Source organism: Pongo pygmaeus, chromosome 17 (genome assembly GCF_028885625.2).
Source record: "Pongo pygmaeus isolate AG05252 chromosome 17, NHGRI_mPonPyg2-v2.0_pri, whole genome shotgun sequence".
NCBI classification, from domain to species: domain Eukaryota; kingdom Metazoa; phylum Chordata; class Mammalia; order Primates; family Hominidae; genus Pongo; species Pongo pygmaeus.
In genome coordinates, this window is record NC_072390.2 from 66,668,042 (window position 1) to 66,740,130 (window position 72,089).

Below are 72,089 nucleotides of genomic sequence, written 5' to 3' on the forward strand. Positions count from 1 at the left end.
ACGTAACTTTTCTGATTGACTTTTGGTTCTTTTAAACCAGAGCTTTTCAACTTGGGTACCACTAATATTTCAGGCCAGATAATTCTTAATTTTGGAGGCCTGTCCTGTGAATTGTATATAGTAAGCAGCAACCCTGGCCTGGTCTCTATTCACTAGATGCTGGGGGCATTCCTCTAATACCTCACATCCATTTCCAGTTGGGCAATCAAAAACATCTCCAGACATTACAACATGTCCTCTGGAGGGAAGATCCACCCCCACCTCCCACCTTTGCTTGAGGTCTGCTGCTTTACAACTTTAGGATCCCAGGTGTTGCACCCTAGGTCTGACAGTTCTACACATAGGTTGTTCTGAACATTTGTTGGGGGCAACTTCATCTAAGTCAGGTGTACCTAGAGTGACCAACCATTTACTTTGTCCTGACTGAATAGATTCCTGTGATATGGGACTTTTAAATTTTATTTTATTATTATTATTTTTTTGAGATGGAGTCTCACTCTGTCACCAGGCTGGAGTGCAGTGGCACCATCTTGGCTCACTGCAACCTCCACCTCCCAGGTTCAAGCAATTCTCCTGCCTCAGCCTGCCGAGTGGCTGGGACTACAGGTGCACGCCACCATGCCCAGCTAATTTTTTTATTTTCAGTAGAGACGCAGTTTCACCATGTTGGCCAGAATGGTCTTGATCTCTTGACCTCATGATCTGCCTGCCTCGGCCTCCCAGAGTGCTGGGATTACAGGCGTGAGCCACCATGCCCAGTCTGTGATATGGGACTTTCAGTGCTAAAACCAGGAAACTCTTGGGAAAACTTAAATTCTGTTGTTATACAATATAGACTTGACCAAAGAGAACAGTACAGTAAGGTCCACTCAGTCATCAAAGCAGTTCTCATTTTTCACTCTCATTTTCCCCAAGTAACATGTCCTCATCTAAGTATGTTCTGAACTCAGAATTGTGAAATTGTATTAAAAATCTTATATGTATCTGAGAATAATGCTAACATGCCCCTAGACAGCTATAAAGCCTATCCTATACTCTCTTTATGTAATCACATCTATACATTTAACATATTTATTGTTTATTATTGTTTACTCTTATTCTTGAAATTCCTTTCTGGATTATTTGTTGTTGCATTAGTCCTCTTCCCGCCCCCGCCATGGTATTTTTCTTAGGCAGGATGCTTGGGTAAAATACCTTCTGAATTTCTGCTTATCTTTGTATAACTTGATTTTACTCTCACAGGTGAATGGTAATTTAGCTAGGTGGAGAATTCTTGAGTTTCAGTTCTTTTCTCTCATGAGTCTTTTCTTACAAAGACTTCAAGCTTCTCAGGTTGCATATGAACAGAAAGATGCCAGTTTGATTCTTTTTGATTTGTGCTTATGTTTTCTTTATTGTCTTGTTTTATTTTTAAAAACAATAAGCACACATATTCTTCTATAGCTATTACCTCTTTACTGCTACTACAAAGATCTTTTGATGGTGGAGAGACAGAGTATTGGGGAATGAACAGAACTGCCTTCCATCTTCTTTAGCCTCAGGTTAAATATTCATTTTTCTACAAATATTTTGTCTGGTTTTAAGGAATTCTCTATTTATTTAAAACATGCATTTGTCGTTTTTTCTGGGAGCTCTCAGACTTCATTCTGCATTTTAGCCATTTCAGTCTCTCCCCAGAGGAGGCATGCATGAAGGGGTGGGAGGTTAGGGCCACTGGAGGTTTGTGATGTCTTCCTGTCATCCAGCTCCAACTCTGGTAGTTCTGAAGAACACAGGGACCTCTGCCTGTGGTCTCAAGTCCCTTCAGGGCTAACATGCCATCTGGATGGTGTTTTCATGTAAATGTGACACCTGGAAGAACTGTTCAGGAAATTCATTCTAGGTCTGGCATCTGAGCCTCTTTGGCGTATATTCACTAAATGCAGAAGGGATTTCTCCTCTCTGAGCTGAGCTCTTCTTCCTTTCCATCAAAGCATTTTTAAAAAGCATGTTTTATAATAACTGCATCTTCAGAAGAAACTAGAGAGTGGGAAAGAAATCAGGCAAAACCTTGGGAACCTCTGTGACCTCACTGCTAGAAATGGAAGGGAAACAAGTCAATTACAACATTTACTGAATATCAGGAGCCATCAAGCATGTATGGAGGGGTTTTATTTGATGCTCTGGGATTCCTTATTTTTGGATGAGTGGCTTTGAAAGTGAACATATCCTGTAAGTTCCCGTTCCTATGCTACCTTCACCATGAAGCTTCTTAGTAGAAAATGGTTTCTCTCTGCTCTGAATCCTAAGAAAAGGTTAAATCACTCATGATACTCACACTGTCTTGGGTATTGAGTTATTTTTGTTCACATCTTCTTTTTTTGTTCTAGAAGGTCATTGTTACAGACAGGGGCTGTCTTATTCATGTTTGTATTCTCCACAGCCTTTAGCCCTGGCTCTGAAGCATAATAAGTGTTCAACACTGACAAAGAGATAGATGGGTGACTAAAAGAAAGAGACTTGAATCTGCCTGTTTGATTTTTATTTTTTCTTGGGATCGACTCTCCTCATCTATTTGTAAACGTTAGCTTTAGGTCTATGTTCCATTCCACTGCCATACTCCTTCAAGACATCTATAGTTTTTCTTCTACTAATTTAGTTTGGCCCTTATTTAAATCCAGATCAGAAAAATCCTGCATTAAATAAGCCTCCAGGGTGTCAATAAACATCAGGTAGCTATAAAGTACTTTCTAGCCATTAATTTGCTTTCTCCTTTCTCCCTTGCTTATCCTTCCTGTCCCTGCCTCTTCTTAGCCAACCCATCTCGTCGACACTCTGATACACAAATACACACCCTGTTTGTTGTTTATGGACAGATACAAATACTGTATTCAATTTCTGTTGGAAATTTCCTTAGGTATTATTTGTTAACTTTAAAGATATTCTTCCTCTGATCAGAAAAACATCTTAATAGAATATGGATTTTAATGTAGGCACAGAGACTAGGAGAGAATTGGGATTTTCTTTTTATTATTATTATTATTATTATTATTATACTTTAGGTTTTATGGTACATGTGCACAATGTGCAGGTAAGTTACATATGTATACATGTGCCATGCTGGTGCGCTGCACCCACCAACTCGTCATCTAGCATTAGGTATATCTCCCAATGCTATCCCTCCCCCCTTCCCCCAACCCACAACAGTCCCCGAAGTGTGATGTTCCCCTTCCTGTGTCCATGTGTTCTCATTGTTCAATCCCCACCTATGAGTGAGAATATGCAGTGTTTGGTTTTTTGTTCTTGCGATAGTTTACTGAGAATGATGATTTCCAATTTCATCCATGTCCCTACAAAGGACATGAACTCATCATTTTTTATGGCTGCATAGTATTCCATGGTGTATATGTGCCACATTTTCTTAATCCAGTCTATCATTGTTGGACATTTGGGTTGGTTCCAAGTCTTTGCTATTGTGAATAATGCGGCAATAAACATACGTGTGCATGTGTCTTTATAGCAGCATGATTTGTAGTCCTTTGGGTATATACCCAGTAATGGGATGGCTGGGTCAAATGGAATTTCTAGTTCTAGATCCCTGAGGAATCGCCACACTGACTTCCACAAGGGTTGAACTAGTTTACAGTCCCACCAACAGTGTAAAAGTGTTCCTATTTCTCCACATCCTCTCCAGCACCTGTTGTTTCCTGACTTTTTAATGATTGCCATTCTAACTGGTGTGAGATGGTATCTCATTGTGGTTTTGATTTGCATTTCTCTGATGGCCAGTGATGGTGAGCATTTTTTCATGTGTTTTTTGGCTGCATAAATGCCTTCTTTTGAGAAGTGTCTGTGAAAGACCTCTTCAAGGAGAACTACAAACCACTGCTCAAGGAAATAAAAGAGGATACAAACAAATGGAAGAACATTCCATGCTCATGGGTAGGAAGAATCAATATCATGAAAATGGCCATCCTTCCCAAGGTAATTTACAGATTCAATGCCATCCCCATCAAGCTACCAATGACTTTCTTCACAGAATTGGAAAAAACTACTTTAAAGTTCATATGGAACCAAAAAAGAGCCCGCATCGCCAAGTCAATCCTAAGCCAAAAGAACAAAGCTGGAGGCATCACGCTACCTGACTTCAAACTATACTACAAGGCTACAGTAACCAAAACAGCATGGTACTGGTACCAAAACAGAGATATAGATCAATGGAACAGAACAGAGCCATCAGAAATAATGCCACATATCTACAACCATCTGATCTTTGACAAACCTGAGAAAAACAAGAAATGGGGAAAGGATTCCCTATTTAATAAATGGTGCTGGGAAAACTGGCTAGCCGTATGTAGAAAGCTGAAACTGGATCCCTTCCTTACACCTTATACAAAAATCAATTCAAGATGGATTAAAGACTTAAATGTTAGACCTAAAACCATAAAAACCCTAGAAGAAAACCTAGGCAATACCATTCAGGACATAGGCATGGGCAAGGACTTCATGTCTAAAACACCAAAAGCAATGGCAACAAAAGCCAAAATTGACAAATGGGATCTAATTAAACTCAAGAGCTTCTGCACAGCAAAGGAAACTACCATCAGAGTGAACAGGCAACCCACAAAATGGGAGAAAATTTTCGCAACCTACTCATCTGACAAAGGGCTAATATCCAGAATCTGCAATGAACTCCAACAAATTTACAAGAAAAAAACAAACAACCCCATTAAAAAGTGGGAGAATTGGGATTTTCTAAGATTCTACTATATCACAGGGCTTTGAATATACATCTGTGTGATAGAACGGAAAACATTGACTGGAGTATTAGTTTTTAGCCCCTTCTTATTTTTAAAGTATTTCCCCAAATCCTTCATTCTTATCTACATTTAAAAGCAAATAAAAAACATTTTTTGAGTTCTAATGATTTCCACCAAGAATATTCTCTTAGCTGTAGGACTTAGTTTCTGATCTTATATTAGGTAGGATCTAGGTTGTTACAAGGGCTCTCCATCAACTCTCAGAAAAGTGCAACTGAATAGACGAAGAGTTGGGAAAATTATGAGCCTGTGTACAACAGGACTTCAATTACCAGATATGTTTATGTTTCCTGTTAGCACCACTTTTTTGGTGGCAGGAAAGGGAAACTGTTCAAATTAGCTAGATACAGAGAGGAACCTACTGAATTTTTCTGCACCTAATTATATTGTTGGAAGGACAAACATATGCCTTGACAAACAGTCAATCCTCTGTGTGACTGGATAAGCAGCCTAGATACCACCTGCTTATCTTTCTTCTGTCTGTATGTTGGCTTTATTGACACACACTACCTTCTTCCACAGAGCTGGAAACATTGCCACCAGCAGCTTGGATGCCCTACATTTTCTACCCCTGCCTCCACAGAGAGATTGAAAGTCAATTTCTCCATCCAAATTCAAAAATGCTTCAGCAACATCATAGGTTGACCCATCTGGGGTGAGAAACTCAGTCAGCAGTCACTCCTCAACATTGTCGGCAAATCAGGGTGAATCAGGGTGATACCCACATGTTTGAGGCCCATAGTTAATAAAGGAAGAGACCATATCCAAGAAGATGAGAACTGTTCTTTTGGGAAAACCAAATATTAGATCTCTATATTTCCTGTGAAGGAACAGTTTATAGGTAAGGAAGTTTATAAGGTATAAAAATTACTTTTTGCTGATGGGTAAGAAGGTTTCCCAAGGGTGAGAATTCTAGGAGTGAATATCAAGGAACTTCAATTTTTTTCTACTGGTTGATTCAACTTTTTTTTAACCTCTGAAATTACAATGCCAGGTGTAAAGTGGGTACTCTGTAAATACTTATAAAATTGACTTAGGTCCTTAGCATCTAAGGACTCTATAGTTCCACAGATGATTGCACAAGGAGACTTCAACATTCCTGGAGTGTGATTTGTGATTTCTCATGTCTGTTAAGTCACTCCGTGTAAAGATTTATAACCAGAGAAAGAGGGAGGTAAGAATGAAGGAGATGTCAGGCTTGAATTCTGCAGAACTTAGATGAAAAGACCCCATGACTCGATCAGGCTGGGCCTGATTGCCGGTATAGGTAGCCAGGTGCTTCTACAAAGGTCTAGACAAGAGTCAAGTTTGATATCTTCCAGTTCTAAACTTCTGTTTCAAGATCTGAGAGAGCAAATTGGCATTTGCCACAGTGGTGATGCTTGGTGCCTATTGTTTGTAATGGAAGTGGGAATGTGTTCATGTAAGGTTAGAGTATACTAGTTTGTCACAGTCCGTGGAAACCATGTCATGGAAGCTGGCATTAGAGAAAGATCCATGGACTCTTTTATAGAAAGAAGAAAATTCTTCATTAAATACTGGGTTACTATGACCTCAAAGCTTGCAAGTATCCATTCACTTAAAATGTCTTTATAGCACTGAATTAATCATTGTGGGGAAATTCAGAATCTATCCCACTGTTATTTATCATCATCTCTTAGCATCAGAAAGACTTTATATTTATCTAGTTCAATGGGCCTCAAGCTCTAATGTGCATCAGAGTCATCTGAGAAGTTTATTAAAGATGCAGGTTTCTGGGGCCATCCAGATGTTCTGGTGCAGGATGGTGGAATGTTTTGATAAACAAGCTGTGTAATCTGATACAGACAGCCTGCAACTACACTGTAAGAAATACAAGTCTAGCTTCATTATCGTCCCAAAGGGTTGCCTTTTCTCCCAGTGGACACGTACTGTCCTAAGCTGAATGACCACATAGCAGAATGTTTATGGAGAGGATTCAAGGATAAGAAGTAAAGCTGAACTACAACATTTTGATCTTTTCTACAACATCAATGACTAGTGATTATCTAGCCTTTCTTGGAGTATTTCAGATGAAATGATGTTTGCTACATTACAAAATAATATACTGTAAGGTAACTCTAGTTATTCATTATTTACTAAACAGATTTCTCCATCCAAATGCACACTGACCCTCATTCAACTCTCTCTATATCATCAGAGCAAATTGATGGCTCTGTCTATAATGTGGCTTTTCGGATACTGAAAGACATCCATCACATTCCACTAAGTGATTTCCCCACCCTCCACCAAGATGATTTCCACTAAGTATTTTAGTCATTCCTCACAGAACGTGGTTTCCAGATTTGGACCCCTAGGTTCATCCTCTAGATTTTTTCTAATTGCTAAAATATGCATTTGCCTAAACAGAATTGTATTAGTAAATTTTTGCATCACTACCAAGAAATACCCGAGGCTGGGTAATTTATAAAGAAAAGGGGTTTAATTGGGATACAGTTCTATAAGCTGTATAGGAAACATGGTGCCAGCTTCTGTTCCTGGTGAGGCTGCAGGAAGCTTACAGTCACGGTAGAAGGCAAAGGGGGTGCAGGAACCTCATATGGTGAGAAAGGGAGCAAAAGAGGGATGGGGGAGGTCCCAGTCTTTTAAACTAGATTTCATGTGAAGTAATAAGAATGAACTCATTACCAAGGGGATGGTGCTAAACCATTCAATAGAGATCCTTCCCTAAGATCCAATCACTTAACACCTGGCCCCACCTCTGACATTGGGAGTCACATTTCACATGAGATTTGGAGGGGACAAACATCCAAACCATGTCAAGAATAACCTAGATATAGTCTGACTCCTGAGGGAACTGAGGAGGTGGGTTTTGTGGGGTGGAGTGTATGTATGGGCAAGGGGATTGGGACAGATAACGGACATTGCCCCTCTAAAGCTGGGGATGGTGAGGCTATACTTCTGCTGACTCCATATAAAAGGGTATTTGCCTTAAGGAGAAAAAGTCATAGTTTGGTTCATATAAAGTCAAGAGTGAACAAAAATTTCTAGATCACTTTTACTAGGAATTGCCATCAAGGTTTTCTCTCCATTTGACTTGTGTATTTGTTTTTCTGAACAAAACAAAGTAAGACGAATGAAAGAATGGCCATATTGTGACCAGTAGGTATCTTTTAGACTATTCCTTTCTTCCCTGGCAATAATGTTTTTAGTGTGACCCAGTAACAGACTAATCTCTCTAGTCTAATATTTTGAAATTTATTGCTCATATGGGGATTTTCCTATGTGCCTCCAAATTGTGATATACAATTCCTCTAAAATTAATTTTTTTGAAAACGTTTCTTAATTTTCCAATTTTTTTTAACCTTGAAAAGCTGGGAAAACATTTAGATTATTCTTCCTCTAACCCCCGTCTTTTTGTGTCAAAGTGCCACAGGATTTTTATATATACTTTATGATAGCTTAAAAAAAATCTTGTATTTTTTTCCTCATCACTAAGTTTCAGTGACCTTGCTATATATCTGGTGTCAGGTGTAAATGCCATTTCATTAATGTTATTGTTATTCCAAACGGTGGTTGGTGAGTGACTTGCAATTAAATAGTAATTTAGGGAAAGATGAGAATATGATATAAATATTAATTACTATGTATCTTTTTTTTCCCTGCTCAACCTGTTTTTTGCAAATGGTTCTATGATTATTTAAAATTAGTAAGTCTATGTAACACACTTGGATATCATACAACGTTCCCCTATTTGTGCCTATAAATAAATTATATATGTAGTTTATATAGACAATATATAAAATGTCAATCTGTCATGTGCATGTATGTGTGCATGTATATAAATTTGATTTATGTCAATATAATCTGCTTTAGTTTAGAGGAAGAATGTGGTTGAGGGTATTGAGGTCATTATCAATTTCAGTTGTGCTGAGAACTAGAAAATTCACTCTAACCATATAAAGAAAGTTGTGTAACAGATTTAGGCTCCTCTAAAATGAGGGTCCCTCTAAGATATGAGAGAATGAGAAAGCAAACAAGAGAGAATATGTCTTTTCCTCAAACTCCCTGTCCACGTCTCCAAATTTCTACCTGAGAGACTCACCCCCAAAACCCCATTCGGAATGCCTTATACCTTAAATGTATATTTTCCCATTCTAAGAATCCAAACATGACAGTATCAAGAATTCATTTTTGGTTTGAGGCTAGTATACTTCTGACTATTTTGGCAGGTAGAGAGCATTTTGACAACAAAAATGCCTTTCTGAATTTTTCACAGCACTATTCTGAACTTTTTATAATCAGAAAAAGAGAAAAATAATTTCTCATTTCTATTAAATATTCAGTGGGCAAATACTAATATGAAAGAAAATTGAAATTCTATGGCACACTCAATAAGTGGCAGTTTAGATTATATTAGAAATATTGTAATTCTCTTCAGGTCGATTAACAGAGTCAAAAATGGAAATCTAAAATGAAGCTAGAACATTGTATGAAGTGTTACAATGTATGCCTCTGTCCCTAACCTATGTGGGACAGTGATGGAACTGAAGCCTTTGGAGGACCCCAGGGTGAATCTGGCCTCCCACATGTAGAGGTGAGTGGCTATAACTGACAACACTCTCTGTGAGTCAGTTTTTTCATCAGAATCCCTCAGGTCTCTGGACCCTCAAGTCTAACTTGAACAGGCTCTAGATTAGCAAATCCATTCCTTTGCCCATGTCTGTGGTTGTCTTGTTCTACAAAGACAGAGTAAAGTAGTTGCAACAGAGAGTGAACATACCATAGATCCCAAAATATTACTCTCTGGCTCTTTAAGAAAACATTTGCTGATTTCTAAGCAAATCTAAACGAAAAATGTCTGAGATAAAATGACAATGACCATTATATCTACCGGAGCAATTTGTCACAGATAACTTTGTTTTACTTTAGCAGGATTCTTGCTGTTTAAATCCAAAAAAGTAACTTCAGCCAAATAACACAAATAATGGAAGAAATATATGGGGAGCAGTGTTATTCATGATGCCTGCAATTGCTGATAGGTAGTTGCCCACTTCCTTAATACAGTTTTGTGATGATGCATCCCAGACTAGCACATCAGCATCTCCTGGGAATGAGTTAAAGATGCAAGTTATCAGGTCCCACCCCAGACCTACTGAATGAGAGACTCTGGGTAAGGCCAGCAATTTGTACTCTAATAAGACCTCCAGGTGCTTCTGAAGGCTGCAAACATTTGAGAACCAGGGTTATACTTAAAAGGGTTTTGTAGACTCTGTGGAGTTAGAAAAACATAACATTGCACATTCTGTTACATGCTGAATCAGCCTTGATGATATAGGAAAGAAGAAGGAAATTATTGGCTAGAATTTGTATTCCCTTTGGTATCCAAGTAGCTAAATGCAAAGGAATGTCCAACATGCTACTAGGTTTCTGGGCTCTAGATTGCATCTAGAGAAGGGGGAAAAAGACAATGTTAACCTCTGGGGAAGTGGCTCCAGCAAAGAAGATTCCTGTCTATATGCTGTCTTCAGTAATCTTTCAGACATTCTACTTGAGATTAATAGTGACAGAACTGCCAATGGCCTTTGAACAGTAGGTTGAACTATAGATATGATGAGGATGATAATTTCCATTTTATAAAGAAATGAAAATAAAAGATCAACAAAATTGATAGACCGCTAGCAAGACTAATAAAGAACAAGAGAGAGAAGAATCAAATAGACGCAATAGAAAATGACAAGGGATATCACCACCGATCCCACAGAAATACAAACTACCCTCAGAGAATACTATAAACACCTCTACGCAAATAAACTAGAAAATCTAGAAGAAATGGATAAATTCCTCGACACATACACCCTCCCAAGACTAAACCAGGAAGAAGTTGAATCTCTGAATAGACCAATAACAGGCTCTGAAATTGAGGCAATAATTAATAGCTTACCAACCAAAAAAAGTCCAGGACCAGATGGATTCACAGCCGAATTCTACCAGAGGTACAAGGAGGAGCTGGTACTATTCCTTCTGAAACTATTCCAATCAATAGAAAAAGAGGGAATCTGATCTTTGACAAACCTGAGAAAAACAAGCAATGGGGAAAAGATTCCCTATTTAATAAATGGTGCTGGGAAAACTGGCTAGCCATATGTAGAAAGCTGAAACTGGATCCCTTCCTTACACCTTACACAAAAATTAATTCAAGATGGATTAAAGACTTAAACATTAGAACTAAAACCATGAAAACCCTAGAAGAAAACCTAGGCATTACCATTCAGGACATAGACATGGGCAGGGACTTCATGGCTAAAACACCAAAAGCAATGGCAACAAAAGCCAAAATTGACAAATGGGATCCAATTAAACTAAAGAACTTCTGCACAGCAAAAGAAACTACCATCAGAGTGAACAGGCAACCTACAAAATGGGAGAAAATTTTCGCAACCTACTCATCTGACAAAGGGCTAATATCCAGAATCTACAATGAACTCAAACAAATTTACAAGAAAAAACAAACAACCCCATCAAAAAGTGGGCAAAGGATATGAATAGACACTTCTCAAAAGAAGACATTTATGCAGCCAAAAGACACATGAAAAAATGCTCATCATCACTGGCCATCAGAGAAATGCAAATCAAAACCACAATGAGATACCATCTCACACCAGTTAGAATGGCAATCATTAAAAAGTCAGGAAACAACAGGTGCTGGAGAGGATGTGGAGAAATAGGAACACTTTTACACTGTTGGTGGGACTGTAAACTAGTTCAACCCTTGTGGAAGTCAGTGTGGCGATTCCTCCGGGATCTAGAACTAGAAGTACCATTTGACCCAGCCATCCCATTACTGGGTATATACCCAAAGGATTATAAATCATGCTGCTGTAAAGACACATGCACACATATGTTTGTTGCGGCACTATTCACAATAGCAAAGACTTGGAACCAACCCAAATGTCCAACAATGATAGACTGGATTAAGAAAATGTGGCACATATACACCATGGAATACTGTGCAGCCATAAAAAAGGATGAGTTTATTTCCTTTGTAGGGACATGGATGAAGCTGGAAACCATCACTCTCAGCAAACTATCGCAAGGACAAAAAACCAAACACCGCATGTTCTCACTCATAGATGGGAATGGAACAATGAGAACACATGGACACAGGAAGGGGAACATCACACTCTGGGGACTGTTGTGGGGTGGGGGGACGGGGGAGGGATAGCATTAGGAGATATACCTAATGCTAAATGATGAGTCCATGGATGCAGCACACCAACATGACACACGTATACATATGTAACAAACCTGCATGTTGTACACATGTACCCTAAAACTTAAAGTATAATAATAATAAAAAAAAGAGTAACAGTAAAATTAAAAAAAAAAAAAAACAAGAAATGAAAAGATGAGAGTGAAGCTTGGACATTAACTTATCTGAGAAACCTCTGCCAGTAAGTGACAGATTCAGGATGTGACCTCAGATGTCTCACCAGAGCTTGTTCTCTTTCTGCTACAACACATGCTTTCGCAGGATGGGAGCAATAGAAGGTTCCCCAAGATCTAACCAACCGCACCTGTTAAAGCTGGTTCTGCTGAGCAGTTCTGCCTTTGTTGGCTGGGTTTGGACTTCCTGGATCCCTGTTTGAACACAAAGTGATTAGAAAGCCCCATGTTTGGCAATAAGCGTGACGCAGAGTGTGCTGTGCGTAGGTCTATGGGAGCACCATGTGTTCATCATAACCACATGGAGGGAGTTTCCTGCTGGAGTCTCCATCCTGCAGAGGCCACTGAGCATGGCAATCTGGGCTATGGCTTCATTGCACCGTAGCTTTAATGGACACCTTTGGACTGCAGATTCTGCCCAGCTCACCCAGAGAGTGTTTATCAGAATCACAGCAGGGTGAGGAGGGTGAAGCTTGGCAAAACATTTTTTAAAATTTAGTATTACTATTGTTTTTTTTAAAAAAACAAATTACTGAAATTATCCCTTGACAGAATCTCCTTGGGGATATGCAGACAGTCTATATGGAAGTATGCAGCTTGCAGGAGTAGAAAAATTGCAGAAGTCTTGCAGTGGACTGCAAACTCCTAGAGCGTTCTCCAGGCTGTGCCTGGAGACTGTCCATATCCCAGTCAGTGCCTGCCATGTACCTTGGACATAGGAGGTGCTGAGAATCTGTTCATAGAATGAGAAAATGATAAATCTGTCAAGACGCATTAATTATCATAGTAATGCTGGAAAGAGATTTCTAAGCATGAAAGGTCTATTTATAAGACTATTTAAATACATATCAAGGTCCTATACTATTATGATGGACATTAATAAATGCGTATGGTACAGATGTTGACAGGGTTGTATTCTCTTACCTGTAATCCATCACCTGGTAGACAAATGTGTTTTCTCCTGTTACCACTTCACGGTGGCCAAGTCATGGTAACCTTAGAAATGCAGGTTACTGGCCAGATGCAGTGGCTCATGCCTGTAATCCCAGCACTTTGAGAGGCCGAGGCAGGTGGATCACCTGAGGTCAGGAGTTCGAGACCAGCCTGGCCAATATGGTGAAATCCCATCTACTAAAAATACAAAAATGAGCTGGGGGTGGATGCAGGCATCTGTAGTCCCAGCTACTCTTGAGGCTGAGGGAGGAGAATCACTTGAACCTGGGAGGCGGAGGTTGCAGTGAGCTGAGATGGCATCACTGCACTCCAGCCTGGCAACAGAGCAAGACTGCATCTCAAAAAAAAAAAAGAAATGCAGGTTACTTATGTAATTTGATAGGCCTGTTACCTTTGGATACTGTCTCTTGCTCCTGCCCTCCAGGCCTAATGCCCGTATAGTGCAGCAGGGGGAAGACAGTGTGGGGGAGGAGAATTATACTGGGCCAGCTGCTAGTCTAGACCTGGCAGCCCCCAGTCCAGGATCAAAGCAGAGAAATAAGAACATTCTATATTAGGCTTTTATTAATGCTGTATTACTGCTGTGGGTGAGAACTTGAAGGAGAATGATGAAGAAGCTTAAAGGAGGGAGAGAGATGCAATCGTTAACTCTGCTGGGCACAAGAAACTTTGGAAATAATCCAAATCGGTCTGGTGTAGATTGTGCTGCTGCAGCTACTAAAATAATTTCAGTGAAAATCCAGGTCTGTAGAAAACAGATAGAAGTAAAAGTGAATCCAAGGAAGGTATTGATCTTATTTCCCACTCACCTCCTTTCCAGTGACAAATCATCCTCATCTCACCTCCTTTCCAGTGACAAATCATCCTCATCTCAAATCACACCTTCCCCATAACGAAGAGAACTTTATTTCTTGACTATGAAGTCTAATACAAGGAGCTCATCCATTGCGTGAAGGGGAAAGGAATTTCCAGGGATTGGGATGAAGGAGCTGAGGGCAGTGCAGTGACATCTTGCAGAGCCCCATTCAGTGGCAGTGGCGGAGAGCCTCTTTGAGAACTGCTGACTACGGTGAGCAGTCCTGGCACCATCACAGCAGACATGGCCACATGGGCAGGATGAAGAAAACTGCCATTGTTGGGTGCCTACCTAACAGCTCTCAGACCATTCTTCCATGTCTACAAAGTTCTTGTTTTAACCACAGAACAATGCACTCAGGAAAGACTGGCCTCCCTTGGGCCTTAGAGGAAGCACCATGATTTAAGCTAATCATGATTATGTTATTTTCCTTTTCTTGTGACTGTTTTAGCTGTAGGCATGTGACACTATTCTGGCCATTGAGACCTAACCTATGGAAAAACTTACTGGAGGCTGCTGGGAAAGTTTTTCCTCTTTTGTTTAGTTTATTTAAGGAAGAAAGTAATTGATGCATGAGAAGAGGTTCTCTGTCTTCTTCCAGAATCAGCTGTATGAGGAAGTATTACCTGTATTTGTGGCAGCTGTTTTGTGAGTGCTGTTAACAAATTACCACAATCTTGCAGCCCTAAAACAATGGAAACTTACTCTCTCTCAATTTCAGAGATCAGAAGTCCAAAATTAGTATAATTGGGCCAAAATCAAGGTGTCAGCAAGGTCTTGTTTCCTCTGGATGCTCTGGGGGAGAATCTTTGTCTCTTCTAGCTTCTGGTGGCTGTCAGCATTTCTGTGCTTATGACCCTATTACTCAAATTTTTAAGGCCAGCATCTTCAAATCTCTCCTGCTCTGTCTTTTCATCTCCTCCTCTGCGTGTTATCAAATATCCCTTTGCCCTCTTCATACAGGGATATGTGAGATTCCATCTAGGGTCTACCCTAATAATCCAGGATAATTACCCCATCTCAAGCTCCTTAATCCAATCATATCTGCAAACAACGTTTTTTCTTATATAAAGTAATAGTCACAGGTTCTAGAGATTAGGACATGGATAACTTTTGGGGGCAAGTTTTTCAGCTTACTATAGTGATCAAAGAGGAGAGCCACAAACCCCAAAAAACTAGAAAAGTATCTGAAAACCCAACGCCACTGATTTTCTGAGTTAAGCAACCCTGGATATACCTATCTCTAGACTTAGGCAAAATAATTTACTCTATTTCTAAAGCTATATTTGGCCCAGGTATTTTATTATTTGGACTTAAAAGTACTCAACTGGGAAAACCATTTGCGACGACTTCTTGGAGAGTTCTTAAAATATCTAGCATAGGAAAGAGAATGAGGTTGCATTTTTTTGAGTGTATGTGTGTGTGTTTTAATCATCATGTAAACTGGTAAGAGTTAAGAAGGGTTTCCCAACCTTGGCACCACTGACATTTAGGGCCAGATAGTAATTATTATATTTTTTTCTGTGTGGAGGTTTGTCCTCTGCATCGTAAGATGTTTAGAAGCATCCTTGGCTTCTATACATATGAGATTCTGGTAGCAACCCCCAACCCAGTTGTGACAACCAAAATACCTCCATACATTCCCAAATATACCCTGTGTGGTATAATTCCTCCCAGTTGAGAACAATTAGGCTAAGGCTATCATTAAGGATATTTAATATAAATATGACTTTATATTGTAATAAGAGATACCTGACATCAAGATATTCAGGTTTTATTTGTTTGGAGAATGTAACTTCTAATTTTATGTCCTTTGTTAAGGGACTAAGGTAGGTTTTTGTAGACAATATACCTGGACTATGAATGCCACAAAGATAGCCACCCATGGGTACAGATAAGTGGAGTGTATTCAGGTATATGCAATTAAAAGTAACTGCATCTGGTTATATAAAACATAGTTGCTTAAGTGATTTATTACTTGATCTAGTGTTATCTGTGTCTCACATATACTTGGAAGATGGAGAAAGTGTTGCCAGACCAAATTGAGGGTTGGGCTGCTATTTCTTGTGGTCCAATAACCAACTGGGGAGGAAGAGATTTTTTATTTCTGTAACCAGTTACAGGGAGAAGACATGGAAAATATCACCAGACCAACTCAAATGACAAAGTCTTCCAGAGCTTTATATACTTTCTAAGCTATATGTCTATGTGTAAGTGTGCATTCATCTAAAGACATAACTGATTAACTTCTTTTAATCTGTAACTAATGTCTGAGTCCTGAAGACCTTCTGGAGCCTCAGTAAGTTTACTTAATCTAAATGGGTCCAGGTGCTGGGATGATTACCCTTATCTTGTCTCCTACTAAATCACGGAGGTTTGGTGGGTTCCTTCAGACCCTCAATAAACTTGTTTGCAGAGGCCTGGGGAGTTTCTTCAGGCCCCCAATAAAACTTATTTAATCCTAAACAGGTCCTGTTAAGAATTCCTTCATTATTTTGTCATGCTTTAAGGCCCAGGAAATGCCTAGGCAAAACTCTTGGTGGGCTTTTGTTACATTCCAGCCTTTGTATAAAGGCACTGGCTCTTTCGGCTTTTAATATTTAACTTAACCACTTAGTCAGTGCTGAAACAGTTGTTATGGAGGCCTGCATTAGTGAAACCTGGCCTGCCACAAAAGTACCTAAGGGCAATTATATTCATATGATACTTTTTCAGACTTTTACTCCAAGGCTCCCAAGTCCTCTGGCTGAGACGATATTCTTCTGATTGTGGAATGAAGTCCATATTAAATATTTAAGTATCTGTGCCTGTGCTGCTTTGGTGACATATGTGGGCTTCATCATCTACATGTAGCCCACCTAACTCCATCTTTACACGTCTGTGTACCCATCTCTGGAGTTTTGGTCATGTTTACTTTGAACTGTTCTTCTGTGTTACTGAATTCCATGCATCCTTCAGGAACAAACTTATATCCATGTTCACCATAAAATGTCTTCTGATAACTCCAGCCAATACTACAATCCACAACTACTCCCAATATTTTCTGCTTGGCATTTGCAGTACTTCTTGACTTCAATTAAATATTTGAGATTTACCTGTATCTTCAGTTTTTCCTTCATTATTTCATGTGGCCAAGCCTTGTTTCCTCAGGCGAAGCACCAGCTTTTTGAGGAGAGGACTGACTGTCTTTGCTATAAAAAGCTGTAACCCTCACCCCTAAACAACCCAGACTTAAGAGTGCTGAGTTTCATATATGAGATCATGAAGTATTTGTCTTTCTGTGTCTAGACTTCTTTCACTTAGCAGAATGTCCTCAAAGTTTATCCATGTTGTCACAAATGACTAGATTTCCTTTTTTTAAAAGGCTAATTAGTATTCCATTGCATGTATATACCACATTTTCTGTATCCATTCATTCATTGATGGGCACTTTCGTTGTTTCCATATCTTGGCTACTGGGAATAATGCTTCAATGAACAGGGGAGTGCAGATATCTCTTTGACATCCTGATTTCATTCCTTTTGGATATGTACCCAGAAGTCGAATTGTTGGATCATATGGTAGTCAAAGGATATAACATTTCAGTTATGGAGGAGGATTAAGTTTAGGATGTCTGCTATAAAACATGATTATAGTTAATAGTATTGTATTCTTGAAAATTTCTAGGAATAGATTTTAAATGTTCTCACTAAAAAAAAAATGCGTATGAGGTAATAAATATGTTAATTAGCTTGATTTAGTCACTTCTCAATGTATGCATATATCAAAAGGTTATGTTGTATACTATAAACATATATGATTTTTGAAAATTAAAAAAATTTAATTTAAAAAAAGAGTGCTGGGCATATCAAAGTATTTCAGACAAAGTACTTGTTGAACTGATTTGAATAAAAAATATCCTAGCAGTCTGGATGTTTACTCCACCCAGAAAAGGCTGCCTTCCTAGGGACTTTCAGTGTGACTCCCAGCCGGGAGTCCTGTTGGAAGTAAGCAGGGATGTAGTGGTTTTATGACAATCTAGGACAATGCTTAGTTTGTAGTGCTGGCAAAGAGTTTGACATGTAAATATTGCATGGCGCATAAAGAACAATCTGGGGCCAGATATGGTGGATCACACCTATAATCTCAGCACTTTGGAAGGCCAAGATGAAAGAATCACTTGAGCACTGGGGTTCAAGACCAGCCTGGGCAACATAGTGAGACCTGGTAAAAAAAAAATTACACAGGCATGGTGATGTGTGCCTGTAGTTCCAGCTACTTGGGAGGGCCTGGGAGGTGGAGCCTGCAGTGATCCATGATTATGCCACTGCACTCTAGCCTGGGTAACACAGCAAGACCCTACTCAAAAAAGGAATATGATTTGCTAAGCCCTGTGCGCGTCCAAAGAAATTGACTAGAATCATCTGCAGTCGTGTCTACTCTAGAGGCAGCAGTTGAGAAAAGTAGCTCAGAATTTCCTTCAAAAGATGATTTCTTTCAAAAGAAAGGTGTGATTTCCTTCAAAAGAAGACTCCAAGAAAAGGAGATTTAAATCTCATGAGCAGGCCTTGTTATATTAAGGAGGGCACACTTTCATAAAGAGAATATGTGGTCATTGTGAAACTCAGGGCCATTGCTTCTCCATGAGCTCTTAGCAATATTAAATAGAATTTCCATGTTTTATTCACTCTAAGATGTATTTAAGAAATGTTTTCACATTTGTGAACTGAGAGTACATCTTGTAATCATCATAGGCCAGTGATACTGGAATATAGTGATCATTTTTGAGCATGGACATTAAAACTTGCAGAATGGTTGTTGCAGGCCTGAAAGAAAATTCTAGAGACATTAGTTTATCAGTTTTTTTTTAAAGTTGCATCACCATTAATGATGAACTGAGGCATGGTATGGAGTGGAAAAGGACAGGTATCATGAGGAGTCATGAAGCGATAAGTGTCATATGCAGAATAGGAAGTGATGAGATTAGCTTATTTTTTTTAATGGGTGCACTATGAGTGACATATGGAAACTAAGTCTAAGTGAATTTAAAAGAGCTCCTTCTGTAAGCTTAAAGTTCTACTCTAGGTAATAGGAAAGCATGGGCCATATTTTTTTATTGGCAGAATTATTTCTTAGTGATATACCCAGTAATGATATATCTAACATAAATGTTTTCTTAGACTCAGTGAAATCGGCATCAAGGGGGTTTTAATGACACAAAGAATGAGTCAAATAAAATTATTCTTATACAACAAAAAACTAAATAAAATGCAGGCATAGAATCTAAGAACTGGAAAATAATGTGAGTTCTAGTTTCCTTAGTTACTATTTAGCCACAATGTTCACCCTTTCAGGCAATTTTTTTCTCCTTGCTTAAGATATTTATATTTTAATGACTTTTGATAATTGGGATCCCATTGCTATCTTTAATAAAAAGGAAAGGACTAATATTGGGGGCATTTTATGTTTAGCATACTGAGGTGCCACGAATCAGTTCATATTGGAAAAAGCTTTTATCCCCCTAGCCATGTGGATGGCAAGGTTTTTATAGGGCCTGGAGTGTCCAGAGAACCCTGGCAGGCTACTTCTAGCCATTAGGAGCCTCTATTTTTATTCTTGTGTGGTACAAAAATTATCCTTTCCTAGGTATGTCCTAACATGGAAAAGGTTGTGAACACTGCTCTAATAGATTGCCGGTGGTGTCTCTGAAAAAATATGGAATAGACAAAGTTAAAGACCCCATTGCCTCCAAGGCCCTGTCATGATTTGCACAGATTATGTCCAGAAGTTTTTGTGCAAGAGTGACTACTGCACTTGCCCAGAGATATTTCTTTCTACATTTGCAATCCCAGTCAAGCTTGATCAGAACTTATAGTTGTCTTCTTAACAGGTTGGAAAGAGAACTTCGGCTCTAAAGAGTTAAAACATGAAAACAAGCATCAATTCTACAAAAGTGATTTTCAAAACGTGATCTCTGGACCAGCAGCATCAGCACTGTTGGAAATGTTAGAGAGGAAATCTTAGGCCCCAACCTGGACTTATCAAATCAGAAACTGTGGGGTGGGTCTGACGTATCTAGCCTTTAACAAACCTTTCAGATGATTCTGATGCTTGCTTAGGTTCAGGAGCCACAGATTTACAGTGTCCAGAAGACAAAAGGTAACAAAAAAGAATATTTGATCTCTTGTGCAATAGACACTGGAATATGGTCCCTGGGATTGGGGTCATATTTCTCCTATTGTCTTCTTTTGTGCCTTTTGCAAATTATTTAGCTTTGCTAGGCCTCAATTTCTTCCAGTATAAAATGAAGGCAATCAATTAGATATTCTTTGTTCCTTGTATGGTTTCTTTTTTATTGCTCTTCTATGTTTAAATTGCATCATGTGCTGTGTAGCATCTTTTAGTAGAGCATGGAGGCAGGGGAGTACAAGTGGGGGTTGCAACTTCTTCAGGATTCTTTAACCATGCTGAGAAGTGGTGGTGGGGAGGAACTTCTTTCTATCCTGGTAAAGCAGGAATTGCAGGGCTTTTCCTGCCTGGTGAGTAAGAGATTGCTGTGAAAAGAATGAGAGTTTAAGATGTTTTTAGTCTCTGAGTTCTAATCCTGGCCTTAATATTAACTCTCACTGTGATATCACGTCAGTCTTAACTCTCTGGCTCTAAGTTCTTCTGTAATGTAAGAAATCCAATAGGAAAACAGTTTTATGTGTCTAGTACAATGATCAGTAGAGAGCAAGTGTCCAATAAATGCTCCGTTTTTTTTTCCATCTAAAATATTCTGTTCTTTGCAATTTGCCAGTATTAAAAATGCTTTGCTGGCCGGGCATGGTGGCTCAAGCCTGTAATCCCAGCACTTTGCGGGGCCGAGACGGGTGGATCACCTGAGATCAGGAATCGAGACCAGCCTGGCAATTATGGTGAAACCCCATCTCTACTAAAAATACAAAAATTACCTGGGTATGGTGGTGCACACTTGTAATTCCAGCAACTCGGGAGACTGAAGCAGGGGGATTGCTTGAACCTGGAAGGCAGAGGTTGCAGTGAGCCAAGATTGCACTGCTGCACTCCAGCCTGGGCGACACAGTGAGACCCTGTTTCAAAGAAAAAAAAATGCTTTGCCAACATTGATTTGGTTCCCACATTATTATGTAGGTTCCCAAGACCATCTCTGGAAGGGAAGTATTTGCTGACAGCCTGTTAGTGTTCTTGTCAGGTCACATAACCAGTTATCCTTATCCTGTGAAGCCTAACTACCTGCTTTCAAACCAATATTTGAGAGTTCTAAGTACTTTTTAGGATTTGTTGCTTATGTGTACCTGCAGTTTCGGGGTATTCTGTAACTCCAAGTTTCCTCTCCAAAGCTGCTGGACAAATTACATAGCACACTCTTGTTTAAATTGGTGGGGGTGGGGGCAACATGAATCTGAGTATATCAATAACATGTCTTAGTTTAATTAAAAATGACCTACCAAAGAATGATTAGAAGAAACTTAATGTTTATGTATTTTATTTATTCTTGCTATCATTTAATAGAACCTCACCATTCTTGACACTAATAACAATGTACTAGACACTTTGTATCTTATTTGATTATTAGAATAGTCATGTGGGATGGGTTGTATTGCCTCCATTTGAGTAACTTGCCCAAGTTCACTCAGTATGCGACAAAACAAAAAGTGTTTTGAATCTAAGTATTTTTCTTTCCAGGGCCAATTTTTTTTGTTTGTTTGTTTGTTTGTTACAGAAGCAAAGCTCTCCTAAAGCTTATGTTTGCTGGGTAAATGGCTTTAGTGTTTGCATAAGGGGTTCGCTGATTCTCAAAGTTGCTGAGATGGTGTTAAAATTCAAGTTTAATCAATCAACCAATTAGTATTTATTGAATACCTGCTGGGTGCAAGGATTGCACTTGGTGCTATGGGAAATAAACAACAACAACAAAGAATCAAGCTGATCCCCACGCAGTGAAGGAAGAGAAACACATGAAGACTGGCATGAGATCACGAGGAGGCAGCTCTGTGGTAGCCAGGCTAGTTAGGAAATGTTTCATGTTCATGATGGGATTTTCTTACTTTTCCTTTTTTTTTTTTTTTTTTTTTTTGAGACAGAGTCTAGTTTTGTCACCCAGACTGGAGTGTAGTGGGTGCAATCTCAGCTCACTGCAACCTCTGCCTCTGGAGTATAGTGGGTGCAATCTCAGCTCACTGCAACCTCTGCCTCCTGGGTTCAAGGGACTCTCCTGCCTCAGCTTTCCTAGTAGTTGGAGTTACAGGTGCCTGCCACCACAACTGGCTAACTTTTGTACTTTTAGTAGAGATGGGCTTTCACCGTGTTGGTCAGGCTGGTCTTGAACTGTTGACCTGAAGTGATCCTCCTGCTGCAGCCTGCCAAAGTGCTGGGATTACAGGTGTGAGCCACTGTGCCTGGCCCATGATAGGATTTTTGTTCTTGGAATATCTATCAAGTCTTACTATGTTTCTGGCATTACCTTATGTAACTTTTACAACTACACCATCCTCATTTTACTGTTGAGTCAACCAAGATACAGAGGGGTGAAATGAACCTTCCTGATTTATACACTTGGCAAGAAGAAGGGATGAGAATCAGTCCTCAGGCTTTTGAATCCTAGTCTGATGGCACTTCTATAACATTTATTAGAGTGATCTCTAAGAAAGGGTTGTTAACATTTAGTTTCCCTAAAGTAGGCCTGTAATCTTTTAAATGCCAAGAAACAGGAGTCTAAAGACCATGAGACTTTATTTGTTCACAGTTTTCCTGGGGAACACACAGTGTCTCTGAAGAAAAGACTTTAGTTCTTCCTTCTAATGAAAGCAGTTATGCTGGTATTTGTTCAGGTATGTGCTAGGGATTCAAACTCATAGATGTTAAAAAGAGCCATTTAGAATTATATACTGCTCTTCAGAGACCCTCCTGCCTACCCCCAACTACTTAAAGCAATAAACTGTCTCTCTGTGGGAGGGAGGTACAACTTTTTGTGGTTCAGCTGCTGAAGCTGGGGTCTCCTTAGTCAGCAGTTGGTCTGAGCTGAGCTGGGCCAGCCTGGGACGGTGGGCTTCCCAGGGACCAGTGTCCTCAGGCAGCTTGTCCCTTGGGGAAAGCAGGACACTCACTTCTGCCTGGGAATTCACCAGGAAGACCAAGCAGAGGAGCACTGTTAGGCCATTTCAGAAAGTTCAGGCAGCTGCTAAGTAGCCTTCCCTGGTGGTGCCCACAGCCTGGTAGGTGGCATCAGTGTGTTACTCAGCTGCAGTTGTGACTTTGATGGGCATCACCCAGCATGCCTTTGATAGCGAGCAGCAAAACAAGACAGTGAAGACTTTCTTGCTTTGTGAAAAGCATGTCAGTGCAGCCCCAAAGAATGAGGCAAACTCAAAGGGAAGCGTGAACAAAACTGTTTACTTAAGGCGGAGGTGTCCAAGGATAAATTTGAGGTACCTGCTTTTGTTTGGTTTTGTTTATAGAAAACTTTTAAAAATAACTCCTTGTGAAGCAGAAACCTCGTTTGCCTAATATATTATCATAGAGTAATCTAAAGAAATGGTTGTGGTACTTCCTGATAAGAGATTAACATTTAACTTCCCTAGTAGGCATAAGAATGGTCCCAATTAAAAACCTCCAAATATAGTAAAATTTCCTTTCAAGTTCAAATTAGAAAATTGAAATCCTACAACTCCTAGCACAAAGATGTGTATATAATAAACACTCAAAAACATTTATTGCTGAATTAATCTTATTTATTCCATCTTGAAGGCTTTTATCAGAATCCTAATCTTCCTCTACATCCTCATAATGTTTCTATTACATTTAGCCTGGTGTTCAATTTTACTGAATTCTGATTCACAGAGAACTATTAATCCATAGTGTAATTCAATTAATAATAATAATATTCACCAGAGTGCTTCATACCTGCAACATTATGGTTAAGTGGACATAATGCAACCTGCATAATTTACAAATACGAATACTCCAAAATGGGTTAAGCTGAAAACCAGCTTTCCCTGTGTGTCACTTGGATAATGCAAAGCTCTGTTGACTGTTCTCATTGTAAAATATATATGGATTGCTACTCCCTACATTTTTGGTTGTACCCTGCTTTGTTAGCTTAGTTATCATAAACGTTTCTCTACCCATACCCCAAAGCTATTTGGGAATAGTATATAAAAATATTGGATGGGAACTTCGATTTCTTTTGTTTAAATCATCTTAAGGGTGGAGATATTAAAGACCGAAAGAAGGTAAGCAAGTAAGGAATAATTCAAGTAATGAAACTTTGGATCCTGATAGAACCCCAGTAATTATCAAAACTAGGTGACTGTCTTGTGTATAGATGTGGAATCTGAGGCCAGTGAATGTCAGTAGCTTGTTCAAGCTCACCCAGTAAGTGGCAGGTGTGTGGTGACCATCTGGGACATCTCAAGGTCATCACTTCAGTGCTTTATCCACCAGACAACACTTGGCAGCTGGTTTCCCAGATGTCGACTTGTACTGCACTTGCCTTTGGAGCAGCAGTTGTTGCTTTCTCCCTAGGAGACCAAGAGATGAACTAGATGGTTAGTCAAGTCTTTTTCCAGCACAGTGTGCTGAGTCCAGCTGGAAAATCTTGGAGGAGCCTTGTTTTCCTCACCGGTAAATGGGCAGTGCCTCACATGCAAGCATGCACCACAAATTTGTAAGAGAAATAGAACCAATGGGAAATTTCAATCAATGCAGATGACTTCCAGGTTTTCACTACTTGAGCAACACTTGAGTGTTGTTTCAGCATTCATCCTTATAGCTACCAAGCAAGAACATGACTCTCTTCCCAGTTAGCATCATCCTCTTTGCCATATACTGTGACTCTGTTTTGAATTAGGACCTTGTCTCTTATTTTCTTATTGGAGTGTTCTTTTACCTTCTCCCAGTTGGAGTAATTTGTATCTCCACTTGGATATAAGCAGCATCTTATCATATGCTCTCAAGTTTTTCTTAGTGCTCTGGCATTTTCTTGAAGAAAAAAAAATCAAAAAGAAAAACCCTGCCAACATTCAGGGAAATGGTAAAAAATGCTCCTAGCAAAGCATTGTCTCTCTTGTTCACAACTATTTCTGTTTCTTTCTTCCACATTCACTATCCAACCTACTCAATATGGCCTGTACTTCTTATAGGCAAACTCACCCACAGTTTCCACTTGCCCTTATATGTTGGCATGAAATTCTTTCTCTAACCCAATTTTTTTTTTCACAGAACAATAAACACTTTTATTACATGGGCAAAGACAGAAAGGATGAGGATTTGTTTGCTTTTCCAGGCCTTGATTTTCCTAAGATAGAACTCCATCTCCTTGCCCTCTAGCACATAGCCATCTGCTTGGCCACACTGTCCCACCCTTGATGTGATGCATGCAAGAAGCTTTCCTTGCTGGAACTGCTCCTCCAGGAGACTGCTGATTTTGGAATTCTGTTTCCTTTTATCATATTTCTTGTGAATTTTTTTAGATCGCTTTTTGTTTAAAATCTCCTCCTCCTCAGCAGTCAGCTTGGTCCCCTTCTTACGGCCCAGGGGCAGCGCATAGTGGGACTGGTACCACTGTTGGTATGGTGCGCTGTTGATAAGCATGATGCATTTCTTCACCAGGGTCTTGGTATGGACCAGCTCATTATTGAATGCATTGTAGACAACATCAATGATCACTGTTGTGCAAGTACAACACTCTGAGCCCCAGGAGAAATTCCCTGTGTCCAGCCTCAGGGCACAGTATTTCTCATTTCTTCCCTGCACACGAACTGTGTGGATGTGGCAGGGCTAATCTTGGTGTTGGCAACCAGCTGGGCACCCCAGCTCATACTTTCACTTCTTGTGGTAAGGCTTTCTCTTGCCCCCGGTCTTGCAGCGCTTGTGCTAGTTGTCCCAAGAGATGCTCGTTGCTGTTTAAAATTTATTTATTTATTTATTATTTACTTATTTTTCCATAGATTATTGGAGTGCAGGTTGTGTTCGGTTATGTAAGTTCTTTAGTGGTAATTTGTGAGGTTTTAATGCACCCATCGTCTAAGCAGCATATACTGCACCCTATTTGTAGTCTTTGATCACTTGCCCCCTCCCACGCTTACCCCCAACTCCCCAAAGAATTGTATCATTCTTATGCCTTTACATCCTTATAGCTTAACTTCCACATATCAGTGAGAACATGCAATGTCTAGTTTTCCATTCCTGAGTTACTTCACTTAGAATAATAGTCGCCAATTTCATCCAGGTCGTTGTGAATGCTGTTAATTCATTCCTTTTTTATGGCTGAGCAGTGTTCCATCGTTTATATATACCACAATTTCTTTATCTACTTGTTGATTGGTGGGCATTTGGGTTGGTTCCACGATTTTACAATTGCAAATTGTGCTGCAATGAACATATATGTGCAAGTATCTTTTTCATATAATGACTTCTTTTCCTCTGGGTAGATACCCAGTAGTGGGATTGTTGGATCAAATGATAGTTCTACTTTCAGCTCTTTGAGGAATCTCCACACTATTTTCCATAGCAGCTGTACTAGTTCACATTCCCACCAGCAGTGTAGAAGTGTTCCCTGATCACTGCATCCGTGCCAACATCTACTGTTTTTTGATTTTTTTGATTATGGCCATTCATGCAGGAGTAAGGTGGTATTGCATTCTGGTTTTGATGTGCATTCTTCTGATCATTAGTGATGTTGAGCATTTTTTTCATGTTTGTTGTTTATTTGTATATCTTCTTTTGAGAATTGTCTATGTCCTTAGCCCACTGTTTGATGGGATTGTTTGTTTTTTTCTTGCTGATTTGTTTGTATTCATTGTAGATTCTGGATATTAGTCCTTTGTCAGATGTATGGATTGTGAAGATTTTCTCCCACTCTTTGGATTATATGTTTACTCTGCTGAGAATTCCTTTTGCCATGCAAAAGCTCTTTAGTTTAATTAAGTCCCAGCTATTTATCTTTGTTTTTATTGCACTTGCTTTTGGGTTCTTGGTCATAAAATCCTTGCCTACACCAGTGTCTAGAAGGGGTTTTCCAATGTTATCTTTTAGAATTTTTATAGTTTTAGGTCTTAGATTTAAGTCCTTAATCCATCCTGAGTTGATTTTTGTATAAGGCGAGAGATGAGGATCCAGTTTTCATTCTCTTACATGTGGCTAGCCAATAATTCCAGCACCATTTGTTGAAAAGTGTGTCCTTTTCCCACTTTAAGTTTTTGTTTGCTTTGTCAAAGATCAGTTGGCTGTAAGTTTTTGGGTTTATTTCTGGGTTTTCTATTCTGTTCCATTGGTCTATGCGCCTATTTTTATGCCAGTACCATACTGTTTTGGTGAGTATGGCCTTATGGTATAGTTTGCAGCCAGATAGTGTGATGCTTCCAGATTTGCTCTTTTTGCTTAGGTTTGCTTTGGCTATGTGGGCTTTTTTTTTGGTTCCATATGAATTTTGGAATTGTTTTTCCTAATTCTGTGAAGAATGATGGGGGTATTTTGATGGGGATTGCATTGAATTTGTCGATTGCTTTTGGTAGTGTGGTCATTTTCACAATATTGATTATACCCATCCATGAGCATGAGATGTATTTCCATTTTTTTGTGTCATCTGTGATTTCTTTCAGCAGTCTTTTGTAGTTTTCCTTCTCCAGGTCTTTCGCCTCCTTGGTTAGGTACATTCCTAAGTATTTGTGTGTGTGTGTTTCTGTGTGTGTGCAGCTACTGTAAAAGTGGTTGATTCTCCACTGGGTCACTGTTGGTGTATAGGGGAGCTACTTATTTGTGTACATTATTCTTGTATCCAGAAACTTTGCTGAATTCTTTTATCAGTTCTAGGAGCTTTCTGGAATAGTCTTTAGGGTTTTTGAGGTAAACAATCATATCGTCAGCAAACAGTGACAGTTTACCTTCCTCTTTACCGATTTGTATGCCTTTTATTTCTTTCTCTTGTCTGATTGCTCTGGCTAGGACTTCCAGTACTATGTTGAAGAGGAGTGGAGAGAGTGGGTATCCTTGTCTTGTTCCAGTTCCTAAAGGGAATGCTTTTAACTTTTCCCCATTCAGTATTACGTTGGCTGTGGGTTTGTCATAGATGACTTTTATAACATTGAGGTATATCCCTTATATGCCAATTTTGTTGAGAGTTTTAATCATAAAGGATGCTGGATTTTGTCGAATGCTTTTTCTGCATCTATTGAGATAATCATGTGATTTTGTTTTAATTCTGTTTATGTGGTGTATCACATTTATTGACTTCCATATGTTAAACCATCCCTGCATCCCCAGTATGAAACCCACCTGACCATGATGAATTATCTTATTGATATGTTGTTGGATTTGATTAGCTAGCATTTTGTTAAGGATTTTAGCATCCATGTTTATCAGGGATATCAGTCTGTAGTTTTCATTTTTGATTATGTCCTTTCCTGGTTTTGATATTAGGGTGATGTTGGCTTCATAGAATAAATTATGGAGGGTTCCCTCTTTCTCTATCTTGTGAAATAGTGTCAATAGGATGAGTACCAATTCTTCTTTGAATATCTGGTAGAATTGTTATCTATCTTCTGTATCTAGCCACCCAGCAAGTCTACCAAGCTCAGGGCTGGTACGGGGGGTTGTCTACGCAGATTCCTATGATGTGAACCGTCTATGGGTCTCTCACCTGTGGATACCAGCACAGTAGTTAGGGTGTCTCCCGGGTCCTGCAGGAGCAGTCTGCTTTCTTCAGAGGGCCTGTGGGCCCTCTTGGGATTCCTGATTCATTCCTGCAGTCGTTCTGGAGCTAAAATTTGTGATGCAAGCCTCCACACACTGCTCTCTCTGTCTGAGTTGGTGCTGCAATCTAGTCCTGTCTGGTCTGCCATGATGATCTCTTATTTTTCTCTAACCCAGTATTTTTAACTGAAGTCCTGATCATAGCTACCTGTCTACCAGAAATCTCCAGCTGTATCAAACTCAGAGTCTGAAAAAGAAATTCCTTATATCTCCAATCCCTACTTGTCTTTTATTGGGTATCTATGAAGTTACCCTAGCCAGACACACAGTTTTCATCATCTCTGTCTTTTGCTATCCCCTATTGACTCTATCTTCCAAATAATACTGCAATAAATCTCTCCCTTTCTCTACTTGTTTTGACTGCCTTTGCTCATCTTTTGTTTTCTGGTGTTGCATAATAGTATCCTAACTGCTCTCCTGGCTTCTAGTGTTGCCCCTGAAGTTCATCTTTCATACTACTTAAAGTGTGAACATTCCTAAGATACAAATGTCATTCCGCCATCCTCATGTTTATAATTCTTCGGTGGTTTTCATCATTTTTTTTTTTTACTAAGTCAAAGTTTCTGCCTATGATGAGTCTCTTTCATATCTCTCTACAATGTGTCTTGGTTATAGGTGTTGACATTGCCTAGAAATTCAGAGTCGTATTGACAGATGTTTGGTCAGAGGGTTGGTCTGAATCCACTGTTAGAAATATAAAGCCCTTGATAAGCATTCCCTGTCCCTCTGTCATAGGCTGCCCTCTGAAATATGCTAAGCAGGATTAAGTTTATAGACCTGTAAACAGGGACAGAATGCCATCAGGTGATTTAAATGCCATCAGGCCTTTTTATGCCTGGCTTTACTACAACCTGTTTGAAGAAGTTATTTCTGAATAAATAGTGATGTTCTTTTGTTTTGTCTTGTTTTGTTTTTGTAGTCTACTTGAAGACTTTGACTTTAATATTTTGGCTACTCAGAGGATCAGTCCTGCCCCTCTATTTTAAGCAACCTCACACTCTGCCCATATATGATGTGCTTTTAATGATGAAAGCAGCATTCAAAGCTTACATAAAATAAGCAATTAGTAAATGCAATAGTAGTATAGTATTTATATACAACTTATATTATTGGCTTTACTGAAATTTCTCCAGGGCCTTCTCACTAGAGCATGCACTGTGAACAGGATCAAAGGGACCTTTCCTGTTTGCTGATAGCTTCTTTGTCACTCTGTCCTTTTTTTTTTGAGACAGACTCTCGCTCTGTCGCCCAGGCTGGAGCTCAGTGGCATGATCTCTGCTCACTGCAAGCTCCACCTCCCAGGTTCACACCATTCTCTTGCCTCAGCCTCCCTAGTAGCTGGGACTACAGGCGCCTGCCACCATGCCCGGCTGATTTTTTGTATTTTTTCGTAGAGACGGGGTTTCACCGTGTTAGCCAGGACGGTCTCGATCTCCTGACCTCGTGACCCGCCCGCCTCGGCCTTCCAAAGTGCTGGGATTATAGGCATGAGCCACGGCGCCCAGCTTGTCCATTTATTTTTTAAAGTCAGGTTTACTGAGGTATAATTTGTATACTGTATAGTAAAATTCACCTTTTTGGGCTTTATGAATCTTGAATGATGCATACAATTGTATAACTACCCGTCATAATGAAGATATAGAACGCTTCCATTACTCAGAAAAGTTCCCTCATGCCTCTTTGCAGTCAATTCGATTGGTGCCTGCACGCTGAGCCCTTGACAACCACAAATCTTTGACTGTCCTTGTAGTATTACCTTTTTTCTAAGATAATAAACATGGGATAATTCTGTATGCAACCTTTTGATTTTGGCTATTTTCATTTAGCATAATTCACTTAAGAACTATTTATGTTTTATGTGTGTTAGTAGTTCATTCTTTTTTTATTGCTGACTAGAGTTTCATTGTGTGCATTTTATACTTCATTGCTTTATGTATGCATATACCACAGTGTGCTTATCCATTTCCTAGCTGATATACCCATGGCGTGGTGGACAGACTCTAAGGTGACTCCTGTAATTCCTGCCTCCTGGTGTTTATGTATTTGATTCATCTTCCCCTCATAAATGTGGATGGGATCTATGATTTCTTTCTAACTAGTAGAATATAGCAAAAGTAATGCTACTCTCATGATTACATTACCTTATATGAGACTGTTTTACCAGCAGACTCATTTAACACAGTCTTTGCTGTGCTGATAAAGTAGAGGAAGTCCATTTGGTAAAGAGCTAAGGGTGGTCTCTAGAAGCTAAAGGCAGTCTTCAGCTAACAGGCAGAGAAAAACTAGTGTCCTCAGTCATACAGAAGCAAGACAATAAATTCTGTCAATAGTCTAAGTAAGCCTGGAATTAAATTCTTCCCCAGTCAAGCCTCCAAATGAAATTGCAGCCTAGCTAACACTTTGAGAACTGAAGCAGCTAAGCCATGACCAAACATAATAAATGTGCATTTTTTAAAGCCATGATATTTGTTAACTTGTTGTATAGCAATAGAAAACAAGTACATTCTGGTAGTTTGCAGTTTTTAGTGATTAAAAATAAAGCTGCCATAAACATTTATATACAATAAGTAACAATAAGTATTGATCTATATTTTTATTTCTTTTGGGTAAATACCTAAGAGTGCAGTTGCTGTATCATATGGTCAGTTTATGTTTAAGTGGATGCCAAACTGTTTTCCAAAGTGGCTGTTCCATTTTGTCTATTTTACATCCTCCTATCCCCCAGATATGTATGCATATTCTAGTTGTTTTATCACATCTATTGTACATTATTTTAACACTTGAGCTGGATGGATTCTGAGCTCCAGGGTTTTGGTGTTTTTTTTTCTTTTCTTCATTTTTTTTTTTTTTTTTTTTGGAGTGCAGTGGCACAGTCATGGCTCACTGCAGCCTCGATCTCCTAGGCTCAGTCTTCCCACCTCAGCCTGCCGCATAGCTGGAGCCACAGGCATGTGCCACCACACTCAGCTATTTTTTATTTTTTGTAGAAACAGAGTCTCCTTATGTTGCTCACGCTAGTCTTGATCTCCTGGGCTCAAGTGATCCTCTTGCTTTGACCTCACAAAATGTTGGAATTACAGGCATGAACCACCATGCCTGGCTTGTTTTGTTCTTTTGTATTTTCTATCTTCTGGGCCTGGTGTTTGACTCATGCTCATAGGCTGTTAAAAGTTGGGAATGAATAAATTCAGTGAATTAATCTAAATACTTTACTTTTATAAGCACTCCAAGGGCCTTTTATCTTTAAAATTCCAGATGCAAGGGTCAGAGACACAGCACTTCTGACTTTTCTTTATGTCTCTATTCTCTATAGGAGTCATTTTTAAATGTGATTGCACATTCGAATCACCTGGAGAGCTTTTAGAAATTCCTGATGCTTAGTTTGCTACCTGTACCAATTAAGTAAGAATCTATAGGGAGAAGACCCAGAAAAAGATTTTCTTGTTCTTTTAAAGTCACCTGGTTGGGGGGATTAAACAACATAAACAGTCAGTGATGCCTGGGTCACACTCCTGTAAATGCTGAGGCAATTGATCTGGGTGTGGCCTGGGTAGCCAGGCTTTCCAAAAGCTCCTCAGGAAATTCTAATGGGCAGCCAAGTTTTCGATCCGCAGCCCTAGTAGTGGCCTCATTATCTGGTTCACAGAACAGCTCTTTAGCAACGGGAAAATCTATGGCAGTAGCAGAGTCACACCTTCAAGGCTGCACTGGAAGCAGGTGGGGAAATCTGCAATTCAGATAATATGACCTTATTTTGCAGGCTGTGGAACGTGGTACTAATTACATTTGTTTGATGCAAAAATGTCAGTTATACACCTGCCCTCAGTTTTTTCCTCCCACAGCGTGTATCATAACCCTGGTTATGGTTCTCAGGGATCCATAGGTTGGCAAATATGAAGTGGGCCCCAGATGCTAAAAGATTGGAGCTAGGAAGCTGCTGACAGAAGCACCCCACACCTTTCATCGCTCTTGTCCTTGGCTCTGACTTCGGTAAGGAAGGCAGCGACTCTACTGCTTGTTGCTCCCCTCTGTTTTGACTTTAGGAATTAATGGTGTTTCTTTGCTTAACTTACAGCAATTAATAATGTTTACGCTGGTGGGGAAAATTAATGCTGTTGCATTGTTATGAAACACAGAGTAAGGATAAAAAATATTAGGTTAGTAATCCAGAACGTATCTTCTGATGAGTTTGACTTGGCCCCTTTTAGCTGATTTTATGCATGGTTGCTTCCCAAGACTGCTCAGTGGGCTAAAGCTGACAGAAACAAACCAAAAATTATGACCACATTACTAAGGCATGGCACAGCTGCAAAACAGACAGAATGTAATAGTGAAGCAAACCCATGGGGGGACTTTTTGCCCTGAGCATTCAGACTGGGCATCCCTCTGTAATTTGCCTCTTGAGCATCTTAGCATCAATTTCTTTGTACCTAAGCCCACTCCTATGACTCAGCGACTGTGGTTTTATTACTTGGTTTCTCTGCAATTGTTGTTCTTTCTTGAATCAACCCAGAGTCTCTGATCTGTCTCTGATACTTCATTTTGCAACACCCAAAGGTCTTGTCGATGTTACTATTGTGCAAACACTTATAAAACAATTTTATAAGAGAATCCCTTAACAACCCAGGATTTCTGTTGTAAACAGGTGGACTATACACTTCTTGCCTATACCTTACTCTACTTCTTCTAACAGCCCACCCAAGTGATAGTCTTTTTGAAGTGGAGTTGCATCAATCAAATCTCAATGGCCTCATCAAACACACGTTTGCTTAACACTCATGCTCCCTGTTGGTTGGCTGGGGGCTCTGCTATGATGTATCTGCCCCTACACCCAGGGAAATGGAGCAGCCACAGTCTATAATATTGTCAGTAGCAGTGGCAGAGGAAGAAAGTGCAAAAAATGATGGGCCAGCTCTGTTGTCACTTCGCACATTTCACTGGGTAAAGCATGCCATAAGAGCATGCCTAATTCCAAGAGGGTAGAGACATGTAAACCTATCTATGCCCAAAAGGAGAAATGGAGATATTCAAGGAACACAGGTAATCCTCTATGGGGTATTATAATAGTTTACCAAGAAAAACACTAAGAATTACACAGAAAAATGGCTATAAGGAGAAATATGCACATTTCCGAAGGCAGCACTCTAAAATGAGAGACCATCAAAGATGACTTTGCGGTTAACTAGGTAAGTGTGTGTGTGTAACTTTAGGACTAGAGTCCTAAATACTTAGGGTCCATATTAGAAGTCTGTCTACATAATTAACACTCATTTAGAGTCAAAAAGTATTACTGCTGGATGCCATCAAAAACCTTCGCATGATAGAAGAAGTAATTAGAGTCCTGAGAGGGGAAGGAGTTTTTTTCCCAGGGTCACACAGTGAGCAAGAGATAGAACTGAAAATAGACCCTGGTTCTGATTCAGGGTCTAGTGGTCTTTGTGTTGTATAGTATTGTTTGTCTTAATCTATTGATTCCTAAGAAAGTTTGAAAAATCAGATTCTCTTCCTGATAGCAGCTGTGGATTCAGAATAGGTGAACTTTGAACAGGTTTGCTTCCAAGGATTCAGAATCTGCTGTTAGGGCAAAGATACTACGCAGCTCCTAATAGGATTTAGATTTCATTGCTTATGGCTCTTAAATACTAATTTATGGCACAGAACTTTTTCAAAGTTTTGGTTTAGTGGATTGGTTGGTTTTGATCAATATTGTAGTAATGCCTTGTAACAACATAGGTTCGGAGTATATTATATGCCAGCTTGTGGGGAAATTAATTATGTTTTTCAGGGGAAATGAATTCACCTCAATTTGAAGATAGGATTAGTCAGGCTTGGCCGACTAAATTGAATCAGACAGTTATATAGCATCAGATGTTCCTGGCATTGACCTTTTTAATGAGAAATGGATCTATTAGATCTGTTTTACTCTGTTGTAAAATATTTTATGAATTTGAACAGGGCTTTCCATCATTTAGATACATATCAGGATCTGGGGATGGGTTAGGCTGAGACCATGTAAAATTAGCTTTTGCTGGCCTGGCCAGGTGGAATATGTTTAATTTGTTAACTTGCTGACCCTCTTTCTTTTCTAAGCCAAAAGACTCAAAAGACCTGACACTAGTGAATACCTTTTATAAAGAGAAGAATAAAACCAAAGCAATGTAGCAGAAGTTCTTTGGGAAAATCTCATAAAGTATACAGCCTCTCCTGCTAGGGGAGGATGAAGCATCTAGGTCTCTTTGCTTTCCCATCACATCCACAACTCCTGTCCTTAAATGCAGCTTCGGGGCCCTGACAACTGGAGTTGACTAGTTAAGTGGACCTTAAGTTCCATCTTTAAAATCACCCAGCTGTTCTCTCTTCTCCAAAATAAAATCAACCCAGCTGGTGGGTGGGAGTTTCCCTGCTGTGACCCAGGAAGCTGAGGCCTAAAGACAGGTGTGGATGGGAGAAGTGGAGGGGAAGAGGGGATCAGGGATGGGAAGGCAGACGATGCATCTCCCAGAATCAACTTTCTCTTGGTCCACTGAAGCACCGGGGGTCAGGCTGCTCATGGACGGAGGGAGCTGAGTGCTTATGTGGAAAGGAGGCTTATTACTGGCTGTGCTCTGCAGACAGGTGGGAGTGGAGGGCCAAGGAACAATGAGATCATCTAATGTTAAAGCTGGAAGGGGGTCTTTGAAATTGAGTCTAATCATTTTAGAGATGATAAAGCTGGAGTCCACAGGCTGACATGCTAGGCCCATGGTCACATAACTAGTGGAAGTCCACTTACTCTGACTCCAGTGAGAGCTCTTTGTCCCATAACTCCCGAAGCAACAGGGTACGGATAGATATGGCCTAGAGCCTGGTGTTAAATTCCTTTTGGTGTCATTGGGAAGACTGTATAAGAAACATAGTATAGTGTCTGTAAGAACAAAAATTCATGTCTGCAATACCACTGAATATGCTGAATGCACCTGAGCATGTCATTTAAACTGTTTCTTTGGTGCCACTTCTGTAGGATATTTAATATTCACACACGGATGTGAGTAGTAAAGAATATAATTAAATATAAAAGTTTAATATTCAGTGAATGTATGCCTAAGGCCCTGGGGATGGGAGAGGGGGAAAAACTAGAATGTGCCCTGATCCTGTCTTCAATACAGCTGCTCACAGATCAGAAGCAGAACACCGAGGTTCTACTGAGGCATTTACCCTCCTTCTAGACAGGATCCCTCCCCGGCCTCCCATACTTGCGATTTTTTATTTTAGATGTCGCCTCAACATATCCATTTGGAATAGCCTCATCCTACCTTGACCCAAGACCTTGACAAAGAAATGTACTTTTCTAGGCTGTTTGAATAATCCAAGGCACCAGTATAGCTTCACTAATATAGCCATCAGTGTCAGAAGGTGAGGGTGAGAGAAGAGATGGCTGCTATACTTTGTCTTCCCCTTTCCAAGGTGACAAGTGATTTAGCAGGTACCTTCGTGGTCTAAGCCAAATAGATAAATGACAGCAATGGATTACTACGTCTCGAGTACTCGAATAATCTCTGGAGGATTCCTGCACAGATTCAAATGGGCTCCCATCTCTCTCTATAAACATCATGCAGACTGGTCCAAGTTGGTCCAGGAAACCTGGTTTTATTACTCACTCTGCCACTACTATGTGATCTTGGAGGAGAACATACATCTCTGAATTCCAGTTTCTCTATCTTTACAATGGAGACGCTTGTTCTATATGTTCCGCAAGATGGTTGTGAGGATGCAATGATGTAAAGCATGTGGAAGTGCTATGATAGAGAACAGCACATCTGAAGTATCTATCATGAATACTGGTCAGAGAATGTGGCTCACCCATGGGTTGACGCAGATGTTTAATGATGGGAGTTAACATCATAACTCCCATAACATAAGTATGTTCCCCTTATGGTAAATTGGTAGTTATTTCCTCAGGGGCATTTCTAGGTGGGGAATGCCCTTAGAATCTGTAATGCAGGTGAGGGAAAGGACCAGAAAAGCAGGTTGAACAGTGTTGAGAATTCCTTTTCTTTTTCTCTCTGCTCCTCATTCCCTCACTTCCCTCTTCTACTCACCCATTTCTACTTCTGTCATGGTTTTCCCCTTTCTCTCTCCCTCCAGAGGCTTTTTCAATGTCAGTTATTGCCTCTGTCAAGTTGCCCAGGAGGGCTGGCCTGTGAACCTCAGGTGATTGTCAGGTATTCCAAATGGATATGTTGAGGCTATATCTAAATAGAGAATCACCTGTGAGCCTCAGGTGATTGTCTGCTTGTCTAATGGTCTTGCCCACACACGTGCTAGGAGCGAGCTGCATACCACTGGGTGGGGGTCAGAACGTAATTAACCTGCTGCCCCATGCTGAAGAGTCGAAACTCCTCTGTGTCTCATATGAACTGCCCTGTTCTGATCCTGGCAAACAAACTGGGGCCACCAGCCATCTGTGCATTTGGAGAAGCAGCTGGCCCAAGTCTGCATTCATCTGGATCCTGTGCCCGTGCACACGTGCCAGAGAGTCCCTTTCTCATAGAGGGGCTTGACCTATTCAAGATTTCTCTGGCCAGAGAACCTTCTGACTGAAGTTACTAAAAAATGCCAAAGTCTAATAAAGGCTATTATGGGGGACATTGCCAGTAACTCCCAGGCTGGGGCCACGTAGGTGGTGATGCAGGAAACTCTGAAGTTGAGGTTAGAGGAGTATATTCCCCTGGCATTTGAAGAAGGGGTGTAGAAATGAGCCTTGCTTCATGTGAAGAAGCGTCATGGCTGGCCATGGTGTTTTGATGAAGTACAGCTGCAAGGGCCTCTGGGGCACTGCGGGACCCTCACAGAGGAACTATTTTTGGATGTCTTCTCAGGAGGAGGGCAGAGCAGGGGAGCAGCTTTGATTCCGCTTCTGGCAGGCAAATTCTGGCTGTAGTCAGACAGGCCTCAGTTCTACAGGCTTTTTTTCCTCCCAAACTTAAAGAACTTCCAATTTGGTGAAGTTTTGCCGTAGAATCCCATATTGAAACAAAACAAAAACAGAAACAAAACTGGAAAACAAGCAAACAGCAGCCAAACTCTGTATTTCAACCTAGGGTTATGAGACCGTTACTTTATTCTGTAATGCATTTATTCTTTATCCATCACATATTTGAATGCTAAGATGTATTAGGCATAGTATCATATAAATAAACCAGTACGTCTTGTCCTTGATCTCACAAAGAATATAGCACAGGGGGAAGCTCACATGTAGTCCAGGAGACACTCAAGTGAGAACCAACATGTCAATACCTTGGGCAAAGGCACTCTGATTTAAGAACAGGGGTCAGGTATAAGATGCACATTTGAAACACTGTATTCTGCTCAACTTTTATAACTTAAAGTACACCCTCCCCACCTCCTGCCAGGAGGATCACTGAATTTGATTTAGTAAACAGATACACTACTTGTAACTAACTCATCACAGTGTGGTGAAGATGTACAGGAATAAAAATTTTTCAGTCTTGACAAGCCATCCTTACTTTTCTGAGCTCAAGGGGTGGGACTGAAGTGACTTGAAGGGAGATGGTTTCTGTTACAGAGCTCTGTGAGAGGGAGAGAAATGTGTCATTCTATCCCAGCCATGGCAAAGCAGGAGGCAAGTGTGTGGATGTGAGTTTGCACATCCAGCAGAAAGCAGATGGTCCTGAGGTAGTCCTGTGGAAGGGTGCTCTGAGCTGGTTACAAACTTGACTCACAAAGAGTAAATCTGTCTGCTTACAAGGATGGCTCTGCAGCTTCAGATCCCCCAGCCTCGGTGTTGGCCCAGGCAGAAGTGCTGTTGAATCATCAAGCACTCCAAAGAAGTTTGCTCTAGCCATCTGTCTAGGAGGGAGGTCTGGTCATAATCTTACTCTGAATTCTTGGGTACCCAGAAATCTGAAGGCAAATCAAATCTTCCAACTTTTAGGAAATGGCCAGGTAAGATAAGGAAGCCACGAAAGCTGTTGAGGCAGTGGACATCAGCCACTCCCTACCATGTGAGGGACATCCACCACTCCCTATCTTGTGAGGGAAGTTCTTTTCTCTCCCTTCTGCTCCTGCTCTATCCTGGGAGTAGCATCTCCAGATTCTGCATGGTACATTGGGCGATCCATGGAGAAAATCAGCTTCCCAGGTCCTGCTCTGTACAAGACTGAAGGGATATGATGCCCTGATAGTGTCCATCTTCCTATAGATTCTCAGATCCTCACATCCACAAGTGGCTCTGACAGCAGGATGAAAGGCTCCTTACCATGTATTTCTTGGCCCAGAATTTCATGCAGTGAACTAAGACCCAAGTGACCACCAGGGCAGCTTTATACCTGAAATATAGTTGCAGCGTAAAGAAAAGAGGGGAAACACCTGTCTTTCCCACTGAAGGGCAGAGAGAGGCTGATTATCAGTATATGCATGGGCTTCGTGTGGTTAAGCTTACTGAGTAAAGAACTATCCATGCTGCCAGGCCCAGGGCCATCCCCCAGTTGGCTGAGTCCTGGAAACGAAGGTTTCTGATAGCTACAGACATCCCATCTGGACTCTGGAGCAATTTCAACAGCATCACTTATAAGTTATGCCTAACAGGGTATGGCACAAAGGGATTTCTGCTAGTCAGAGCCCTGGCTGGAGTCAGGCACTATTCCCTGAGCCTGTGCCTCTCACTACACTCGATTCTGCAGAACTGTTACTCTGAAAAGTGACAGCAGGAGCCCAAACAACTGCTCAGTGTGATCTCAAGTGTGGGAACTGGGAGCAGGAGATAGCTTTAAAGACCTATGAGCCAGCAATGGGACTTGTGCCATCCTGCTACCAAACTCCAGCAGCAGCCAGCCTACCCTCAGTCTAGAATAAGCAGATATGAAAAGTTCCTTTTGAACAAAGTGGTGAGGCGTTGGTTACAGTCAACCTCATTACATCCCATGTCTGTGTCTCACTTTGCTGTCCACGTTTAAAGGTACTTATCATTTCAACTCAAGGAACATTTATATAGGACCAACTATGTCCTAAGAACTGCCTGAGTGAACAAGACATACTTTGTGAAAACAGGACCCTGTAGTCCATCTCTTTCCTGATTCTTTTTTTTTTTTTTTTTTGAGATGGAATCTCACTGTCACCCAGGCTGGAGTGCAGTGGCACGATCTGAGCTGACTGCAACCTCCACCTCCCAGGTTCAAGTGATTCTCGTGCCTCTGCCTCCCTAGTAGCTGGGATTACAGGTGCGTGCCACCATGCCCAGCTAATTTTTTTTTTTTTTTTTTTTTTGTATTTTTAGTAGAGACAGGGTTTCACCATGTTGGACAGGCTGGTCTTGAACTCCTGACCTCTGGTTATCCACCTGCCTCAGCCTCCCAAAGTGCTGGGATTACAGGCATGAGCCACGGCACCCAGCTGATTCTATCTTTAAAAGGCCCCATTCTATGAGTAATCTTCATTCAAGAAAGGTGTTCATGGCAATTTTTTCACTGGGAAATCTAAGGTGGTCTCGGCACTGATAGAGGCTCTTTTATTCTCTTGTCTAATTCTTTCTGCCCAGCCTGTTTCCATGTTCTGTTTTCTTACTGCCTAACTGGAACTTTGACCTTAAAGTTCGTCATGACTCTTAGTATTTATATCCTGATTCATGTTGGTTCACGTGTTTTCATTGTTGTTTTTGAAATTTCACTTAGATCATTATTTCAAGTAATTATGCACAAAATACTTCTGACAGACAGGAATATATAACAGGCACATGTTCTATTAAGTATTAACACTTACGTTTGCTTCACTTATTTTTTAATAGATTAATCGTCACAGAGTTGAAACTCTCTGTATCCACCTGAATTTTGAACTACTGCTTGCGTTGTAAACTAACGTGTAATGTAATAGACAAACAGCAGGGTGGCCCAAGCCTCCCTCGTGGAAACGGAGGCAAAAGGCCTTACTTAGCTAGTCTGGAGTTTCTGGATTCGGCTCTCAGGAAATTTCTCCCTTGTTCATTTTCCTTTAGTGGTCATGCTTTGAAGGGAACACAGAGTATGATTCTACTTTGTAATTTCAAGACAAAAGGATACATATCTAATAAACAGTGTGTCATTTCAAACAAGATGATTCTAGAGATCAAAATTAGTAATTGGAGTAATTGGAAAGGTCAGCGCCTGGCTTTTTTTTTTCTTTTTTTTTTTTTTTTGAGATGGAGTCTTGCTCTGTCGCCCAGGCTGGAGTATAGTGGCACGATCTTGGCTCACTGTAAACTCCGCCTCCCGGGTTCAAGCAATTCTCCTGCCTCAGCCTCCCGAGTAGCTGAGATAACAGGTGTGCACAACCATGCCCAGTGAATTTTTGTATTTTTAGCAGAGACGGGGTTTCTCTATGTTGGCTAGGCTGGTCTCAAACTCCTGACCTCAGGTGATCTATCTCCCTCAGCCTCGCAAAGTGCTGAGATTATAGGCATGAGCCACCACACCTGTCTATGGCCTCTTTTAATTTAAAAAAAATATATATCTGATTGAGTGCTATGTGCCAGTCATTGCTCTGAGTTCAACGTGCAATCTCTCATTTAATTACCACAATGTCTCTTTAAGGGAGGTATGGTATTAATGCCATTTTACAGATGAAGAAACTAGAGAATACAGATGTTACTTGCCAAAGCCCCACATTTGGGAAGTGGTGGGCTAGGATTCAGTCCAGGCATTCTGCTGCCAACAGAGACTGTACCATTAACCAGAACTGTGTGTCTTTGAATATAGGCATCTGAGTCATTCTCCACACCCTGGTGTGATTTGATAGGTTCAGTGAAGTTCGCCTGCCCGTATCTTTCTTTCTTCTGCAAGTGCCATCATGCTTCAAATCCCTCTGTATTTATGTTATAGGCCTCCATAACAAATTACTATAGTCTTATTGACTTAAAACTACAAACATGTATTCTTTCACAGTTCTGGAAGGTAGAAGTTCCAAATCAAGGTGCTGATATGGCTATACTCCCTCTGAAGGCTCTAGTGAAGAATCATTCCTTGCCTTTTCCAGCGTCTGATGTCTCCAGGTGTAGCTTGGTTTGTGGCAGCATCACTCCAATTTCTGACCCTTTTCAGATGGCTTTATTCTGTCTCCTCTTGCCTTCTTGTAAGGATACCAGTAATTGGATTTAAGGACTACTTATAATTCAGGATGAATTTATCTCGAGATCCTTAACTGATTACACCCGCAAAGACCTTATTTACAAATATGGCCACTTTCTGAAGTTTCAAGTGGATGTGAATTTTGGAGCACACTATTCAACCCACGTATCCACCACTTAAGATTTATTCTTTAGGGTTCAGGATTAATTTTTCTAGACTCCTCTTTTAACAATCCAATGTACCTAGGGAAGACATTTTATGCATGTGTTTTGGGGCTGTTTCCTGGAATAATGGCAACCTAGAAATCCCAAAAGAATGCTATAAATGAAGATGAGACACAGAAAAGGCAGATGGGAAGAAGAAATAGCGCACAAATTTTAATTAATTTGTAGTTTGGAGAAGGATATTACTGAATATATTCTACTGAGAAGCTTTCACAGAAGGGATAGAAGCAGTTAACCACCCAGTGAAAAAATCTACCTTCCAGTTTGCTAACATGAGCTCTAAATTGCATTCAGGCCTGCATAATTTTTTGAAACTGTATTCAGAAGTACATATTGTAAATCTCACTTGCAACAATAAAAACAATTTCTAATTGCATAGAAAGCAAATGGCACCAGCAAAGCATTTCATGATTGTCAAGTCCAATGCCCCCTCATTTTCTAGAATGTGTAAACTGTCTCTGTTACTTTTAAACCCAAAAATGTCAGTTTTGATGAATCCATCTGGCCCTCTCCATGAATATTTTTGTGGAGCATTTTAGGAAAAGAGCTGCTGGGTGACTAAGGATAGTATTGAACATGAAACTAAAACCATTTTCCACCGAAATCTCTGTGACCGTAGGCCAGCCTTTCATGTCTCATTGCCTCAGTCTTTCTGTGAGTCAGTTACCTCCCAGGGATCCTGTGAGTATTTCAGATACATATTTAGACAAAAGCAGGAAACCTCAATGCTGAGAGCATGTGGTGAGCTCTGTGTGTAATTGTGTGCCTCTAACTGCTATGTGAGTGGTGGTGTGATGTGTTACCATCTCTCTAAACAGGCGGGGCTTCATAAATCTCAAAGGAACAGCTCCTGTGTACAAAACAAACCCAGCGTTTTCATCCCCATGTCACAGAAGAAGAGCATCCATAGTAGCACCTAAAAATGTGTTAAACTTAAAAAGTACCACATTAAGTTTGCAAGTGTCATGAACTTCCCAATTGAAACGTGAAGATGCACACAGAGTGGAATGACTTGCTCAAAGTCAATGCTTTAGGATGTCATGTTACTGATTAAAACTGAAAGACTTGTGTTAAAATGTTTATTCAGCCAGCATCCAGTTAAGTGTTCTGCCTGCAAAATCAATCCAGAATCTAACCCACCTCCCACTGCCTCCACCACTACTGGCCTATTCTAGGCCATCATAAGCTTCTGTGCTTACAGTCCTGCAATGGCTTTTCACCTCACCTAGAACAAAGCCAAAGTCCACGGAGAAGTCTGCAATGTCCCATGTAATCTCATCTCCTCCCCTACCTTTTCCTGTCCTTTTCACTCCAGTCTAGCCATGCTTGCCTAATTTCCATTATTTGAAAGCACAAAAATGCTTTCATCTCATAGCCTTTGTGCTTTCCATTCCCTCTGTCTATTATACCCTTTTCCTCCCCACTCTATATAAAATAGTACCTTCTACATCATTAACCTTCATCCTCTTACCCTAGGTCATTTTTATCAGTAGCATTTAGCCCCTCAGAACAGAATACATACTTTTTTTTTTTTTCAACACCTGTCTCCACAAGAATGTAAGCTTCATGAAGCGAGTCTAGAACTTCTTTTCACCATCCTATCTCCAGTACCTAGAAAAGTGCCTATGATCTTGTGTCCGGAATTGGTGGGTTCCTGGTCTCACTGACTTCAAGAATGAAGCCACGGACCCTCGCAGTGAGTGTTACAGTTCTTAAAGATGGTGTGTCCGGAGTTTGTTCCTTCTGATGTTCGGATGTGTTCAGAGTTTATTCCTTCTGGTGGGTTCATGGTCTCGCTGGCTTCGGGAGTGAAGCTGCAGACCTTCGCGGTGAGTGTTACCGCTCTTAAGGCAGTGCGTCTGGAGTTGTTCATTCCTCCTGGTGAGTTTGTGGTCTCATTGGCCTCGAGTGAAGCTGCAGACCTTTGCAGTGAGTGTTACAGCTCATAAAGGCAGTGCAGACCCAAAAAGTGAGCGGCAGCAAGATTTATTGCAAAGAGCAAAAGAACAAAGCTTCTAGGGTGTAGAAGGTGACTGCGGGTTGCCACTGCTGGCTCCCACCGCCTGCTTTTATTCCCTTATCTGGCCTCACCCACATCCTGCTAATTGGTTCATTTTACAGAGAGCTGATTGGTCTGTTTTGACAGGGTGCTGATTTGTGTGTTTATAATCCCTGAGCTAGACACAAAAGTTCTCCAAGTCCACGCTAGATTAGCTAGACACAGAGCACCGATTGGTGCATTTACAAACCTTGAGCTAGACACAGAGTGCTGATTGGTGTATTTATAATCCCTTAGCTAGACATAAAGGTTTTCCAAGTCCCCACTAGACTCAGGAGCCCAGGTGGCTTCACCTAATGGACCGTGCACTGGGGCCACAGGCGGAGCTACCCGCCAGGCCAGCACCCTGCACCGCACTCCTCAGCCCTTGGGCGGTGGGTGGGACCAGGTGCCGTGGAGCAGGGAGCAGAGCTTGTTGGGGAGGCTCGGGCAGTGCAGGAGCCCACCGCGTGGCGGGGAGGCTCGGACATGGCGGGCTGCAGGTCCCCAGCCCTGCCCCGCAGGGAGGCAGCTGAGGCCCCGCCAGAATTTGAGCGTAGTGCTGGTGGGCCGGCACTGCTGGGGGACCCGGTGCACCCTCCGCTGCTGCTGGCCCAGGTGCTGAGCCCCTCACTGCCCGGGTGCTCTGAGTGTGGGGCCCGTCGAGCCCACACCCACCTGGAACTTGCACTGGCCCATGAGCGCCTCACGCAGCCTGGGTTCCTGCCCGCGCCTCTTCCTCCACACCTCCCTGCAAGCAGAGGGAGCTGGCTCTGGCCTCGGCTGGCCCAGAGAGGTGCTCCCACAGTGCAGCGGTGGGCTGAAGGGCTCCTCAAGTGTGGCCAGAGTGGGCGCCAAGGCCGAGGAGGCCCTGAGAGTGAGTGAGGGCTGTGAGGGCTGCCAGCACAGTGTCACCTCTCAATCTCATGGGAGGTTCATAACCATTAGCTAAATTAAGGACATCATTTCTTTGTATGTAATGGGAAATAATGCCTCTGCCTTGCTGTCCTCAGGGTTTTGTGGGAATCATATTAGATCCTAGGAGGAAAAAATGCTGCATAGACTATCAAGTACTATATCGAAATGTGAAGTATTGGTACCTTTAGCCTATGGTCTAGGGTGACTCCAGATTAGAGCTTTGCTTCGGATTCAAGACAGCGAGGTAGAATTCCTCTGTTTAACTTTGAAATACACTTTGTAATATAAGCTAATTTATAATTTTAGAATCTGTGAATTTGAAAAGAGTTTAAAAATTATATAGTCCAACAACTTATTTGATATTGAAATTTTCTTCACCACATTCCTGACATTCAGCCTCTGCTTAAATGCTTTAAGTGACTGGGAGGTCATTCTGCTCTTCTTCAAAGCAACTCCTGGTAATGCACATTTTACCTGTTAGAACATTCTTGTCTGTGATGAGCTGATACCTATTTTCCTGTGACATCCACACAGTGGTTTTTATGCCCATTTGGAATCTATGTCAGAATGTATTCTGTTCCTTCAAAGCTCTTCTCTCAGCTGTCTTCATTGATTCAACTTTGCTTGGGACGTACTCCACCCCCCCTCAGGGCAGTAGAAATCTGAGGATTGCTGCTGTCCAAATACACCAGACCATCTGACAAGAATGGCAATGGTCATTTAAGCTACAATTCAGGAAAGAACATGTGCCAGCTGCCTCCCACCAGGGCTCCCATTAGTTTGTCATTTCCTTGTGTTACTTTACTGCTTCCATGACAGGGGCATGCCAGTTACCAAACATTTCCTCCAGGTCCCTGATTTTGTCTCTCCTCAATTACTCCCAGTTGCAAACACTTACTTACTTGCACTACATTGCTCCGATGTCCTTTCAACCCTCCTCTCATTATCTGCAGGAAGAGAAATTGCTCACCTCTTGCCAAAGGAGCCTGATCCTCCAGTGATTTTCTTGGCTTTATACTAACTGGCTGTGTGACCTTGAACAAGTTATCTCTTCTTTCTGTGATTAGTTATTCTGTCAGGTTTTTCCAAAATCAAAAATTTTGAATTTAAGGTTCTTAGTGATTCCCAGTTTTAAAAATTAGAATTTAAAAACATGCTTACCTTCAAAGTTTGTTAATAATTTAATTAAATAAAAATTTGTCAAGTACCCATCAGGGCCATAGATGGTTCTAGATATCAATGGGGTATATAATAATTCTGGATCAGTTTTCAAACCAGTTAATCTTCACAGAAAGATAATATGTGTTTAAAACAGGGTAATTAATAAGTTTTGGAATTAAATTCTACTTAGATGAATCAAAAAGGGAAAATAAGTAGACAACTGTTGGTTGCTGTATTGGAGACTTGAATTTTGTATTGCTGCTTATGGGTAGGCTTACTAGTGAAGGGAAGATGATTTAGAATTAGATAACCTGGTTCTAAAACTTGACTCCTTTTCACTAGATAGGTGAAAGGGGGGCAAGTTTTTAACTTCTCTACTTTTCAATTTCTTTATTTGAAGATGGATTTATTAACAAAACTAACTTGCAGATTTCATGTGAGGATAAATGAAGTAATACCTACAGAGCCCTGGAAAAAGAGTCTGCTACACAGTAATTATTCATTAATTCACATCTTTCAGAGTCTGTGCTGTATTTCCATTGGTAGTCTCTTCTACTTGTTTTTCTAGTGTTTCTTACAATCCTTACTATCTCATTGTACGAAAATTTCAAGATACTTCAGCAAAGGGAAAGGTCAACACTTATTTTGGAAGACTTGTGGTGAAGTTGATGAAGTCATAAGCTTGGGAATGGAGTTGTAAATTCCTATGATGATAGCTTAGGGTGGTATAAATAGGAAAACAAGCAAGTCCCAATAAAAGATATATGATTTATTTGTTGTTTCAATGTCTTTGCATTAAGCAGTAATAGCAGGAACCCCCTTTACATTTCAGGCAAAGGAATTGAGTTGGGTAAATAAGAACATGACTCTTCAGTATGGAATCAAGGATTTTTTCCCCTTATTATTTAAAACATACTTCCAAAAATGTAAAGAAAATGCTTTAATATTAGATACATATTATTCATGTTCCTGAGTATGATATCATGGTAATTTCTCTAAAGAAGGGAAAAGATAACCACAAAATTGAGACTTAGACATACCTAATGGTCTTCTCATTCATGGCACATACACTAGAAATGAAATATTCTCTTTGGTGGTTACTGGTACTTCCTGTTTGAAGATTATAGTGCCTTCAACCAGCTTTCAGTCTCTGTGTGTCTCCTAGGTAAGAGAAAAAGATGTCACCTATTTAGTCAGCCTTCCTCCCTTATATATTCACAGTGGCATTAGGTTAGGCGGCTTGGCAAAATTACAAAGCTTCTCTGCAATAAGAGCCCCACATTCCCACCCATGTGTAGTGGGGTGGAACCCTCCTCTTCCACGTATCCCTAAGTCAGAGCTAAGTACTCACTGACTCCTTTTTCTTTAATCTTGTGGGCAGTTAAAATGCCTGGTCAAGAGGACAGAACAAGTGTCCAGATTCCTCCTTGCTTTCTTTGTCTCAGGAATAGGACAGCATAGGTAGTACCACATTCTCCTTCCATGTTCCAAAATTCAATTGAAAAATGCCTATTTAAGGGTGTTAAACTTTGTCAAGTGATTTCTATACACAGAGCCAAAGAGTCCCTCATAGTTAAGTTTAGTGATATTGTTAGCTAGTGGCCAGATATAGCAATATGAGGATAGTTGGAATTAAGTGGAAAGATAGAACACTACACTTGAGTAGAATGTACTGGATTTGAGTTCTAATCTCACCCCTACTATTATGTGGCCTTGTAAAATAAACTTACATTTTAGAGAAATAATGTAGCAGTTTCTAAATGGGCATATAATTCCTCAGAATATCATTGAAATGACTGACCGCAAAAACTATAAATTATTAATATAAAAATTAGAATAATAATGATCCATACTTCAGGCAAGATGTAGGTTTCAGCACCAAGGAGAGCTCCCAGTGAGTGAGTTAACTGAAATAGTCTGTATTTTATTTTTTTATCTTTTCAAATTTTATTTTAGATTCAGGGGTCACATATTCAGGTTTGTTACCTTGCGATATTGTATGATTGTGAGGTTTGGGGTATGAATGATCTTGTCACCCAGGAACTGAGCATAGTATCCAAAAGTTTTTCAACTCTTTTCACCTCCTCCCTCAGTAGCCCTGAGTGCCTGTTACTGCCATCTTTATATTCATGAGTATCCCATATTTAGCTCCCACTTATAAGTGAAAATGTGCAGTATTTTGTTTTCTGTTCCTGAATTAATTTGCTTAGGATAATGGCCTCTAGTTGCATCCACGTTGCTGCAAAGGACATGATATCATTTTGTTATGGCTGCATACTCTTCCATGGTGTATATTTACCAAAATTTTCCTTCCATAATCCACCATTGATGGGCACCTAGGTTTATTCTATGTCTTTGCTAGTGTGAGTAGCACAGCAATGAACATACAAGTGCATATGTCTTTTGATTTATTTTCCTTTGGGTTTATATTCAGTTAACAGGACTGCTGGATCAAATGGCAGTTCTGTCTTAAGTTCTTTGAGAAATCTACAAACTGTTTTCCACAGTGGCTGAACTAACTTACATTCATACCAACAGTGTATAAGCATTCCCTTTCCTTTGCAGCCTCACCAACATCTGTTATTTTTTGACTTTTTAATAATAGCTGTCCTGACTGATGTGAGATGGTATCTCACTGAGGTTTTTATTTGCATTTTTCTGATGATTAGTGATGTAGAGCATTTTTTTTCATATGCTTGGCTGCTTGTATGTCTTCTTTTGAGAAGTGTTCATGTCTTATGCCCATTTTAAATTATTTGTTTTTTTTTTTTTTTGCTTGTTCAATTGTACTTTATTATAGACTATTTGGATATTAGACCTTTGTTGGATGCAGAGCTTATGAATCTATTCTCCTATTATGTAGGTTGTCTGTTTAGTCTGTTGGTAGTTTCTTTTGCTGCACAGAAGGTCTTTAGTTTAACTAGGTCTCACTTGAAAATTTTTGTTTTTGTTTCCAATTGCTTTTGAGGACTTAGTAATAAAATTTTTCCTAAGGCTGATGTCCAGAATGGTGTTTCCTAGGTTTTCTTCTAGGATTCTCATAGTTTGAGGTCTTATATTGAAATCTTTACTCCACCTTAAGTTAATTTTTGCATATAGTGAAAGGTAGTGTCCAGTTTCACTCATTTTCATGTGATCACCAGCTATTCTAACACCATTTATTGAACAGGGAGTCTTTTCCCTTTTACTTATTTTTGTTGACTTTGTCAAAGATCAGATGGCTGTGGGTGTGTGGCTTTATTTCTGGGTTCTCTATTCTATTTCACTGGTCTATATTTCTGTTTTTGTACCAGTGCCATGCTGATTTGGTTACTGTAGCCTTATAGAATAGTTGAAGTTGGGTAATGTGATGCCTTCATCTTTGTTCTTTTTGTTTAGGATTCCTTTGGCTATTTGGGCTCTTTTTTTGATCCATATACTTTTAGCATAGTTTTTCTAATTATGTGAAAAATGATGTTGGAAGTTTGATAGGAATATCATTGAATCTGTATATTGCTTTGGGCAATATGACTGTTTTAATGACATTGATCCTTCAAATCCATTAGCTTGGAATTTTTTTCTATTTGTTTGTGTCATCTATGATTTCTTTTAGTACTGTTTTGTAGTGTTCCTTGCAGAGATCTTTCACCTCCTTGTTTAGATGTATTCCTGGGTATTTAATTTTTTTGTGGCTTTTGAAAATGGGACTGTGTTCTTTCTTTGGCTCTCAACAATGTTATTGGTATATAAAAAGGCTACTGATTTTTATACATTGATTTTTGTATCCTGAAATATTGCTAAAATCATTTATCAGTTCTAATAGCCTTTTGGTGAAGTCTCTAGGGTTTTGTAAGTATAAAATAATTTTATCAATGAATTGAAATAATTTGACTTCTCTTCCAATTTGGCTGCTTTTCTATTTATTTATCTTACCTGATTGCTCTGGCTAGTGCTTACAGTTATATTTCGATTAAGTGTAGTAAGAGTGGGCATCCTTGTTTTGTTCTAATTCTCAAGGGGAATGCTTCCAGTTTTTGCCTGTTCAGTATGATGTTGGCTGTGCATTTGTCATAAATGGTTCTTATTTTGAGTTAGGTTCCTTTGATGCCTTATTTCTTGAGGGTTTTTATTGTTAAGGGATGTTAGATTTTATCAAAAGCTTTTTCCCATGTCTATTGAGATGACCATATGGTTTTAAATTCTGTTTATATGATAAATCATATTTATTGATTTGCTCATGTTGAAACAACTTGTCATCCCAGGAATGAAACCTGTTTGTGGTGAATCATCTTGTTGATGTACTGTTGAATTTGGTTTGCTAATAGTTTTTAGGGATATTTGTGTCTACGTTCATAAGGGATATTGGCCTCTAGTTTTCTTTTTTTGTTGTATCTTTGTCAGGTTTTGTTATCAGGGTGATGCTGGTTTCATAGAGTGAGTTAGGAAGCCGTCCCTTATCCTTGATTTTTTTGGAATAGTTTCAGTAAATTTGGTACCAGTTTTTTTTTTTTTTTTTTTTTGTATGTCTGGAAGAATTCAGTTTTGAATCCATCTGGCCCAGGGCTTTTCTTGGTTGGTAGATTTTTTATTACTGATTCAATTTCAGAATCAATATTGGTCTGTTCATTGTTTCAATTTCTTCTTTATTCAATCTTAGGAGATTGTGTTTCTAGGAATTTACTTATTTCCTCTAGATTTCCTAGTTTGTTTGCATAGAAGTGTTTTTGTAATTATAAATGTGCTGTCTAATAATCTCTGAGGATCTTTTGAATTTCTGTGGGATCAGTTATAATGTTATCTTAGTAGTTTCTGATTGTGTTTACTTGAATCCTCTCTTTTCTTTTGTTAGTCTAGTTAGCAGTCTAGCAATCTTATTTATCCTTTCAAAAAACCAACTTTTGGTTTCACTGATTATTTGAATGGATTTTTGAGTCTCATTTTTGTTCAGTTTAGCTCTGTTTTCAGTTATTTCTTCTGCTAGCTTTAGGGCTAGTGCTTGTTTTTCTAGTTCTTCTAAGTATGAAGTTACATCATTAATTTGAGATTTTTCTGACTTTTGGGGGTAGGTGTTTAGCACTGTAAACTTTCCTCTTAACATTGCTTTTGCAGCATCCCAGATAGTTTGGTATACTGTATTTCTGTTGGTATTTTTTTCAAAATTTTTAAAATTTCTGCCTTGATTTCATTGTTTACACAAAAGTCATTCAGGGGGAAGTTGTTAAATTTCCATGTAATTGTGTGATTTTTGAGAAATCTTCTTGATATTGATTTTCTATTTTTATTCCACTGTGGTCCAAGAGTATGGTTAGCATGATTTTTAAAAATTCATTGAGAATTGTTTTATGGCTGAGCATGGGGACAATCTTGAAGTATGTTTTGTGTGCAGATGAGAGGAACATGTATTTGTAGTTGATGGGTGGAGTATTCTGTACATCTCTGTTCTGTACCTGTACGTGATCTTCCCACCATACTCCATTGGCCCATACTCTATTCGCTAAGTGTCAAGTTTCAGTTCAGAATTTCTTTATTAGATTCTTGCCTGAATGACCTATCTAATGCTGTCAGTGGGGTGTTGAAGTTCCCCACTATTACTGTGTAGTTCTTGAAGTCTTTTTTTTGTAGGTCTAGAAGTACTTGTTTTATGAATCTGGATGCTTCAATGTTGGGTGCATTTTATATTTGGGATAGTTATGTCTCCTTGGTGAATGAAACACTTTATCATCATATAATGCCCTTCTTTGTCCTTTTGTTTTACTGTAGTTGATTTAAAATCTCTTTTATCTGACATAAAAATAGTGACCTCTGATATTTTCTGTTTTCTGTTTGCATGGTAGATCTTTCTCCAACCCTTTACTTTGAGCCTATGGGTGTCATTACATGTGAGATGAGTCTCTTGAAAACAATGAATGGATGGGAGTTGTGCTTTTTATTCAACTTGTCACTCTGTGTCTTTTAAGTGGGGTGTTTAGGTCATTTACAGTCAAGGTTAATACTTATATGTTAGGTTTTGATCCTGTCATGAAGTTGTTAGCTGGTTACTTTGTAGTTTTTATCATGTGGTTGCTTTATAGGGTAGGCTATTTACTTATGTGTGTGTTTTAGTGGTAGCAGGTATCATTATTTTGTTTCCATCTTTAGAACTCCCTTAAAGATCCTTTGTAAGGCTCATCTAGTTGTAATACATTCCCTTGATGCTTGCTTGTCTGGAAAACAATTTACTTTTTCTTCACTTATAACACTTAGTTTGGCAGGATACAAAATTCTTAGTTGGAATTTCTTTTTTAAAGAATGCTGAAAACAGGCCACCAGTCTCTCCTGATGATATGGTTTTGCTGTGTCCCCACCCAAATCTCATCTTGAATTGTAATTCTCATAATCTCCACATGTGGTGGGAGGGACCCAGTGGGACAGAAAATCATGGGGCAGTTTCCTCCATGCTATTCTCATGATAGTGAGTAAGTTCTCACAAGACCTGATGATTTTATAAGGGGCTTCCCTCTTCACTTGGCTCTCATTCTTCTTCCTGCCACCCTGCGAAGATAGATGTATTTGCTTCCCCTTCTGCCATGATCATAAATTTCCTGAGGCCTCCACAGACATGCTGAACTGCGAGTCAATTAAACCTCTTTCCTTTATAAATTACCCAGTCTCAGGTATGTCTTTATTAGCAGTGTGAGAACAGACTAATATACCTGACTTGTCAGGTTTCTGCTGACAAATCTACTGTTAGCCTGGTGGGGTTTCCATTGTACATAATCTGTTCTTTTTGTCTAGTTTCCTTTAAGGTTTTTTTCTTCAGTGTTGGCTGTGGACAGTCTGGTGAGTAGAGATGCCTTGGTGATGTTCATTTTGTATACTGTTTTGCAAGTATTCTCTGGATTTCTAATATATGGGTGTCTACCTCTCTAACAAGATTAGAGAATTTTTCTTGGATTATTCTCTCAAATATATTTTAGAGGTTGTTTACTACTCTCCTTCTCTCTCAGGAATGCCAATAATCCATAGGTTTGGTTGTTTTACATATCCCATATTCCTCAAAGACTTTGCTTGTTTTCTAAAATTTTGTGTTTTTTAAAATTTTTGTCTGACTGGGTTAGTTCAAAAGAACAGTCTTCAAGCTCTGAAATTCTTTCTTCTGCTTGATCCAGTCTACTAATAAAGCTTTCAGTTATATTTTGAAATTCCTTAAGTGAGTTTTTAAATTCCAGAGGCTCTGGCTGATTTCTTTTAAAGATGTTTATCTCTTCCCTCATTTCCTAGATTGCTTTAAAAGCTCTTTGTTTTGATTTTCAACCTTGTCTTACATCTCATTGACCGTCCTTGAATCCATGCTGTTAATCCTTTATTCTGTCATTTCTGAGTTTCCATTTTGGTAAGGATCATTGCTGGAGATCCAGTGCAATTATTTGGCGGTGGTACTACATTCAGATTTTTCATGATGCCAGAATTATTGCACTCATTCTTTCACATCTGGAGACACTGGTAATTCTAGTTTTAGAATTATTTTCCTGTGTGTAGAATTTTAAATTTTTATTTTTTTCCTTATAAATTTATTATTATTTTTTTCCCCGTTCCCCTCTCCTTAGGGTGTGTGACTATAGAGAATGCTGGGTAGAGTGTTTTGGATTTGCTTCTATAGCCATATGCATTTCTTTTTGCAGGTTTTATATGGGGCTATAGAGTTCAACCTACAAGCCCATAGATGGTGCTTACAGGTAAAAGCCAGCTGTGGCAAACGTGGCTGGGTATATACTTAACCCTTGTTTACTGGCAGAAGTTCTCTGTTACCTCAGGCAGTGGGATGATCATGTAATTTATAGTGGCCTGAGCTCCCTGCTCAGACCCAAGGGGAGTGGGGGCAATGAAGGGCAGGGCCATACAAGACAGGTCTGCCTGGGGGTCCTCCAATGGCAGGCACAGGCACCAACACTGAGAAAGAATCCAGTGAGCAGCCACCAAGCACTGAGAAGTGTGCCTAGTTGTGAGGCTGGGAAACTACCTCAGCTCCAAGTTCTCTGAACAGGAATGGAAGATGATCTAAACTTCTAATCTAGAAGAGTAGGTGCTCCAGATGCCTAAAGATCTGCTTGAGCATGGAGCAGAGATCCCACCCTCTGACATCAGGATCTATGCACAGGAAGGGTGGGGTATCTCAGGCTCCTTATCCAAGTGATCTGGTGCCCTGAGTGCCTGGAAATCTGCCTTCATGTGGAGCAGAGAGAGTCTCACTGCATCATGATTTATGTGTAGGAAGGGTGGGGCAGCTCAGGCTACTGTTCCAGAAAAGTAGGTGCCCCAAATGCCTGGATTTCTGCCTAGGGGTGGAACAGAGGGGGCCTCACGCTGTACCACGATCTCAGGAAAGCAGGGTGGAGTACCCACCAATGGTACACATAGATCAGTTCCAGGTCATCAAGCTAGTTCTAACTGTAGATGTAGCAGCTCTCCTCCTGCTCCAGGCTTGCAACAGGGTAAAGCACAGTTTTAGCCCTACTGCTGAGGTGATTTCCACAGTTCTGGCTGTGGAGGGCCCCACCGCATTCCAGAGGAGGTGCTCCAATCTCTGGCCTGACTAAGATGCCTGTGTAGCCACACTGCTGGGTTGCCAAGTAATAGCTGAATTTGGATGTGCCCAGATTAAAAAATGGCATCCTGTTCTTTGTCCTTGGTCTGGGAAAATGTCTGCAGCTTTCCAAGTGTCTTTCCCTCACAGTGTCTCCAGGGCTGTCCACAAGTTAGCTCCAGGACTTGGGAGAAACAAAATGTTCTTCCTCAGCCTGGGTTGCTCAGATCCCCAGTGGGAAGTTAAGTTACAGAGAGAGGCTCTCTGCCTCTCTCACATACTGGGACTTCACTCACTTCTGTCAACTAGGTGCTGTCATGGGGGCTGCTTGCCACCATTCTCCTTTCCTCAATCTGGGGTGTCTTTTACAATTCTGGTTGATGCCTGTTTTTCTTCTTGACTTAAAGCTCCCAGAGTTGATCTTTATGTACTGTCTCACAATTTCCAAGTGGCTGAGCCATGCTGAAAACCCCTAATCCACCATCTTGGAGGAAAAAAAGAGACAATTATTCTTGTGTAGGCCTCTATCTTATTGAAATGTGCTTCTTGGGTCAATGTATTCACTCATTTATTCACCAAATATACTTTAAATGCCCACTAACTGCCAGATGTAATGCTAAACCCTAGGGATACAGTGGTGAACATGGAATGTACCATCTTATTCTTATGAAGCTCTATGACTCAAAGGACATGTACTCTAAAACTGTGTCAGAAATTTCCTTGAGAGTGGAATCATTTCAATACTTACTGAAAAACTAATCATTCAATGTCTTATAGATGGGATTTCCATATCTTTTGTTACTTATCAATATAACAATTAAAGTCTCCCATGATGACGAATATAAGGAAAGGAATAAAAACCCAGTCAGAGGCTGGAGTGGAGTGTTACTTCCACCATACTCTATTGGCCTAAGCAGCTCACAGAGTCTGCTCAGAATGAAAGGGAGAGTACAAAGACCCTACATATTGATAATGTGATCTTGAGGGGGAAGGTCACATTGTAGACAAGCATGTAGCAAGGGACATATTATATTACATTTTGAAAATGTGTACTTGTATTATCTGTTCTCACATTGCAATAAAGAACTACCTGAGACTGGGTAGTTCATAAAAAAAAAAAGGTGTTTAATTGACTCGCAGTTATGCAGGCTGTACAGAAGACACGGCTGGGGAGGCCTCAGGAAATGTACAATCATGGCAGGGGGAAGAGGGAAAGGGGAAGCAAGCACATCTTTACATGGCTGGCAAGAGAGACAGAGCAAGAGTGAAGAGGGAAGTGCTACACACTTTCAAACAACCAGGTCTTGTGATAACTCACTATCATGAGAACAGCAAGGGGGAAATCCACCTGCATGATCCAATCACTTCCCATCAAATCCCTCATCCAACATTGAGGATTACAATTCAACATGAGATTTGGGTGGGTACACAAAGCCAAATCATATCAGTATTCTTCAAGTCTATTTTTATCTTTCTGTAATTACATCTATTATCTACAGGATAGATAGGTTGTTGCTATATACCCATTTCATTTTATAGATGATAAAACTGAAAAATAAGCTATTTGAATATTGAATTTTCATACATGGAAATTGACAGGGGAGAAAAAAATCCCATGTCTGATAGATTTTCTCATGATTCACAGAGTTACGTGTTGGTTACAAATGCTGATTATGTTGGAACCAAAACGCTCTATTTGTTGAGTGAATGAGTTAGTGAATGGAAATGAATTGATGGTAGTTTCTTTTGCTACCATCAGAGTGAACAGGCAACCTACAGAATGGGAGAAAAGTTTTGCAATCTACTTATCTGACAAAGGGCTAATATCCAGAATCTACAAAGAACTCAAAAAAATTTACAAGAAAAAAAATAAACAACCCCATCAAAAAGTGGGTGAAGGATATGAACAGAACACTTCTCAAAAGAAGATATTTATGCAGCCAAAAGACACATGAAAAAATGCTCATCATCACTGGCCATCAGAGAAATGCAAATCAAAACCACAATGAGATACCATCTCACACCAGTTAGAATGGCAATCATTAAAAAGTCAGGAAACAACAGGTGCTGGAGAGGATGTGGAGAAATAGGAACACTTTTACACTGTTGGTGGGATTGTAAACTAGTTCAACCATTGTGGAAGTCAGTATGGCGATTCCTCAAGGATCTAGAACTAGAAATACCATTTGACCCAGCCATCCCATTACTGGGTATGTACCCAAAGGATTATAAATTATGCTGCTATAAAGACACATGTACATGTATGTTTATTGTGGCACTATTCACAATACCAAAGACTTGGAACCAACCCAAATGTCCATCAATGATAGACTGGATTAAGAAAATGTGGCACATATACACCATGGAATACTATGCAACAATAAAAAAGGATGAGTTCATGTCCTTTGTAGGGACATGGATGAAGCTGGAAACCATCCTTCTCAGCAAACTATCACAGGGACAAAAAAACCAAACACTGCATGTTCTCAGTCATAGGTGGGAATTGAACAGTGAGAACACTTGGACACAGGGTGGGGAATATCACACACCAGGGCCTGTCATGGGGTAAGGGGAGAGGGGAGGGATAGCATTAGGAGATATACCTAATGTAAATGACGAGTTAATGGGTGCAGCACACAAACATGGCACATATATACATATGTAACAAACCTGCACATTGTGCACATGTACCCTAGAACTTAAAGTATAATAATAAAAAAAACTAAGAAAAAAAGAAAATGAATTGAGATACCTGGGTCTTGCTTGGTGTTATAGACAGATCTAAAATATGGCTTTGATATTTAATAAGAGTTACTAACTTATATGGTTTGGTTCTGTACTGATAAGTCAGAAGAAGTAGGCTCAGGACTGGTGGGGTGCTAGAGGTGGTGTGTATCAGCTTGGGAAAGGTAATTATTCAGGAATTTTGTGAGCAGGTGGCTGAACTCTTGGTAATTTGAAACTAGCCGTAATGGAGATTTGTGCATCACAAAAATGAATAAATATTACAAATAGAAGTGATATGTGTGTACACTAGTTTACCAGGACACTACTGAACCGTGGTAGGTAAGTTTCCTTGCCTCATTGAGAAGATATGACTACTGAAACTCTGCAGAAGGAATCTACATAAATGATGAAATATAACTGTATATACAGAAAAACTATGAATGGGGACAGTTATAAATCGCTAGTTTACCAGAACACTACTGAACCATAGTGGGTAAGTTTCCTTGCCTCATTGGGAAGATATGATTACTGCAACTCTGCAGAAGGAATCTACATAAATGATGAAGTATAGCTGTATATACAGAAAAACTATGAATGGGGACAGTTATAAATTGGCCTTAAAGTATCTGAAGATCTTTTATATTTTTGATCAATGATATGCTTAGGTTTTTATATACAAGTTAGTGATTGTAGTAGTTAAGTTAGAAGAATACATAATAAAGCAGTATTTTTGCCTGGAAAATCTTAGGAAGGATTAAGTGTCCTTAGAGGGAACTAGAAGGTTATCAACTCAAGGTGGTGGTGGCATTTTGTGAATCCATCTAGACATCTTGAAGGAAGATGATGTGTCTCAGTTTTCTATCTGAGTTAAGTCAACTATATATTTCTTAAACTTGGTGTAGAGTTAGCATTCTTGGGGGCAGGCCAATAACAAATGAACATTAGCAATATTTTGTTCAGGGTCTTAGAATACATCAAAATGTCTTCTAGATCCACAATTATGTAGTAGTTTAAAAGGTCAAAGAATGAATCATTCATGACATGCTAAAATACCTATATTGTATTACTGAAGCTGAACATGTTGCAGTGTAGTTGGAGAGAATATAATGTATACAAATTTTAGTCTTGCTCTCAGTTCTCTCTCTTGTGTCAACCAGATCAGACATGTTAAAAAATCTAGTTAGGTGTAAATGGTGGCTATTTTTCTACTAAGGTGGGTGTTAGGCTGCTAATAGACTGAATATCCAGAAGTTGTTAGAAAGGTTGAAGCTCTGTACCATTTTACCAAATAAATTTGGATCTCTATGAAGAGGAATTGAGTCCATGTTTAACATTTTGCCTATGAAGTCTCAACATGCCCTGTTCTTTCATTTTAGCAGTGATATTTTAGTATAGTTCTTTAGGATACACATTTTTGGGGTACAAGGTCAAGACTGCAATGTACAGGCTGTCAATGGTAGCCTCTTAACCTAACAGAGCTGAACGTAATCTTGAGGTCATGACAGTTCCTGGGTAGGATTAGTATAGCTCTTCATAATTATTACCTGTAAAGCCTACTAGAGTAGTTTCAACAATTGCTAACATCAGCAATTGTTAACGTTTTGTCATTCTTCATTCTTTCTCTTTCTCCCTTCCTCTCCCCACCTACCAACTATTTATTTTTTTGCTGAACTATTTACAAGGATGTTGTAAACATTGTTACTTTTTTCCTAAACATGTTTGATAAATGTTCTAAAAATATAAACTTTACCCCGACTAATTATATTACCATTATTACATCTTAGGAGAAATTAACAGTACCATTCCAACATCATCTAATATTCTGTCCACACTCAAATTTCTCCAATTATCTGCAAAATGTCTTACTTAAGGAACAATAGCTTCATCACAGGCCTGTGATATTTAACACTGTAATCTTAAATCCTGGCACTACCCTTAATCCCCATGTTTGGATGAAGATTCAGAAATCCCTTTGTCTGAAGTGTTTTGGGGAAAACAAGACTGGGTATTCTCTCTCCTTCGTGAAGTGAAAATTACCCTCTTCATTGTCAGGGTAATGCTGTGGTAGTCTGCCATACTTCCAAATATTGTAGATATAAGTAAGAAAAAATACTTAACAGTTGTATCATAACAAGTAGTGCTTCATTTTGGTCTTCCTAAAACAATATATCAGTCTCCCAAGAAAATGCAGAAGTGAAATCATGCCATACTTACTAAGTAATAGATTTCTAAGTTGGTAGCTTCTTACCCTAGAAACGGAAACATTGGGCTTATTATAATTGAGTTCCTGGTAATTTTGACCCTTATAAGGGTATATACATCCCTAATTTTTTGTACTCTCATTGGTTTGTGTTGCAAAGATCCATCAGCATTCAGATAATTGCAGTGATGAAGGAGTTAACTGAACCGGAAGCTGACAAAGTAAGGTGCTAGGAGCAGATGGTGTTGTCAAATAGAGGTATAATTGCATTAAAAAAAATCTCTTCAAAATAGTTTCTCAAGCTTCAGGTAACTTAGATGACATTTAGCAGGCTCTGAAAATCACTTAAATGGGTACAGAAATAAAATAATTATGGAAGAAAATGTCACCATCTGAATTTGTCTTGAGACTTTTTGAATGGAGACACCTGAGCTTTTGTTAATATTAGCAACTATTTACAGCCCATAGAATAGAACGTGTCATTGCTGTGTTAAGTTTAGCTCATTAGGTGGGGAAGGTCTTTTGTGGCAGTCTGGAGACTAATGGATTTAGTGCTCTAAGATATAAAGTATATGGGAAAAGAAAAAAGTATAAATTATCTTAAGTACAAATATGGGAAAACTCACTGGAGCTTTTAAAGAAAGGTGATTAATGCAATTGAAAACTGCAGGAAAAATAGTCCTTTTTTATTTTATAGTTTGTCACTGTTATTGAATATGGCACAGCAAGAATTAAATGTAAAGTGCTCATAACATTTGGAAGCATTGCAAATATTGATGAAGAATCTAGGATTTTGGGGGGGTATAGATACATAGTATACATGAAAGACCTAAGAAGTATTCTCATAAAAATTTAGAGCTAGGATAAAGTTGTAATATCAAATCAAGCTTCTTGTTTTACAGGTAAGAAAAATGAAGCTAAAAGATAAGCCAGAGCTAAAATTCTTATTTGGACTCAAGGATGTACATCCTTTGAAATTATACAAAATCTAAAATATTTCATTGTCAAATATATCATAGAGAAGCAGTGATAGGCCAGTTATCTTACTATAACCACAAATATAAGCCAAGCCTGACATGCAGTATCTTAGAGAGGCAGGAAATGGTACTCATGAGATGATAGATTTGAAATCTAACCATTTGGGAATTAAGCCCTGGCTTTACTCCTTATTAACATAAATAAAATTACTTAACTTTTCTAGGCTCGTTACTTCCTTTGATCAAGTGTACAGTCTCTACGAGGGCCCATGAGCTTTCTCACAATGGTGGAATTACTAAATGCCAAAAAGGGCTTGTCTTTGTCTCCAAATTCTTGGGGCCACCTCTTTGATTTTTCCAGTTGTGGCTTGCCACAGGTTCTATATGGAATTCTACCTTGACACAAATACTTTAGCATCACTTGATCTGCTAGATCGTAAGTAGTAAAGTTATGCATTAGGGCCCAAAGAAGCTGAATAACTTTCTTTTATTCTAGGACAATGGTTCCCAAATTGTGGTCCCTGGACCAGCAGCATCAGTATCATATAAAAACTTATTTGAAATGTAAATTATTGAGCACAATTCTACTGAATTAAACTCCAGAGATAAGAAGCATCTGAAATTTTTAAACCAGAAATCTGCCTCAACAAACTCTCTAGGTGATTTTTATATATGCTAAAGTTTAAAAGTTTCTAGTTGTTTAGAGTGGGAAGTTGTCAGTTTTTTGTATCATCTGATTAGTGGGTCAGAAAATCATGTTCAGATGCATACTTTGCCACCATAATCCAAAGAGATATTAAGTTTGTATTGTGTGCAAGATGCAGCTACTTGTCCTTCTCTTCCAGGTGTATTGACATACGCCAGGTCATTCCCCCAGAGAGTCTGCTAAAATGGCAGGCCCCTATATTTTCATGTGATCATCGTCTCCAACCTGGTATCATGTCTTATCAAGAAATTTAGGGGACTGTTAGTTTATGTTTCTTTAGCATCTGTTAGCATTAAGTTATCACCTTATTGCACAACCATGATGTCCTGTGTGGTAAGATGATCAGGACTCTGGCAAACTAAATTATGGCATAAAAACCAGATCACTGACATAACCTTCAAGGATGATGAAAGTGGTGCAGCATCTGTCTTTTCCATGGGAAATCACCTATGATTATTTCTCAGGTCCTGTCACCCATTACATTATCTTGCCTCTAGATGATAAGTGATGAACCTGGCCTTGGCCCCATGGGGATGCCAGCATTTCCTTTGAAATAAGGAAGGCAATGTCAACTGTGGTGACTTTCATTACCATCCCTGGCATATAGGATATAATTTCCAAATTCTTTCCAAGATCCTGGTGTTCTCCACAACAGAATATTTTTCAACGCATTGTTGGGAAAAACAGTCATCTGAGTTTTCTTAAATGAGTAGCTCACAAGACATGATAAGTTTACTCCAACATTCCTGTCTCTTTGGATTCTGCATTCCTTCCTGCATATTACATGTCAAGGTATTTATGGCATCTCAACTTCATAAATGCTGGGCCACTGTTGAATACAGGTTTAGATTGACCAACTGACCACCAAGATAGTATCTCTAGGAGTCTACAAGAACTACAGTGTTACTGGGCTTGGAGTGTCCCCTAATGCACATAATACAATAATTACAATCATTCCCCACTGCTGATGCCAAGATGTTGCAATAGTATTCACATTATATGTTCACCCCAATTTTGCATCAACTTTCTTCTTTTGTGGTCTGGTGTTCTCAAAATTCATTCCTGCACATGTTCTACAGGTTTTTAAATTATTAATATTCTACAAGTTTCTTTCTGTAACTAAGCCTTTTCTTCCAGGGTCTGAGTTTTCATTTTATTCCCTGTGGCATCTTAATTATATGTTTGAACTTGGGTAGAACATGATGAGAATGAGAACTGTATCCCTTTTTTAAAGCACGCTACAACCTGAGTCATTACAGAGTCTTCAAGCAAGGAAGAAATGGCTTCAATGTCGGGGAAGAAAATTTGCCTCTTCTGCCAGGGAAGTCGTGGTAGATGTGTAGTGTCAGGGTATTGTGTGGGTCATAGCTTCCAATATTTCCCTATTCCAATGCCATTATTCCCTACCAATACTTTAACTTCTCTAAAGAGACCAGGTGAATTCACTGGACATTGGACAACAGACCAGGTGAATTCATTGGACATTATAACTATTTCAGAAAACTGCAGGGTGAAATGCTGAGTTTGATTTGTTTTAAAACTATCTTAGCCCTGCAGCTGTAACAGATAAAAGATTATTTTAGTACAGCTTTAGAGAGTTCCTGATTTTTTTTTTTTTGCCTGTGCCTTGAATCAAGATTCTAATATTTTGAGCTTGACATACTATTTCTTTAAGTTTCCAACACTCTTAAAAGCATGCTCTCTACCCCCACCCCCAAATCAACAGTCCTTTAGTTTCTCAAGCTCTGGGGTAAAAGGGTGGAGCAAGATGGCCAAATAGAACCCTCCACCAGTCATCCTCCCTGCAGGAACATCAAATTTAACAACTATCTACATGACAAACACCTTCATAAGAATGCAAAATTAAGCGAGCAATCACAGTACCTGGTTTTAAATTCATATAACTGAGAGAGGTACTGAAGAGGGTAGAAAAGACAGTCTTGAATTGCTGAAGCCAACCCTCCCTTATTCCCTAGCAGCAGCCACGTGGTATGGTGTGGTGCTTCAGGGAGGGAGAGTGTAGTGATTGTGAGACTTTGCATTGGAACTCAGTCCTGCCCTGTCACAGTGGAAAGCAATGCTGGGCAGAGCTCAGCTGGTACCCAAAGAAAAGGCATTTAGACCAGCCTTCAGCAGTCAGAACTTGAGTTTTGGCAAGCCTCACCACCACAGGCTGAAGGGCTCTGGGGTCCTAAATAAACTTGAAAGACAATGGAGGCCATAAAGACTGTAACTCCTAGAACGGTCCCAATGCTGTGCTGGGCTTGGAGCCAGTGGACTTGGGGGGCACACAACCTAGTGAGACACTGGCCAAGTTGGACAAGTGCCCCTTGCCCAGCCCCTCACAGTGCAGCTCGCAGCTCCAAAAGAGACCCCTTCCTTCCACTTGAGAGGTGAAGGAAGAGTAAAGAGGACTTTCTTCTGCAAGTTGGATACCAGCTTAGACATAGTAGGATAGGGCACTGGGTAGAGTCATAAGGCCTCTATTCCAGGTCCGAGCTTCTGGATGACATTTCTAGATACAACCTGGGTCAGAAGGGAACATTTTTCCTTGAAGGGAAGGACACAGTCGTGACAGGATTCATTACCTGGCAACTAAAGAGCCCTTGGGCCATCACTAATCAGCAGCAATAGCCAAGTAGAACACACCATGGGCTTTGAGTGAGACTCTGAGATGTGCTGGCTTCAGGTGAAACCCAGCACATTTACAGCTGTGGTGGCTATGAAGAGAGACAACTTCTGCTTGAGAAAACCAGGAGGAGAGTAAAGGGAACTTTGTCTTGCAGCTTAGGTACCAGCTCGTTCACAGTGAGGTAGATCACCATGTGGGCTCTTAGAGTCTCTGATTTTAGGCCTTGGCTTTTAGATGGCATTTCTGGACCTGCTGTGGGCCAGAGGGGATACCACTGCCTTGAAGGGTGAGTCCCAGGCCAGGCAGCATTCACCACAGCTAAATGAAGAGCCCTTAGGCCTTAAGCAAACATTGGTAGTAGCCTGGCAGTACTCGCTGTTGACCTGTGGTGCTGGTGGCCATGGGGAGAGACTCCTCTGCCTGTGGAAAGGGGAGGAAACAATGGGAAGGACTTTGTCTTGTGGTTCAGGTATACAAGCATAGCTGCAGTAGAATAGAGCACTAGGTAGACTTCTAAGGTTTTTGACTCTAGTCCCTGGCTCCTAGTCAATATCTCTGGACCTTCTCAGGGCCTGGGGGAACTCCTTACTCTAAAGGACACTAGCCTGATTTGCTTCACCACCTGCTGATTGTAGAGATCTAAGGCCTTGAGTGAACATAGGTGGTAGCCAGGAAGTAGCAATAGCAGGCCTTGGGTGAGACCCAATTCTATGCTGGCTTCAAGTCTGAGCCAGTGTAGTCCTAGTGGTGGTGGCCACAGGAGTGGCCTTCTGTCACCTTTCTCCCAGCTCCAGGCAGCTCAGGACATAGAGAGACTCTGTGTGTTTGAGAGAAAGTAAGGGAAGACTACAACAGTCTCTGCCTGATAATACAGGGTATTTGTCCGGATCTTATCCAAGACCACCAAGGTGGTATCTCTAGGAGTCTACAAGAATTAGTGTTACTGGGCTTGGGGTGCCCCCTAAGGCAGATATGGCTGTAGTGACCAAAAATTTAGATCACAATACCCAAGTTCTTTCAAGTACCTGGACAGCCTTCCCAAGAAGGACATACACAGATAAGCCCAGACTGCGAAGACTACATACAATAAATAACCCTTCAATGCCCAGACACCAACAAACATCTATAAGCATCAAGATCATCCAGGAAAACATGACTACACAAAATGAATTAAATAAAGCACCAGGGACTAATCCCAGAGAGACAGAGCTATGCGACCTTCCAGATAGTGAATTCAATAGCTGTTTTGAGGAAACTCAATGAAATTCAAGAAACACAGAAAAGGAATTTAGAATCCTATCAGATACATTCAACAAAGAGATTCAAATAACTAAAAAAGTCAAGCAGAAATTCTGGAGTTGAAAAATAAAATTGGCATACTGAAGAATGTAGCAGTCTCTTAACAGCAGAACTTATCAAGCAGAAGAAAGAATTAGTGAGCTTGAAGACAAGCTAATTGAAAATATACAGTCAGAGGAGACAAAAGAAAAAAAGAATAAAAAAGAATGAAGCATGCCTACAAGATCTAGAAAACAGCCTTGAAAGGGAAAATCTAAGAGTTATTGGCCTTAAAGAGGAAGAAGAGAAAGAGATAGGGATAGAAAGTTTATTCAAAAGGATAATAACAGAGGACTTCCCAAACCTTGAGAAAGATATCAATATTAACTTATGAGAAGTTTATAGGACACCAAGCAGATTTAACCCAAAGAAGACTACCTCAAGAAATTTCATAATCAAACTCCCAAAGGTCAAGGATAAAGGATCCTAAAAGCAGCAAGAGAAAAGAAACAGATAACATATAATTGAGCTCCAATAGCCTGGCAGCAGACATTTCAGTGGAAACCTTACGGGCCAGGAGAGAGTAGCATGACATATGACCTTACCCTAGAATAGTATATCTGGTGGAAATATCCTTCAAACATGAAGGAGAAATAAAAAGTTTCCTAGACAAACAAAAGCTGAGGGATTTAATCAACACTAGACCTGTCCTAGAAGAAATGCTAAGAGGAGTTCTTCAGTCTGAAAAAAAGGACATTAATGAGCAATAATAAATTATCCGAAGGTACAAAACTTACTGGTAATAGTAAGCATACAGAAAACCACAGAATATTATAACACTGTAATGGTGATATATAAACTACTCATGCCTTCAGTAGAAAGACTAAAAGATGAACGATTCAAAACTAACTACAACAACTTTTGCAGACATAGACAGTACAATAAGACATAAATAGAAACAATAAAAAGTTAAAAAGCAGGGTGATAAAGTATGTAGCTTTTATTAGTTCTTAGTTACTTTATTAGTTACTTGTATGTTAGTTTCTTTATGCAATCAGTGTTAAGTTGTCATCAGTTTAAAATAATGAGTTATAAGATACCATTTGCAAGCCTCATGGTAACCTCAAATCAATAAACATACAATGGATAAGCAAAAAACATTTCTTAATCTCTTCATTTGGTTTCTATAATAGAAGCCATGTGGTTCTCTCCAGCTTTGCCTTCAATGGACACATCATTTCAAGTGACCACATGGGATAATTTATCTTTCTTTACTGCAGGCCATATTTATAAGTCATCTTTTCTACAGGGCCCCATTTTCTTTTTTCCCTGAGGCCTTATTGCATTTATCCATTAAGTTTCTTAATTTTAAGCACTATAAATCAATAAAAGCTAATTTAAGTCCTCAAAGAATTAACTAAAAAAATACTAGGAAGCTCACAGAATTCTTAGAAGGTTCAGGAAACCAGGCTTAGTAGTCACAGTTAGAAACAAGATGAAAGTCAGGTTATTGCTCTTATAGGCCACTTGCCCCACTGATATGGGAACACTTGCTGGAAGCACCCTCTGTGCTGTCTTGGGAGAGTTGTTTCTGCTGTCACCAATTTCTTTGACAGCATTTCATGCTTTGTCATTTGTTCCCCATTGAAGTTCAACACAGGTGCCTATGGCTGATACAACCTTGCTTACCTATCCATGCTGTAAATGGGGTGGGGGCAGAGAAAATTCATATTTGGCATTTCTGCCTTTCAAGTGGGAGGTGATCTCAGATTTGTTCAGAAATGCTGTGTAAAGTAATGTCTGTAAAGCACTTACACAATATCTAGACATACAGAAAGCTCTCAAAAATAGAATATATAATATGTATTATTGTTATATAATGAGTGAAGTGGTTTTATGATCATCGGGTAGTAGACAAGGATGTAAAATATTGTCTTTCTCAAAGTTTCTAATGTGACTGCCTTGTGCTTTGGGAGCTTAATTAGGATTGCTGTCTTTGGTAGATGAAAGGTAAGTTTGCTGTAGTTCATTGCACAGTGTTATTTATGCATTCAACATATGTTTGTTATTTCCTGTTTTTCTTCTTTTTTTCTTTTTATTATTTTATTTTAATTATACTTTAAGTTCTAGGGTACATGTGCACAATGTGCAGGTTTGTTACATATGTATACATGTGCCATGTTGGTGTGCTGCACCCATTAACTTGTCATTTACATTAGGTATATCTCCTAATGCTATCCCTCCCCCCTCCCCCCACCCCACGACAGGCCCCAGTGTGTGATGTTCTCCTTCCTGTGTCCAAGTGTTCTCATTGTTAAATTCCCACCTATGAGTGAGAACATACGGTGTTTTTTTGTCCTTGCCATAGTTTACTGAGAATGATGGTTTCCAGCTTCATCCATGTCCCTACAAAGGACATGAACTCAACATTTTTTATGGCTGCAGAGTATTCCATGGTGTATATGTGCCACATTTTCTTAATCCAGTCTATCATTGATGGACATTTGGGTTAGCTCCAAGTCTTTGCTATTGTGAATGGTACTGCAATAAACATACGTGTGCATGTGTCTTTATAGCAGCATGATTTATAATCCTTTGGGTATATACCCAGTAATAGGATGGCTGGGTCAAATGGTATTTCTAGTTCTAGATCCTTGAGGAATTGCCACAGTCTTCCACAATGGTTGAACTAGTTTACAGTCCCACCAACAGTGTAAAAGTGTTCCTGTTTCTCCACATCCTCTCCAGCATCTGTTGTTTCCTGACTTTTTAATGATTGCCATTCTAACTGGTGTGAGATGGTATCTCATTGTGGTTTTGATTTGCATTTCTCTGATGGCCAGTGATGATGGGCATTTTTTCATGTGTCTGTTGGCTGCATAAATGTCTTCTTTTGAGTGGGGGCCAATTTCCTGTTTTTCTTCTTTAGACTATCATGAAGTATTGTGGGAAAATCAAAGGTGAATTCTCACTGCTTGTCCTCAAATTGTGTATAATCCAAAGAGAGCAGAGAAAGAGACACCAGAATTTATGGAATATGTGTTAGGCACTATTGGGATGTTACACACATTATCTTTTGTACGCCCCTCAATAGCTTTATTGGAAAGTTGTTACCTCCATTTTATAAGAAGTGGAGCCTCAAAGGGTTTAATAAACTTGCCCAAGGTCATGCAAGAAGGAAAGAGAAAGCCCAGTTTATGCCCAGAACTGGATCATGCTTAGAGGAAGGAACAAAACCTCAGAGTCAGAAGAACCAGGAGTGGAGAACTAACACGGTATTTGAGAATTTGGTCCCAAGTCGAGAGATTCTTATGTTAGCAATGTTACAGAATCTTTTTAGAGGATATTGGCAGGAAAAAATGAGTAGATTTTCTTTAAATTGTCAAAACTGGAGTAAATCCATGCCCGAAGCATAGCGTGCTCACTTTTTGACTGAAATTTTCAAAAGATGCAGATAATTCATATCAGGGTCCAGGAAAAAAAAAATAAAAGGCCAGGTAGGCAGTTTGGACACTTCCTCTTGTTACTAGATGAACTGGCCACAGATTATGACCTTACCAGGGTCTAAGACCTTCCCAGCGGCTCATAATAACATACTGTCCAATTGACTATTTCTAGACCCACCTGACTAGTGGGTAGTTGTTCTGGCTTACATTGATTGCCTCAGGCTTGTGAATTGAACCTGCACATGGCTGACAGCCCAACAGCTGGTGGGATTGAGTTTGAGAAAGCCAGGTACTGGCAAAGGCCTGTAACCACGATTTCTCACTGAAGAAACTCAGGTGCTCTGGTCAGAGGTAGACAAATGCATTAGATGGACTGGAGTAATTTGTGGAATAAACATTTTGGGGTGGTTGTGGTCACAATTGTGCTGGTAGTTATGGTGTCTGGGAAGTGTTTGTAAATAGTTTCTACCATGTGTGATGACTTTGATGCTCTTATAAAATCCCTTGAGAAGGTTTCCTTAAAGAAGTGCACCAGAGTGACTCAGTATTTACTAGGTAGAGTTAGTTCTTATCTTTGAACCACAGATATGAGGCCATGCTTCATTCTAGATGACCTATGAGTGAAAAAGTTCTGATGTCTGTCTATAATAAACCAACGCAAAATCTTGAAAATTATTGCATTTTTACTAGGCAATCTGCATTTTCCAAATCAGCTTTTGCACCTTGCAGGAAACACCAAAACCATTTATCGAGTTGTATTTCCTAACTTTAGCCGTACATAAGTGTGTATGCACATACACAATACATGCAAGTATAATATATTTATACAAGTTTATAATCATCTTGATGTATTCTTATTTAGCCATAGAACTTCATCTGTACCACAGTTTTACATTCCTGGCTTAGGTAAAATGCACATACTATATGTGCATTTTAATTTGTCTGTGAAACACTGTATAGAGTGCAGTGTGTGTGTATGTGCCTCTTCTAGGAGGTATTATTTGTATTTTGCACCTATATGAAATGCATATGGGATTCTAAAGAGAACATTCTTAGTCTCCAATTTATCCTCATTTGGGGAATTTATCAAGATAGTGCTATTGTCTACTTTGAGATTGGAAGAGAGTTGGGAACAGTGTGATTTATAGTTGAAACATGTTGATTTAAATCTTTGTTCTGTTGTTTGCTAGTTGTGTAACTTTGGGTAAAAAAATACAACCACTTGGAACCTGAGTCCCTTCATTTATAAGATGTGGCTAATAATTTTTCCTCCTTAAGGTTGTTGAGAAGACTAAACGTATATAGATATTGCTTCACATAGTATCTGGCATGTAGCAGGCATTACTATTAATATAATAAAAGGTCTGAAATGGAAGGAATCTTAGAGTTAATAATGTTGACCAACCTTCTCCTTCTGCCGATGAAGACTCTGAAGCCCAGAGGGATGAGATAACTTAGCTAGAGTTTTCATATAACTAGTGATAGAGTTGAAATGGCCTCCAAATAGCTAGATTCCCATGAAATTCCAAGGAAAAGATGTCAGTCATATTTGTCAGTGGGCAGAAGAACCTATCTGTGCAGTAGTGCAAAATGAAAGGCGCTTCTCTTTGTACTTCCTGAATTGAAAGAAAATTTGGTAATATAAGCAAAGCTTCTAAAATCAGACATCTTTTGAATTTTGGAGTATATATTTGCTACTTGATGTCTCAGCTCTGTTTCTAGGATTTCCAGTTAACAAGTCAATTTGGGAATTTTAGAAAGCCTGAGTTTATTTTTATTAAATAATACATTTATTGGAGTATAATTTTTACATACTGTGAAATTCACCTCTTTTAAGTGTGCAATTCAATGAGCTTTAGTAAACACTATGAAGTGCTACTTATCATCACAATCCAGTTTTTGAACACTTTCATCACCTCAAGAAGATTCCTCATACCTGTTCGTGGTTTATATATGTAACCCATAAACCCTGGATGATCACTGATTTACTTTCTGTTTCTATCAATTTGCTTTTCTGGGCAGTTCATACAAATGAATTTATACAATATGTACCTTTTGTGGCTGGCTTGTTTCATTTAGTGTGATGAGGCTCATTTGTATAGCGACAAGCTTATTGTTTTGCTTCTTTTTATTGCTGTATCTTGGTTGACTTTTGATATCAGTTCTATTGACGTGACAGGAAAATGGGGGGCAAGAAATGATTTCATCCTCTCCAATTTTGCCACCTGGTAAGCCTGATTCTATGGAGTTGCCCACAGAGCAGCTTCCCATAGGGAATTCCCCAAGGTTGAGTCCTCTGGCCCTCTTCCCAGGCTGCGGGGAGGAAATGTTTACATCCTTGTCTCTGATGATTATGCCACTAAATGGTTGGAAAATTGCCCAAGTAGGAGGCAGCAGCTCAGATTCCAGGAGGTTAATAACAGCCTTGAAGTGCACATTAGTGAGGGCAGTGACACACCTGCCATTGAGCTTGGGAGTTTGGGGAAAGGAGGGAGTCCTCATGGGGAGGTGATGGAAGGTGTGTGTAAGTGTCACAGCTAGGGGTGACCCCAGTAGGGGGCAGGTGTGTTTTCTTGATTTGCTGGTTGTGAGAGCAAAGTAGTATGTGGTAGTGGTTCCACAGGCAGGTTTGGAAATCAGGCTGAAGTTGGTTGACAGTGTGACTTTGGGCTAATTGTGAAGTCTCCTAAATCCTGGGTTTCTTAATGTATGTAGTCCTTACCTTGTAGAGTTGTGAGAATTAAATAAGATGATGCAGACAAAATGCTTAGTAGAATCTCTGGCAACTAGAAAATTTTTAGTAGGTGTTAACTATTAATTTCTCACTTCTTGACAATAGAAGGTCTTACGTAATCTTGTGTTTTTGTTGGCTCCCTCTTTAAGTGTCTTTAAATGAAGATTAATTATCTAGAAAGACTAAAGTATTACATTTCTAACATAATAAAAATATGCAAGGAATTAATGGAAATGGTGTTTCCTCTTAGAAATAAAAACTAATTTACTTTATTTTTCCCTTCCCTTTCCTTGCCCTTGCTTTCCATCTTTTCTTCCTTCATTCCTCGTAACTTAATTCATACTCTAATTCCAATTACTAGTATTTATGTTGCTCATTATAGGTTATGAAGTGTTTTTTATTTCATAGCCTTACTGCATTTGATCCTCACAGTAGTTCTAGAGAGAGCTGCCATTATTATTCTCATTTTAGATATGGAGATAATGGGACCTGGCAAAGTCACACTGCTCATAAATGGTGGACACCACCTGCATTATTAGATATTGGGAATTAGAGACTGTATTAGTTTCTTAGGGCTGCTGTAACAAGTGACCACAACCAGGTGGCTTAACAAACATAAATTTA

The 72,089-nt window shown here is 39.7% G+C and overlaps 1 pseudogene; it reads right to left on the reverse strand.

Moving 5' to 3' along the window:
* Positions 1–25,248: 25,248 nt before the first annotated feature.
* LOC129018783 (small ribosomal subunit protein eS8-like) lies at positions 25,249–54,853 on the reverse strand (annotated as a pseudogene).
* Positions 54,854–72,089: the final 17,236 nt, after the last annotated feature.